The following is a 72,089-nucleotide window of genomic DNA, read 5'->3' on the forward strand; positions in this document are numbered from 1 at the left end:
CTATTTCATGATGAATATCTTTCTAACTACAAAACAATAATCTTCTTACTATCAGAATAAGATAAACCTTGTAAAAGTATTTTATTTGTCATCTGATGAATTAATTCCCATTTGCCTCCATCATCCAGAGCTCTCCAACACCACTATTTGACTGTCATCAGAGTGTTTCTGACAGTATCTCAACAATTTATAGTAGCCTCGGTTGCCCAGGTCACAAAATATTAGTTAGGCTACAACATTTTATAATTAAGTAGCCATATGTTTGATGATCCTTATTGATGTAATAATAATAATGATAATCTTTGCATGTAATATAGCGTCTTATCACATCTTTGAGACGTTTCAAAGCGTTTCACAGAATATACTGTAAAGTGAATTGACTGTACATTTTGTGGACGAAATGCAGCAGCCAATTGCACAGAGCAGTGTCCCACAAACAGTCGTGGATTGAGTGACCAATTTTTTATTTTTCTTTAAAAAGGAATTATTATCCCCGGAAAAGCAATCCAACAATCGACTGACAATCGGGTTCCTACTTACTGCTAGGTAAACAGAAGCATGTGGAGTAAGGAACTTGCCCAACTTTTCGACCTGCCTGGAATCAAACCCAGGTCTCTCACTTGTGAGGTGAGTGCTCCAGCCACTAAGCTACAGGACTCCACAAGTGTAATGATAATCAGTTGACAAAACAAATACTGGGAAAGTTTCTGTTTTGTAGCCCTCTAAGTAATGGACATTTTGAAACTTGTGACAATTGTTGCCATTCATTTCACTGTCTATCAAAATTCCCAAGTTGGCACAAAATGAAATTTTAAACGATTTGGTTTTGGGGAATTAAATTATTAAAGGATAAAAAGACAAACTAGATTGAATCTGCAAAATTTCTCAAGGCTGTAATATATTCTATTGAAGCCCAGAAAGATAGCAAACATAACTACAATACATTAAACACCCTTAGCCCATTCATAATGCACTTAGTCCATTCACATCAGTGCATTGTTCATTACTATGTATCTTCACAGTTCAGTTACTCAAATATTACTTGTTTGTGGTTCCTAAAATTGTTTATCTTTAAAAATAACACAAATTGGCTATTTTACAAAAAGACTAGATGCCACACTCCCTTGAACTTCCTTCAATTAAACCTAAATAGGGTTTGCTTGCTTGACTCCCATCAATGCCTTCTCACCTCAGGCACTGGCAGCATCAATCTAATTCATATTGACTTCACCTTGTGGAGCAAGTGCAAACCCTTGATGCCTTGTTTAACTCCCAAACTTTGTCTTTCAAACCCACATCCATGTTCTTACCCGCTCAACTTTCCCTCACCTTCAAAACATTGTCTGCCTCTGCACTACCTGCTCTCCAGGGCACCTGGGACCCTCACCACAGGTACATTATGTCCAGGCTTGACTATGCTATTGCCCTGCTCACTGGACTTCCAGCTCTACCCCACACAGGTTGCTGACTATACAGAACTCCACAGCCCTAATCCCCTCCTGCATCAGGCTCCATGAGCCTATTACCTTCACCCTCGCTCAGCTCTACTGGCTCCCCATCCCCCAGTTGATCAAATTCAATATCCTCATTTTCACATTTAAATCCCTCCATGGTCTTGTTAACCCTTGTTAACTGACCGATAGTCCTCCAAATTAATTAATCACTCATCTCATGGCTGTTTGTGAAATTTAGCTGGCATATACAGCTGCTCCTTCTACAGGACAGGAATTATTTATGAAAGCTCCTTGAAATGTTATGCCGTACTTAAGTCCTTTAAAAGTTCCTCCTTAGTTTTTTCTTGAAGTTTTTTTTTCTTTCAGATGCAGACTGATCGGATAATAATAATAATAATAATAATAATCCTTGCATTTGATATAGCGCTTTTCACGTCGGGAGGACATCCCAAAGCGCTTCACAGAATACACTGTAAAGTGAATTGACTGTATATTTGTGGGCGAACGCGGCAGCCAATTGCGCACAGCAATGTCCCACAAACAGTCGTAGATTGAAAATGACCAATTTAATTATTGTTTTTGGTTTTTTGGAGGGATTATTATTAGGCGTGTGGAGTTCTTCATTTCCAGCATGTTCTGTTTACACATTATTACAGATTTCAGCATCCCAACTCTTATTCAAAACTTGTGTTTCCCACAAGATCACAAGATTGGTTTGGGTGAGGAAGGCCCATCTGATCTTATTCTTCTAGAACACACACTCTACTGTTCTCCCATCACAGCATCAAGTTGGTTTTAAATGAGTCAAAGTATCCTTGCTTCAACCACCTTTCCTAGATACCTGTTCCAGCCGTTAATTACTCTCTTGGTAAAGAAAAAACAGGTGTTGTACTGAAATTGCCCTTTACAACTCTATGTTCTCTTGTTTGACCCTCTTGGTATATCCTAAAGTATTGTCTGGATTTATTTTTTCAATTCCATGTAAAATGTTAAAACACCTTTAAAAGGTGAAATGCTTGGCCTCTTCTGGCCAAGAGGAATGATTTGGAAACAGAGGAGCACAACATTAAAGAGGATAAATGAACCCTCAACCTTGTCCCATCATTTTATGTTACATGGCATTGGAGAGTGTGAGAGTGCAGTGGAGCCAAACACAGATTGGAATTATGTTCCTTGATAAAAGGTTAGTATTATATTAGTTGATTTTAAAAAAAGTTCACATTTCTGCACAGTTCTGTACAATTCCAGTACTTTAAAAAAATTGGGTTGTATCAGTACATTTTAGTTAAGTTCAACCAACCCAGGCATTTCTTGCGCTATTAAACAATGGCCTTAAATTGCCATCACTATAAACAAATCACCATTTGACAATTCAAACCAGAGTTACTGAATGTTCTTTGGAGTTGTCAGTATTTAATAATAATAGATATTTGAATGATTGGCTCTACTTTGCATATCTTCTATTGACTATTAAGTGGAAAAAATATTTTCAGTAAAATCAACATGTAGTAGTACTGATGTACAAATTCTCAGTATGTTTCCTTAATGGCAGCATTTCCAAATTTGAGTAAAATAGTTTGGTATTTTTTGTATTTTGGTTAATCTGATGGGCACATTTTCAACCCCAAGAAATGCTATTCTGCAAAACGAGCTCGTATAAGAATGGGATCTCATCTTTTTTTATATAACCTGCCAAGGATTACATTTTTGAGATTTGGTTTGTTTTTTCCATCTTTAAATCAAAGTTTGAATTCCATGCCTCCACATACCTTTGTATTATATGCCTGTGACTTTTTATTTTCTGGACTTAATGTACCTGACAAATATGCAATGTGACATATCACAATGGAATCGTAAATGTCACTCACTCGCTATTGCCATCACACAATAAATGTAAACACCCCACAGCACAATTAAACGGCACAACACATTTTTTACATATCAAAAACGCAAAAAATCTATTTCTATTTTTTAATATCGTGGAAAAATGCTACTGCAGTTCACAAAATTCACAGAAGTTAAAGCACCGAATCTTTTGAGGCGGCAGAAAAAAGTGTAGTATATACTCAGCAGTTTGAATTATTATTTAGACATTCACAACTATTTTTGTCTTTGCTGTTACAGTCCACAAGATCTTCTTCACATTTTAAGGGTGTTGAGGGGGAATGAATTAACAGGTAAGTTTAGCTTTATATTCTATTGATGATACAGTGTTTAGCCTGTGACATCAGGTGACTATGTCAATGGGAAATTCATGAAGTGAGAAATATACTGCACAAAGGACTGAAGAGTTTGCAATTTACAATAATTAACAGCAAACAAGAAAAAAAATGATTTTTCAATCTGTCTAACCAGAGTTGATTGATGCTGATCTGAATCCCCACGAAGACCATTCAAACCAATAGTAAAACAAGCAATGTGTCTGCGTGGATTTAGAATATCGATGTACCAGCTGAATTTCATCCAATGACATTAGATTTCTGTTGACGGCTTTCTCAGAATTTACTATTAGTGCTTGAGCTATTTTACAAGGATAATTCCATTTGAGGGTTCAGGGATCAATATAAGTTTGTAAATTTATAGTTTACATAAATGATGAATGGTTTTGCTAAAAAGAGAATGAGTATTTCCTCTGATTTACAAGTTGTCTCAAACTAAGGATCATCATTATAATTCAGTGGTTGGAATCCAGAAAATTCCAATGCTATACTCTAGCGAACTTGTGCTATAAAGTCATGCATTATAACAGCACTGCACTGTAATATGGAATGCTAGTCCACAAATAAATGTTCAAGCTGAGTTCATCAAATTATTTTAAACCAAATTGGATAATTGATCAAGGAAAATAATATTAAAGGGTCTCAGGTAGAACTGGGGAATGGGATTGGAGTAGATAGCTCCAGGCAGAGAGCTATAACCAGCATAAACATGTTTGCCTGAATGGCCAACTCTCTGGGTTGTAAACAACTTATGAAAGCATTGATCAGCAAAGAGAAATGTGGAATCGAACTGCTCACTTTTCCATTATTATTTCAAACATTTTCTTTTCCCAAATTAACAAACATCCTCCTCCTCAGTCACTTGGTAAACAGAAGTCAGGCCACAGATATCTCCTGGATAACCAGTGCTCTTTTGATATCAGGAGGTACACTCAATGCAAAATACTGCTGCAATGGGACTGTACTAGGTTGAGTTGCGTTTAGAAAATGAGAATGTAAAAATACAACACTGTGAAGAAGATTTCAACCAACTGTAAAAGCCAGTGTGTTAAGCTGAGAAGAACATAAAGGTAAAATTTACAATATTTAACATAGGCAGAAACTGTAACATCAGCAGGTTGATGTTACTGGTTGTTTCCATTCCAGGTCAATAGTGTTTGGCCCTGAGGCCTTAATAGATTAAAAATTATTTGTTGGCCAACAACGGTGTGGATGATAGACTTGTCCAAGAGAGAAATATCTGCCAAAACAAATCTTAGAGCCTGATGTTGGACCTAAAATTTACAAAATAAAAAAATGCCCATCTCAGAACCAAATAATGGCTGCCACTTGGACCTGGAAAAGTAGAAACTACTTTCCTGGTGGAGTGTCCTACCATCTGGTGGCAATATCTGATATTTAATTAAGGAAAGACATAAAAATTACCCCAAGCAGTGCAAGAGATCTATTGAGATAGCTGCAGCTGGGAACTGCTGAGACTACTATCCAAGAACAAAAACAGTTGAAGATTCCAACTGCTGCAGTGTAAAACATTTGACATTACCAAGCAAACAGAGAGCAGTGATCAAATAACTGCAGAACGAAACAGTGACTAAAAACGTTATAAAACTCTCTGACAGCATCAAGCAAAAGTTGATCGAGTTAAACTGGCGATCAAGACAGTAGAACGTAAGCTGAATCTGATGAAACAATGTTAGCCCTTGAAGAACAAACCAGAAGTGTGGACGTTCCTTTATATGAGTGATCTATTGTAATTTTAACATTGGAACCAGTACAATTTAAGGACTACAACACCATAAAAGTTTTAGTTAATTGCAATGAAAATGCCAAGAAAACCTTACTTTCCAAATTTAGGGCAATTAATGTCCAGTTTAATCAAAAACAATCAATTTTGTAAGTATATTTGGAACATTTTAGACAGTTTGTAGTGCTTTGCTTTGCTGGGGGTCTCTCTTCTGCTGTTAGCTAAAAAGAGCAATTTTACATCACCATATGTTGTCCATTATAAAATGCTAGTGAAAAGATTACTAACCAATTAACATGATAAATGCACTATATGGAGCTACTGGGAATGGAGGTCAACATTCTGACTGTGAGAGCAATCCTGTCTGTTTCTCTTTTCCAGAGTTCTTTTATTTTAACATTTGAAATGTTAAGAAAATGATCTACAAGCTACTGTCTCGCAAGCTTTCCCACTGCCTGTCCAGCTCGGACCACCCTACCCGTTAGGGCTTTGGCTTGCTGGGTTAACAGGAGCTGAAGTTACAAAGAATCCTGAAGGATACGTTATCTAACAGACCATCAGGAAACAAAATCAGAAGATAATGTCTGAACTCATTCCAGTCTAATTGAAAGAGCTTCAAAATGCAAAGTAAAGCTTGATCTTTTATCTTGATCTCAGACACCATAAACACAATAAACTTTATTGGATATATTGCCCATTCAATTGATTTTGTTGTGTTGACTCTGGTATCATTGAATATCCAGTAGAATTGACTAGGTTCCATTGATGGAGGTTATTCTCAACGTGTCAGTAAATTTCCCACCATTTCTGGCAAATGCCAAAAATTCCCATTAAAGAAGCACTTTGCCAAGATCGATAAATTATACAAGTGGAGAATGACCCCTTAGGTTTTGATGACTATTGTTGAAGATAAACTATATTTGACTGACTTACTCTACAATTCTTCAATGTTATAAAGATCGAACATTTGTGTGAAGTTCTACTCCAACACATCAATGGCTTTTTCACTATGTCTTTGAAGTTTGTGAAAATCCCAGTTTTAACTTCTATAAAGATGCTGCGTGATCAAAGTCTCCTGACAGGAGATTAGCATCTGAGTAGAGTTTCAGAGGGTCAGACTGAAACACATTGAAGTATCTGCAAGGTCTGTAAATTATAAATGATCTTGTGAATCTCAGAAATTAAACTTGCAAATCACATAAGTGTGGTACACACGTCTGCTGCCTGTCACCTACACATATAACACTGTGACAACGAACAACTATGAAACACCAATAACACAGGAAATTCCTGCTACAATAATAATCCTTGCATTTGATATAGGGCTTTATCACATCTTCAAAATGTCTCAAAAGCGCTTCACAGAATATACTGTAAAGTGAAATTGACTGTATATTTTGTGGGCAAAACGACAATGTTTAGCTTTATGGAGCAGATGGAGTCGATTTTTCTTAAACCTAGCAATGAGAGTAATCCATTATAATTCTTATTAGTAAGTACCCTGAAAAAAAGGTTGCTTGCAACACTTTTACAAAGACTACAGCTTTTACCCATAAAATAATTTCCTGTGACAATACCCTTATCTCCAATACTGTAAATGACTATATTGACTTTGATTATTTAGTTCTTAATGGATGATATGTCTGATATGATCTTTAGACCATGGTTACATTATAAGATGTGGTTCTATTGTTTCATAATGAATAATGCGTGAATATGGCTGTTTTGGAGAAAAAAAACCTCAAAGGAATACTTTAGCAACAGCAGTTGGGCCAAAACAAAGAATTGTTTTAGTTTTCTCTAAAGATACTGAAACAATTCAAAGATTTAAATTCTTGTTATGATGTACATGCCTAACCTACTGATATAAAGTAATAGACTGCAGAATACCCCAAATTTAGTGCATACCCTGCTGCTGTAACATACAAAGTTTAAACATATACTTCAAGGATTTTTGTATCTTTTTATTACCTCATTTTTAAAGAGCTCCATAGACTTGCTCCTCCCTACCTCTGTGACCTACTAAAATGTTACCAACTTGTCTGCTCCCTCCGTCAGGAGGTACTGGCCTGCTCCTTGTCCCCTGCCTTGCCCGCTCCTCCATTTGCCTTGAGCCTGTCTGCCCCACCCTCTGGAACTCCATCCCAGAGCCTCTCTGCCTCACCCGGAGCGGATGGACTAGCAGTTTAGAAAAGAGGCAAATAGATCTATTCTGCTGTGCCTTCTGTGTAACAATTATAATAATAATTATCCCTGCATTTGATATAGTGCCTTATCACATCATCGAGATGTCTCAAAGCGCTTCACTGGTTATAGCGTAAAATGGACGGACTGTGAATTTTGCATCCATATGGCCTAAATCTTTTCTTCTCCATTCAGTATGTTTTTCAATCTGCCCGAGTGCTTATTTATAACTCTGGTGCAATTTTAAAAATAATCTTTCATTTTATTTATACTTTTAAATATTGCATTAGAGCTATTTACACATGAACAGGGACACAAAGTTTACTAAACAGAGAAAAGCTATGAGCCCACATTCACATCAAGCTACAAGAAAAGCATAGAAAAGTATAACCCCACTTTGCCTTCAAAGCTCTCCACGCCTTGCTCCTTCCTACCTCTGTGACCCGTGAACACCATATCAACCTGTCCACTCCCTCCGCTCAGCAGACTCCTCCTCTTCGACCGCTCCTTCAGTCACCCTCCTAACCCTAAGCCTCCCTGCCCTCCACCCCTCCTGAACACAACCCCCTGCTCAGGTCCAAATCCCTGACTGTCCAGCACCTTGGGATGTCCTCCCAACGTGAAAGGTGCTATACATATGTAATTTGTTGTCTTCGTTGCATTATCCAGAGGATGTACTTTCAATCGCTACACTGAATTTCTCCTACTTCCAGAACTAAACTTAAAAAGTCCTGCACATTATATGGATAACAATCCAACTGTATTTCTTCATATGCATGGGTTACCTGTCAATGTCTTGTTTGAGTTTCAAAGGCAGTAAGCCTTCTCGTGCACCTTGGCATAAGATCTTCAACAGTGCAAATAATGACCTGTTGTGTAATAAAAGTGTTCTTAATATTGTTTGGCTCTAAGACTCCCACAGCACTACTATGAACCCTGCCTGTGCTTTTTTTTTTACAGCTGCCAAGTGAATTACGACTGTACTTCCATCAACTACAATGTTGGCTTGTATTTAGTTCATGCACTGAAAGAAAATCAGTCCTTTTTCAGTCATTGTACTGGTACCAATTAAGCAGGAAGATAATTTATTGAGGTCACCAGGTGGAATTTGCAATGTGTTGGGTAGATCGAAGCATAAGATAATGGGTCAATGCTCCCAAGTATTCAATTGTCCTATAAGATCTAGCCAATTGCACAATCCAAAGTACCTTAATGCTACATAATTTTACCTGAAGATCTTAAATTGTTATAAAACATAAAAATCCATAGTTCTGAATACAAAAGCACAGCCACCTCCACCAGCATTGGCTAAGTAAGTGTTTAGCAGGACAGTAGTGCATTTATTTCTTCAGTGGCTGGTACATTAAAGTGTTAGGATCAAGTACAGCATTCCCAGTTGCCACAAACTTAGAAGAGTAGTGTGATATTGCAGGGCTCAGGGTACTAGAGACACTGTATGAGATCCCAGGCATAACTGCCATCACTTCTGCAACCTTCTGTTTCAGATCTTCAATTTCCAGATCCTGTTGGATTATATGTCCTGCAAGAAAAGAAAATTGATTCATCTAAAGTAAGTGTATTTTTAAGCTCCCATGGAAATTTACAGCACAGAAGAAGGTAATTTGGCTCATTGTGTCTGCGCTGACTCTTTAAGAGCAATTCTTTCAGTCCCATTTACCCGTTCTTTCCACACACCCCTATAGTTTACACCTTTACAGATATTTCTATAAAGCTAATATAGATTCTGCCTCAAACATTCTGCCTCAACAGGATATTCCATATCCTAACCACTCTGTGTGTTCCCCTAAAATTCTCTTAACCTTCCCATTTTGCTTGTTTGCTAACTATCCTGACTCACTGACCAATGAGAATAATTCCTCCCTATTGACTTTATCAAAACGTTTCAGAATGTTAAAGACCTCTATCAGATCACCCCACAACCTTCTTTGTTCCAAAGGGAAAAGTCCCAGTTCCTCCAGTCTCTGCTCCTAGGCCAGCCCGCTCATCCCTGGTATCATCCAAGTAAATCTCCTCTGACCCCCTCTTTCACCTTGACGTCTTTCCTAAAATGGGGTGACCAAAAGTGGACACAATATTCTAACTGTGGTGAAACTAACAATTTGTATACATTTGGCATCACCTCTTTGATTTTCTATTCTAATTCCCTATTTATGAAACCCATCTCTGTAACCTGCAAGTTGATTGTTTTTTTTTGGCTGGTGATAATGAAATTCTTAAGTTACGAATAAGAAGAAAAAATTGTCTAAATGAAGTGAAGGAGGCCTGCTAATAATGACTGAACGCAGATGTGACCACCATTGTTGGACCTATCAAAGCGGTAGCTTGCCAGCCAACATTGGAGCATTGATGGGCAGGATGCTGGCTTTACTATTAGTTTTGTTGTTGAGTTAAGCTGTTATCTCACTAACAGTACCACAATGATCAAGGTGCAATCGTGTGTTGTGGAGGTAGCGACATGATAACACATTGAATTCTGGAGAACAGGAAAATAAAGCATTTAATTAAAAGTTAAAAATTATAGTTGTAACCCCCATTTTAAAATAGAATTGCTTGCAATTAAAATGAAGATAAAAGAATAAGGGAAGACAAGGCAAGCAAAAGTAAATTCTCTAAACATTTTACTTTCATTCAAATGTTCTTTTAATTTTCTGTAATATACAGTTCAGGATCGACTTCAAGATCCTAACCTCACTCATGAATCCCTTCACGACTTAGCATCTCTCTACGTCCCTGGCCAATGTTTAACCCATTTCTTTGCCCGCCCCCTTCAGTCAGCTAACACAGCTGTGCTGTTCCCTGAACCTTCCGCACCACCATCGATTACCATGACGTCAACCATTACACCCTAACTTTTGGAACTCCATGCCTCAATCACTATTTACCTATCTTTATCTCAACCACCCCAATGGTCACCTCCCCTCCCCCTCTCCCTTGCTTGGCATCCAATCCTGCAGTGTGCAGCCCTCCATGATGTTATCTTGCTTGAAAGGTGCTATAGAAATGTAAATTGGCATTAGATCACAAAAACTGCCAAATATCGATGGTTACCATTTTTAATCGATTTCCACTGAAAGTGTCTATAAACAAGTTGCTCACCTTGCGCAATCTCCAATTGCCGTCTGGCATCTCCAAGAGCAGAGAAGAGATCAAGTTTAATCCTGGTCTCTGCACTAAGGTTGGTTTCCAAGTGTTGTGTTTTGTCCTGCAAGGCTGAAAGTGCTGCCATCAGGATCCCAGTGTCCTGTTCGTTCTCTTTATGTTTGCAAAGTTCCTGCAGCAGACACAGATTCAATTATCTCCCAAAAATACCAGTTAAAAAAACAAAATGATCCATTCGATTCCTCTATTTTGTAACCTATTAATTATTATAATGTACTTCTGCCAAGAGATCATATTGAAATCTAGATTGCAAATAAACAATAAAATTAAGAATGTAATCTCTCAGTTATTTATCCTTTCATGAGCAGATCTTATGATTTAGAAATTTATGAAAATCTTCCATTGTATCACATAAAAATGTTTCAAATGCTTTTCAGATAAATGATCATTGTCAAGTGTAGTGACTGGCAAATGTGGTAGCCACTTGTGTTAGTCAGGTTCCACAAACATGAGGTGAATTAACACTTAACCTGGAGGATTATTGGCTGGGATACTTGGAGAAATGCCTTTCTCTTTTTGAATAGAGTCATGGGATCATTAACATAAATCCAGAGACAGTTTAACATTTCAGCCAAAAAATGTCACCTCTAGCCCTGCAGCATTCCCCCAGTAGTACACTGGAGGTAACCCTGATGTGAAGCTTGAACCCACATCCTGACGAAATGAGACTGGGACGTATTAACTCAAATCAGATTTTATCTGACTTAGACATTTATTACTTATTTACGAAAACTTTGCAAATTACATCAGAATATATTTGTTACACTCACAATATAGAATTGTTGAGTAAAATAAGCAGTGCCAACACAAACATTATAGGATAATAATTTTCTACCTTTTATTGAATGCTACCCTATGGGTATTTTAACCGATTATAATAATTTGAAATATTCTTTCCTGAATCATTCATTTTTTAACCTGTGATCAGCATTTTTATTACACATGACTTTAGGCTCTGTCATACATCTCCTGAAATCCACCTCTTCACTATATTTCTAATAAAATCCTTATGTGAAACTTTCCACTAACAAGAGTACATAAATAATCTTTTATGGTAGAATATTAAAGGGGGTGAAGGAACAGAGGAACTTGGGGGTCCATATAAGTAAATCTTTGAAGGTGGCAGGACAGGTAGATAAAGCTGTTAAAAAAAGCATAAGGGATACTAGGCTTTATAAATAGGGGTATAGAATACAAAACTCAGGAAGTTATGATAAACCTTTATAAAACACTGGTTGGGCCTCAGCTAGAGTACTGTGTTCAGTTTTGGGCACCACACTTTAGGAAGGATGTCAAGGCATTGGAGAGGGTGCAAAGGAGATTTACCAGGATGGTACCAGGAATGAGGGACTTCAGCTATCAGGAGAGGCTAGAGAGCCAGGATTATCTCCTTGGAGTAGAGAAGGTTAAAAGGAGACTTAGAAGTTTTCAAAATTATGAGGGGATTCGATAGGGTGAACAAGGAGAAACTATTTCCACTGGCAGGTGGGTCGGTAACCCTAGGGCGCCGATTTAAAATAGTTGTTAAAAGAAACAGAGGGGAGGTGAGGAGAAATGTTTTGACACAGTGAGTTATTCGGATCTGGAATGAATTGCCTGAAAGGATGGTGGAAGTTGATTCGATAACAACTTTTAAGAGATTATTATTTGGGGAGGACAAGTTGGCAGGGCTATGAAGAGAGAGCAGGGGAGTGGGATTAATTTGGATCTCTCTTTTCAAAGCTGTATCCTGTGTTGTATAATTCTATGATTCTATGTATGGAGGATTTGAAGCATGTTTGTTTGGTGCAATTTTCCAGTTTTAACTCTTTCTACGCTTTCTTTCAGAACACTGTTTCAATAAAACAGTAACCATGAAGCTTGGGTGCTTGTCCAGCTAGAATTGTTATTTACACACTTTGGTTTGCAAGGTTGAAGAAATGTGTAAACTTTCAACCCTTGATATATTGCTGATATACCTGATTTTGCCAGACATGTTTTTGATCAGAGCAAATTTAACTCAAGGAGACGTTTGGGTAGAAAATCCATCTGGGTCTAGATTTAGTCTATTTATATAGCTTTTAATAGCATCTATAATTTGGCAGATTCTTAAATACAGCTTTAATTTGGAATCCAGTCTCCTGCAAATTCTTTCAAAGTCTACAGAAAACTGATTTCAAAGTGAAAACTGAATTCAGCAATTTGCCAAGTTCTAAACACTCTGAAATGCTACATAAATAGAGTGAGTCTAGACCCCGGTGAAATTTCTCTCCTTATTCACTCCCAATTGTCCCACAGTGCCAGCCACAGGAACATAATTGTACTACATTACAGCGGGTTAAAAATGAACCTCAATACTATGCTTCTACTACAAGTTTGGTTGTGATGTGCCCCACGAGGTTGCTATCAATTGAGTAAAACTAGTCCAACATTTAAACTGTGAAAAGGCAAGGTGTTTTTTGCAGCCGCCAGCCAGCCATGTGAATTGCTTTGCAATCATTCGTGTCATATCCATTTATACTGGTTATTTGGTGGTAATTCCTTGCACACAGCTCAGAATAAAACTGGTAATAATCCATACAGACCAGAAGGTGGCAGGCTAGATTTGCAATCTGTACTGAGTTATCTGATCTCAGCAGGAACGGTAGTCAGTCCTCAATACGCTAGGTTAAAGAGGAAGGAAATCAATAAGGATCTTGTTCATTAACCCAAAGCCTCTGGTGGATAATAGGTGAGTGGATGTCCAATGAGAACAGAATTGGACTTGTTTGTAATGTCTGTGATGCTTTCCTTTGTTGAATAGCCTGCTTAACTATCTACCTAACACATCAAAATAAATCTATTTGATGAAGTATTGTAGGCCTGTGTAACTGTACCACAGTAAAAGTTAGCATCAAGAGAGGAGATAACTGACAAACAAATTACCACAAGTATTTAGCAATCCAGAACAATGGTGGGAAATGTCCCATTTGTTTTCTTTTAGAAATTCACAAATCCAGTATTGAAAGTCCACCTTTGCCATTTGGGTTAGGGTTAGGGTAAGGTGGACTTTATGGTAAGGTTGCCATTTGGCAAAGGTGGACTTTCAATACTGGATTTATGAAGGTGGAATATTTACCTGCACTTCCTGCTCAACTTTCCTTATGTGGTCATCCTTTATTCTGAGTTCCAATTGCAGTTGTTTGTACTCTGTGTCTAATTCTTTCATTCTGTTCTTCAGAGCATCTGTGCAGTCCCCTCTGCAATTAAGGAGCCATAAAGTGAAAACATAGAACAAAGGGAGTTCAGGCATCACCAAAATAATCTTCTAAACATTTATGTTTTAAAACGTGTTCCACTATATCTTCAGAATTTTTTAAAAAAAACAAAGGTAATTAATGTGGGAAAATAAACTTTGTAGATAGGTTTGATGAGGTTTGATGATCAAGGTAATAGGGCAAAAATTGTGATTTGTGACATGTTAATATTATTACCTCATTGATAAATCCAGTCAATAATACGATTGGCTGTGGATGTAACCCCCCACACCCCCCATCCACCCCAATCTTTGTCCCCTCCCCCCTTGAATATGTTATACATAATTTTATACAACAAAAATAACCAGATATTTGGTTTGGACAAGTTTGCAGGGCTAAGGGGGGGGGGGGGGGGGGGGGTGCGGGAGTGGGATTGATTTGGATAGCTCTTTTCAAAGAACCAGCACAGACACGATGGGCCGAATGGCCTCTTTCTGTGCTGTATAATTTTATGAATCCATGATAACTATCATTGGTAATGCAACGCACATCTCATATTTCACTCCAATGTATCTTTGTACGATCATCTTTGATTTGCAGCTTTTATTTCTCTTTCTTGATGCAAAAGGATAGTTATTTGATATAGCTGATATCCTTTTCATTTCACTGAACGACAGCACCTCCAAAGTTGCAGCATTCCCCCAGTACTTCACAGTAGGTCAGCTTAAGTGAGCTTAAGTGCCAATGTGGGACTTCAACTCATATCCTTATAACTCAGAGCTGAGAGGTTACTAACTGAGCCAACTGACTATGTGGCCCATGTGGAGAAAACCATTGATGTGAACTTAATGAGCTGAATGTTCTATATAGACCTCTATATAGACGTCTCTATATAGACGTCCTCCCGACGTGAAAGGCGCTCAATAAATGGAATCTTGTTGTTGTTGTTGTTGTTGTAGACCTATCCGCTCCCTCCAATCAGCCTGCTCCACGTCCCCCTCCCCGCCCACCCCACCATTGGTGGTCGGGCCTTTAGACTTTCTGACCCCTCCCCTTTGGAACTCCATCCCACAGTCCCTTCACCTCCCTCCCTCCCTTGTATGTTTCAAGGCAAGTCTCAAAACCCTCCTGAGCCTTTGGTCACCCTCCTATCCCTACCCTCCATGCCCTCCACCCTTCCTGATCCCAGTCCCCAGCTCAGGTCCAAATCCCTGAATGTCCATCGCCTTGGGTCGTCCTCCTGATGTGAAAGATGCTGTATAAATGTGATTTGTGTTATTGTTTAATACGTTTCTATGAATTTTCCTTACCTGACAGCTGCATTGAGTGAGGCAGCTCGAGCAATAACTGAGGTTTCATCTGCCTTCCTCCTCTTTGCATCCATCAGCTGCTTCTCGAGGAGAATTCGACTCTCCAGTTCGATTCTCAGCCTCTTCTCTAAATGGGCTACGGTCTGTTTGTCTTTCTGTTTTGCTTGCAAAGCACAATGCATTCTTAAAGTAAAGTGAAACACACCAGTTATACTAATAGTGTGGAAGATAAACCATTCTTTACTTAATTGAGAACACACTTGTTGACTAAATAATGAGAACACTTTTCACTGTATTGATGGCATCCCTACCTGGTCTGTAAAAGCTCATTCTCCTGTCGAAGCTGAACAAGTTCGGAGCGTATTTTTTGCTTGCTGTTGGTCAGTACGTTCATCTGACTGCGGAGCTCTTGTTCATACTGCCTAGAGGTTTGTAGGTCTGCCTTCAGCTTCTTTATGTCCTGCTCCAGTCTAGAAAAAAGAGAAGTCATATTGCTGGATTGTATCACAATGCAAAATTATGAATTTGCAATATCAAGCATTCAGCAACACAGTAGATCTACACTTTGATCATCTTAACAGAGGAAGGATGTCCTCAGAGTGCAACTAACTGAGCCAAGCTAACCCTTGAGTAGATGGTTCAACAACAACAACAAAATAAAATTTGTATAGCGCCTTTCACGTCAACAGAAAGCACGGTCGAAGAGAAGAGTCTTGAGATGGGTCTTGAAGGAGGCAAGGGAGAGAGCTCCAGAGGGTGGGGCAGAGTGGCTGAAGGCCCGCCCAACAATGGTGAGGTGGGCAAGGCAGGGGACCTGAAGAAGGCCGAAGCCCGCTGAGCGGAGAGAGCGTGCAGGTTGATAGGCGGTTAGGAGGTCACAGAGGTAGAGCTGAGCGATGCCATGGAGGGCTTTGAAGGTGAGGACCAGGATCTTGAACTGTATCCTCTGTGTGATGAGAAGCCAGTGGAGTCAGGCGAGGAGGGGGGTGATAGGGTCACAGAGCTTGGTGCAGGAGAGGATATGGGCTGCAAAGTTCTGGATGACCTGCAGTCTGTGGAGGGAGGAGTTGGGTAGACCGAAAAGCAGGGAGTTTGCATAGTCAAGCCTGGATGTAATGAATGCGTGTACGAGGGTTTCAGCGGTCTGTGGTATGAGACAATGGCGATGTTGTGGAGGTGGGGGAAGGCAGAGTGGGCCATGGCAGAGATGTGGGGTAGAAAGGATAGTTGAAGGTCAAACAAGACCCCAAGGTTCCGGACTAGCTTAGCAAGATGGAGTGAGCATCCATGGATGGTGATGCTGTCAGCGCCTGAGGTGTGGAGGCGCTGATGGGAGCCAATCAGGAGAGCCTCAGTCTTGTTGACGTTCAACTGAAGAAAGTTAGTTCTCATCCAGGACTTCATGTCCGACAGGCATTCTGTCAGGACAGCAGTGGTCCTGGAGTCAAAGTTGGAGGCAGAGAGATAGAGTTGGGTGTCATCCGCATACATGTGGAAGTTGACCCCATGTCTGCGGCTGATGGTCATGTGCGGACATACACCAACTTGATTGGCCAAGTGGCCTATTTCTGTGCTATTAACGTTCTTTCTACCTTTGGACTGATTCATTACCATTACCCTTGGAGAATGTCCACCAATAATTCATCAGGATGATAGGGATGAAAGGAAGCAAATCGATCCTGCCACCCATCAAAAGCAATCATTTTGGGTGTCCATTGATTGATCAGTAACTTTGAGGGCACAACCTTTTAACGTTAAACAGCCAGTTGCATGGGTCTTTTATTTTGAACTGGTTGGCAGAGCTTTGTAAAGGCACTGAATTGCTCAAGTTTACAGCTCCCTCTGGTCCCTGCTCCTTGTGCCAGACTGCTGGGATTAATGTTGTATCACTTCCAGCAGGTGAAAAACCAAGCACAGTAATAGTGTAGTGCAGTTGGAAAGCGAAGAAAAATAATCAAAGTGACCTACTGTATTCTTCACAGAATAGTGCTCATGCTATTTATGAACTCATTGTAATAGAGGACAGTGAACTGTGCTTTTGTAATCATCTTAGTAATGACAATCGTCAAGCATTAATCTTCTGAACTACAAGTGTGGGTAGTCATGCTCAGCACCTACTGCATTTATTATTTTCATTCATTGGAATTGAAATTGCTCTACGTGATAAAATGACATTTTATTTAAACTCTGATACATTTTTGTGCCTGGCTTCACAAATCCCGACTTGATCCGTTTTTCCTGTTTTTCAGTTTATCGCTTTATAAGGCTTCCTGCATTCCTGCATGCCTCAATGAATGATGGATTGAGTTATTACCTACAATACTTGCATTGATATAATGCCCGTCACATAGGATAACATCTCGGAGCGCTTTACAAAGGTTGGGTCAGACACCAAGTAGGGGAGGGTGGGAAAAGGGAGATGACCAAAAGTGCATTCAAAGAGGTAGATTTTAAGGATGTTCTTGATGACAGGGGCGAGTTGCCTTAGAGCTAAGGTTGCTGAATACGTTTTAATCTGGACAGTGATGAATGAACTCTATACTTAGCACGGTTCTGAACAAGTGCTAGAGTTTGTGCTCATTGAAGTGAGTTGTATTTTGTTAAGTTTTATTTCTAGTTGATCCATGTAAATTTCAGGTCAGGGGTGAAACAATAGACATGGTTGCCTTTAAGGATCATAATGTACAATAATTGATATGTAGATATGTTTTAAGTTTTTATGGTGCAGACTGAGATGAACGAATATTTCTCTTAACACAAAGATATCTGTCGTGCTAGGGAGAGTGGCGTGGGGAAGGAATGTTGTTTGTGGAGGGAGGGAAGCCAATAAAACAGGTTTAAATACTGAAGCTGTGGAGTTGGAGGATTATTCTGGAAATTTTCTTGACTTCCTTTATGGTTCAGTGAGTACCCTAATAAATAGTTTGCCTTGTGGGTGGAATGAAATACATGTTAGGTTAAGTTTTGAGTGACTATGGAATTAACAGGCTTAATGAATGAAATTCCATGTCTTATATAACTAATGTCACCAACATGTTGAAGTCTAAACATTTGGTTTATAATTACTCAATTAGGCACTTCCCCTCACGTATTTCCTGGTGTACACACCAAGCTTTGTGACCCTATCACCACTATCCTTGCCTAGCTCCACTGGCTCCCCATTTCCCAGCGGATAGAGTTCAAAATCGTCGTCCTCACCTTCAAAGCCCTCCACGGCACTTCCTCCTTCCTACCTCTGTGATCTGCTAACTCCATATAGACCTGTCCACTCTCTCTGCTCAGCAGGCTCTGGTCTGCTCCATTTCCCAACCCCCCCCAGCTTAGATCCAAATCCCTGACTGTCCAGCACCTTGGGACATCCTCCTGATGTGAAAGGCGCCATACAAATGTAATTTGTTGTTGTAATCTTAATCTTTACTGGTCTTTAGTTGTGCATAAGTTGTGTTTAAAAGGGAGAAGCATGGGATGTAAGGATTTTAAGGGAGATGAAGAAAAGGGTTTAAAAGATATGTCATGATCTAATAAGATGGTGAAAAGTCTCAGAATGTTTGCAACTACCTCCCTCAAACTCTTCGCTTCGCCCCCTCCTTCCCCATCTTCAAGTCGTGCCTAAAGACCTTCCTTTTCGACCGCGCCTAAGGTCACCTTCCCCCCCCCACTGGCTCGGTCTTGGGCTCCACAATTGTTAAGCGCTCTGATTTGGAGGGCGCTATAAAGTGCAAGTTGTTGTTGTTGTTGCCTGGAAATCTCAAGTCACCTTACCGTAAAACAGCTTCAGGCTTGCTATTCTGATAATTCAAAGAGCCATTCTCAAAGATCCCTTTCCGTGTGCCTGCGTTCTTGCCAGAGCACTTTTGCTTCTTCTCGTGCTTTGGAAGGATTGCACTACCATTTGATGCACTTTGAACCTTTGGTGATAAGTGCTTGTAGGTTTTTGAAGAATCTGCACCCGAGTCCTCCTGGGTTAGATTTTCTGCATTCCCAAACATTTCGTACTCTACTGTCTTGTTTAGATGATTTTCTGCACAGTCCGTTTCACTCGTTTTAGAATCCGTTGTTTGTAAATAGTTATTAGTTCCAAGAGTTTGCTTGCTGATGTCCTTCTCTCTTTCTTTGACTTTTTCTTTAAATTCTAGTTCTGGTAAGGCTAAGGTGTATTTCTTCCCAATCGCAATGGGTCTAGAGTGATGCTGGTATTGAGAGCACACTGTGAAACCTTTAAATGCTGAAGCCAAAAGAAATATTTTTAACATGGGCATGTCAAAAAAAACATTTGCAAAGTGCAATAAAGTTCTTAATGTTCTAACACAATTTACTTTGATGGCAACACTTATAGCAGATCACCATGTTCATAACAAATAAAATAAATAATAATCCTTGCATTTGATATAGTGACATACCTTCTGACTCAGAAGCAAGAGTGCATTGAACCAAGCTAACACAATTTGTATTTTGTAGATGAATGCAGCAGACAGTTTTACCACAGCAATGTCCTACAAATAGCCATGAAGTGAATGACCGATTTTATGTGTGGGCTTGTTGCCCAGGACACCAGGAAACACTCCCCCTTCTATTGCAGATTAGGTCATGGAATCTTGTGATGGTTTGTTTGTAAAGTGGGGATAAAGACCAAATTGGAAGAATAAATCCAAAGTGAACTTTATTGGGCCATTCTGAATGAATTCAGAATACTGAAGTATCAATTATTACCCAAGCTTGTTAGGATTGCTGAAACTAACGATTGGACTATAAAAAAGAAAGTAAATGGAGGCTATTAATTGCACTTGATACAGTGACTATAATGTCAAAATGTCTCAAAGCACTTCACAGGGATTTGCCATAGAATCTTTAATGTCCAGTTGAACAGGCTAATGGAATGAGATTTAGAGGCCAAGAGCAAATTTAGTTCATGAACATAGTTTCATACAGTACTATATACAAGGATAACCAAACTAGCTCTGAGATTCAGATTCCAATACATTTGAATTGACTAAAGCCTATGTTGCTGATTTCAGAGTTTAATATGTTTTAAAGTCATTTCTTAAGAAGGAATCTGTCTTGCAAATGGGAAAGTACACTGACCCAGAGAACTCTGCTCCAATCATATTCTATAGTAGAGTTCCCAAAAATTCTAATGAGAATCCTTAAGAAATTAAGATCCCAACGTTTCAGATTTAAAACCATGCTATTTTGCCATGGGTTGAATTACTGAAACATGACTTGTAAAAGAAATGTTCATTGATGCTTTTAAAGCTGAAGTACAACATGGCATGGTGTCAAAGATTATAAATTCATAACGTTTGAATTAGGAGTTAATGGTATACACTAGAGACAGATTTCCCCCACTTCCACCCCGGTTTCAGTGTTGATGGTCCGTGAAACCTACTCAAGCATTCTATCTCCTTTCAAGTGCTGGTTAGCGGGATAGAGACTTACTCTGAATTTTTAGATTAGTAAAGACATTCAGGAACGAGTGTATTTCTACATTGATTAAACTCCTATCAAAATCAGAAGAAAGAAAGGGGAAACCTGTTCTTTACGCACCTTCTTCCAAATCCCGGTCTTGTCTGGGATGCATCTGCTCTGAGGGTAAAGCTTGCCAAAGGAGCTGCATGAAGAATTCATTCTGTTTCCGAACTTCGTTTTGTTTTCGTAATTTAATTTTGTAGCAGATGTAACTTTTAAATTCAAAACCTAAAGAAACCATTGGATACCCTACGCTAAAAAAGAAGGAAAAATGGCAGATATCAATCTAAACAGTAACAACTGAAGGAGTGATATTCTGATATTCAGTGGCTGAAACTCTAAAACAGTTTTTACTTCTAAACATTAGAAGTTATTATGCTCTTTTGTTTATTATACAATACAAATTTACACTCAAATAATACCTTTCACATTGGGAGGATGTCCCAAGGTGCTTAAAAGTCCTGGCTTGGCATCTGAACTGGGGATGGGAGCTGAAGGGGGTGGGGAAGGGAAGGATGACTGAAAGCACGGTCAAAAAGCTAGGTCTTGATGATACAGACCTGAATGAGTTGAGAGAGGAAGCGAGTCAGGATGGGGTTCCAGAGAGTGGCGCAGGTCAGCTGAAAGCCCTATTGCTGATAGTTGGGCGGGGGACATGCTACAGACCTGGACATGCTACAGACCTGTATCTGCTGAGCAAAAGGATCGATCGGGTCGATAAGTTTAATGTAACAACTTTATCAAATTGTATTTGGATATCCAAATGTAATTTTGCATTATTGTGTTGTATCCATTCCAATCACAAGATTTGTGAAATCGACACTGTGGTTTTATAACCTTAATAATATTTTAGATTAATAATTTGACACTATTTATAACTTAAACATTTAATGCAGCTATTTCATAAAATCTTACAGCACAGAAGGAGGCCAATTGGGAGTTGATCATCTGATCTATAGTCTACCAACTTGGTATTGATTGTTTCCGATGAGTTTTACCCCTCCTCAACCAATGCTGGCTAAATACAGAGCAACAAGAAGTTGCACTTATATTGTACCCTCCACACAGGGTAGCATCTCAGAGTGCTTGAGCATCAGCTGGTGAAGATTGAGCAGTAGAGTATCAGCTGGTAAAGATAGAGCTGTCAGGAGACTGGACCCGAAATTGCCACAAACTGCATGTCTCTTCAGCAAACAGAGGTACTGGAGCCAATTATATAGAAATCTGCATCTTAAATAGTCCTCATTTTTCAGGGAGATGAACAGCAGGACGGAGACGTGAAGTCAGCAGAAAGGATGTAAACAAGGAATTTCAAAAAAAACTTTTAAAATTATTCTGCCTTATTTACTGAAGACAGGTGTAAATTCAAACACACAAACTCCCACACGTTTCCTTCACTTACCAGTGTGCTGCGAATGGGCGACAAAGGTCTACGTGGAAATTTTTTAAATCCTTAAATCTGATTGTTGCTTCTATGTAAATAAAAAGTATCCAAAGAGACAAAGTGGACAAGCAAACTCCTCTTTCTGAGGGGAAAACAGAAGTTCAATGTTAAAAATAACACCAAGTAAGGATGGCCGAATGCAGTTTGCAGACAAACATTACATAAGAACGTTTGATTTGTTATGTTCTTCTCCTTTAATTTGTTACATTCATTCTCTCCTGAAGGCACAAGCTCTTCTTCACATCTAGTAATTGACCTTACAGACCCTTGTCTGAATAATATATATTTTAGGCATCTGCTTCAGTCTATCACTGTGCACAGCACTCTACAACAGCAATATTCTCAGAATATATTAAGGACAACATTTGTATATATTAGCTGTTGACGTTTTTGTGCTACCATTCTAAACTTTGTACGTTTAAGCATATCTTTATTAATTTACACTGAATAACTAATGTGAAAACCAATATATGACCCATCTATCTGATCTGCAAAGCAGCAAACTTTGCAGAAGAATACTTCTTCTTATTAATAATAATCTTTGCATTTGATTATACCGCCTTTCATATCAGGAGTATTTCTCAAACTGCTTCACAGGAGTTATTGTAAGGTGTAATGACTGTGTGTTTTGCAGGCAAGTACAACAACTGATTTGTGCAAAGAAATATCAGTCATGAAGTGAATGGCCAATTTTATCTGGGGTATTGTTAGCCAAGCACCAGAAGAAACCAGGATTTTTAATGTTCACCTAAACAGATAGACTGAACCCTGGTTTAACCTCTCCGAAGGACAGCATCGTCAACATTGCAGCATTCCCGCTCCCAGCACCGCACTAGAATATCAGCCCAGATTGTGACTTCAAAGTCCCAACATGGGACTGAACTTTTTGACTCAAAGGGAAATTCTACCAACTGAGCCTGGCTTACACCTGATATATTTACTCTATTTCCTTTATCATTTTAGAATGTGTAGAGTTTGATTTATTGTTGAATTCGGTCTTATAATACAATATACATGTAGCACCTCTCCCATCAGGAGAACATCTCAAAGCACTTGACACTGAAAGGTGACTGAAAACACTTTCAAACAGGTAGATCTTGAGGCAGATTTTGAAGGAGGTGAGAAAGGGAGTGAGTTGGAGGGACTCCAGGGTGGAGTTCCTGAGAGTGGGAACAGAATGGCTGAAAGTTCACCACCTTTGATGCCGACTTTCTGTATATTTTAAAAGAGTGATACGAAAGCATTTAAAATTGAGACTATATTTAAGACACAGCCAGAAGTCTGGTTGCTCTGAAAAGCTATGTAAATGGGGTAAATCTAGAACAACAACAACAAATTACATTTATATAACACCTGCCACTTCGGGAGGACGTATCAAGGTACTGAACAGTTAGGGATTTGGACCTGAGCTGGGGGTTGGGATCAGGAGGATTGGAGGGCAGGGAGGGTAGGGCTTGGAGGGTGACTGAAGGCGCAGTCAGAGAAGGTCTTGAGATGTGTCTTAAAGGAGGCAAGGGAGGGAGCAAAGCAAAGAGATTTGGATGGAGTTCCAAAGGATGAGGGCAAAGAGGCTGAAGGCCCGAAGGCCAGACCACCGATGGTGTGGCGGACCAGAAGGGGACGTGGAGCAAGACGGAGCCTGCTGAATGGAGAAATATGGAGTTAGCAGGTCATAGAGGTAGGAAGGGGCAAGGCTTCGAAGGAGGGCTTTGAAGGCGAGGAAAAGGATTTTGAACTCCGTCCTCTGGTGGAATTTCTCCCCCATTATAGGGTAGATATCGATATAATAATAATAATATAATAATAATCCTTGAATTTGATATAGCGCTTTCCACGTCTTCTAGACGTCTCAAAGCGCTTCACAGAATATGCTGTAAAGTGAATTGACTGTATATTTGTGGGCAGAACATGGCAGCCAATTGCACACAGCAGTGTCCTACAATTAGTTGTGGATTGAAAATTACCAATTTATTTTTGTTTTGGAGGGATTATTATTAGGCGTGGGGAGTAATGAAACTTGCCCAAGGGTTCGCCCTGCCTGGAATTGAACCCAAGAGTCTTGCTTGCAAGGCGAGTGCTCTAACCATTGCCCTACAGGACTCCACAAGATAGAGAAATGTAAAGTGATTGACTTTGGGTCTAAGCCTATTGGGTCTAAGCAAGCTAACAGTGAAGGATTGTATTGGAAAAGGAAGATATTACTCACAACCAAGAAAATCTTATGACATGTGATAAGTCGTTATGTTCAAGGTGAAATAATTCTTGAACATCTGCTACCAGCAGTTTAAGCATGATTAAAAAACAGCAATAGCTGCATTGCTAATGTGAGATGCAGAACTGGTTAAGATGAATAGATTTACATAAAATTAGTTAGACTGTTACAGCATGGAAACAGGCCATTTAGCGCAGCCATTTTTTGTTGGTGCTTATACTCAACATGAACCTCCACCCTGCCGAATTCCCTCTTCCATAACCCTGTATTCACTTAAGAGGAAACCTGTATACATCAGGTTTCCTCTTAAATATGTTGATGCTTTCTGCTTCATCCAAGGATTGTAGGAATCCTGTAGCTCAGTGGTTAGAGCACTTGCCTCGCAAGCAAGAGACCTGGGTTCAAATCCCAGCAGGGCAAAACCTTGAGCAAGTTTCCTTACTCCACACGCCTGATAATAATCCCTCAAGAAAAGAAAACAATAATAAAATTGGTCACTTCAATCCACAACTATAAATCTACAACTGGCAACCATTCTTATCCATAGTTGAACTGCTCACAAACAGCATGAGTCCCTTTTATAGGCTTACAGCATTCCTTTTTGAAGTGTGGCTATTTCCAGCAGATACATTTTTACACATCTTGACATGCCAAAAGCATGGCTTCTCTCTTGTTTGCCATTTACCATTAACATTAACCAGTCAATAATACAATGTTGCTAAAACTAATAATTTGGTCACTCAATCCACGACTGTTTGTGGAACACTGCTGTGTGCAATTGGCTGCCGCGTTTCGCCCACAAAATATACAGTCAATTCACTTTACAGTCTATTCTGTGAAGCGCTTTAGGACGTCTAGAAGACGTGAAAAGCGCTATATCAAATGCAAGGTTTATTATTATTCTGTAAACCTTTGTATGTTTTGCAGCATATATTTGTAATCCTCTTCCTTATTTACCAGACCCCCTGGTTTGGTGACATTTGTGAATTTTGAATTATATCTGAATTCAAATAATGTATATACATGGTGAACAGTGGTGGTCGTCATCAGGATCGCTGCAGAATTCCACATCTTACTTCTTGCCAGTCTGAGAAGCTTCCCTCTACTCCTACTCTTTGTTTCCTATTTACCAGACTCCTCTCAATCCATTCTGCTATTCTCCCAGCTCTCCTGATTTATAGCCATGAGTATCTTATGTGGCACTTATCAAGGGCCACTTCATTTCTCTTATCTACTTATCTGTTACTTCTTTGAAACGTTCTGTGAGGTTGCTCAAGCATGACCTTCCTTTCATAAATCCATGCTTGCTATTTTTAATTATACGCTCCTTTTCGAGTCGCTTAGGAGATGTTTCTCGAGATGCTTCTTGAGATGCGTGAAATCCAGTTAAGATTTACGCACACTGCACTAATACAACTGGTGTCAGTATTCCTACTATGGAAATAAAATTGAGCAGAGATTTTTAAAAAAACATGGGATTAATACTGGTTGAGCAAAGTCAGCAGTGAATTAAACCAGAAGAGACAATGATTTGGAGTGGAGAAAGAGCAGGACTAGAGTTAAAAGAAGTGATTGGAACTACTTCAGACAAGGTGGCAGAATTAGCCTCTGAAAATCCAGTGTTAGAGGTGGCATAAACAGGCAGCAGCAGAAGAGAAATGGTAAAAATATAATACTTTTCATAGCTATAAGAATGTTAGCAATCTATAAGCCAAAGGGTTTTGAGGAGTAAGAATATAAGTGGTTTAAACTGTAAAGAAGAAATTCACTATTAAGATCTTAAAGGATCTCATAAGCTATTGCTCTTTGTTGTGGCTGTTGCACATGAGATTGTGTTTATTTTTAGAGAGCTTGGTGGGAATCCAAGTACAACGGAAACTCAGCTGTTTCCATTCCTCAAGTTCTACAACTGGCTTGTCCCAGTTTCTGAATTCCTAATATTGCTTCCTAAAAAAAAATAAAAGTGGGATATCTCTGTTTAAAGGCACAAATCTTCCATTTCTTCAGACGGATGTCTGACACATGAGGAAATGTCTTTAATGCAGGGAAGGAGAAAAACTGAAGCATCTGATTGGTATTTTCAGCGCACAAAAATATAATAATAATAAAAATATTGTAAACATGTCTGTTTTTAACATTTAAGCAATTTTGAAGCAAATTGTTCAACTGCTTTGAATGGGCATGTATGTGTTTTGAAAGAATCATCCTATTACCAGTAGGAAAACAGTGAGCTAACACTGTGATGATCAAAATACACAACAACACTAAACCTTATTATTTTGTCCAAGTCAATACAGGAAATCAATTTGCAATCTCATTTGAATTCCTGTCTTCCAACTGTGTTGTATGCCACGCTATACTAAACTTTCATAATATAAAAATATAATTACTGTAGAACCTGATTATTGTAAAGTCAGTGTCGTTTGTTCCTGCACATGCTTAATTACAAGTATTCTTAATGTTTTGGCATCAGACTTCAAGCCGCCATAAAATGATTTTCATGAATTTTATCACTTATAGAGCTGCAGATCAAGTTAAGCTAAATATATCTGTTGTGCAGACAGTGCATGGATATCTTTTTCCTCTAAATTACATAGCATCCCAAATGACCCGATAACAGAAAAACAGTTAAAAACTTCAAAAAATAGGATTTCTTTTTCAATAAAATCAAGCAATTTTAAGATATTCATCAGGGTGAGTCTAGAACTGAAGTCTAACAGGAAACAGGAAAACATTTATTTTGGCCCAGTTTGACTATAATGGTAAGGAATGAAAGAAAAGTTATCGGCCATCAGCTCACAGGAACTAACAGAGCTTTTTAAAATTAACTACAGAATGAACTCAGATCAGATTTTTAAACAAGTGTCATACTTTTAGAGAAGTATTTAAAAAGTCATTTTTAATTTTCAACACACCATAATAAGTCTATTTTCTATTTAGTGCTTTGTCCATTTAGTCTAACTAAAATGTTCTGTATAATATATAAATCAATAATGGTACAAGTTAAATATCTTCTCTACGAGTATATTAAGGGCAGCAGGAGTCACAGGATAAACATTTTCACATGTCATAAACATTCTACAAAATTCAACAGTTTTGTTCAGAAAGGTAACATATTGAAGGACTGAGAATCACTGGAGACAGAAGTAACAAAAGCGTACCTATATCTGGAAAATATTACAGGTAAAATACAATTTAATCTGATATTTTAAATCAATTAACATGCTAGTATAGTTAGCTTTCAGTACAGACTTGGATACATATTAATATTTTAAAAAACTGTTTTTCTAATCCATTAATTGCAATACTAGAATAGAATTTGTATTGCAACAGAACTACAGTTTGTACTGTATTCTAAGGCTACAGTAGCACTATTCATATCGTAAATATCGATAGGAGCTCAATCGGTTGGGTATGATGAACCTTAAGTTAATTCAGGATTCATCATTACAACAGCCCCCTCATTCCCCCCCCCCCCCCCCCCCACTACCCCCACCGCACCACCAATTGGCAGGATTGGTTCATGAATAAGAAAAAAAAGGTGCAAATTTGCCTGCTACCGAATAAAACAGAACCACTAAACAAATTTCATTTGAGACATGTTGCCGTGGTAAAACAGTATAAAAGTGCAATTTTTTTCCTTTACAGGATCACAAGAAACATTTGGATGAACAAGGTCCTATGGCCCATTTGATTTCATGCTTCCAGAACACTCTTTCAAACACAGATTAGATAGATTTCTTTTAGGAAATAACATTATGGGCTATAGTACATAGGTACTTTGGGACATATGTCATGTGACCATCAAGAAGGTGGAAGGCGATCTAGATGGACCTTGGTCTTTTCTTATCCAGCATTTCTTATATATGTAACATTCAACCAACCCTCCTCCAATTAGGCTGTTTCTTAAATAAATCCAGGGTTCTGGCTTCAACCAGCCTTCCATTAATCCGTTCCAGTTATTAATTACTCTCTAAGTAAACAAGAACTTCCTGGGCCTGAATTTACCTTTACAACCTTAAATCTGTGCTCTGTTGTTGCACTGCCCTTGCATGTGAAGGTATTGTTTTGAATTTAGTTTGTTAATTCCATTTACAATCTTGCAGATCAGTATAGCATCCTCTCTAAGACATCTTTTTTCAAACCTACAGAGCCCTAGCTTGTCTAACTGTTGCTGATAGCTCATTCCCCTAGCACTGAGGATCATCCTTGTTGCTCTCCTCACTGACTCTAGGATCTGCGGAACGGTAACCAAAACAACATTCAGCACTCCAAGTGCCGCCTGACTAGGATGACAATTTTTACATACCAAGAAGACTAGTATCAGGTTTTCAGATGGCTTCTTCTATTTCTGTCAGTAGTACTGTAATTAGACTACTGTTTTATTTTGACAGTTAATGCTATGTTTCTCAACGGATTTAAGATCATTTTGAGACTTGATTTTAATTGTGTCAATAAAAGTTTCCTTAATTGCACTGTAAATAAATATTTGTTGCATTTCATCTGTTCATTCAGGACTTAAAATGTGTACTGGATTAAAAGGAGAACAGATGAATCTGTAATCCTTTGCATCGGTTAATGACAGTACATAATTAAGTGCACCTATGTACGTTTGAATATGCCTGCCTTGGGCTATTAGCCCAACCTGCATTTTAAATCCCAGTACAATTCAATACAAATAGTATTTCACCTAAAAAAAAGTTCCAATTCATTTTCCATGGAAGTCGGCTTGTATTAAACGGTCATAGATCTATGGATAAATGATTTTGAAATAGTTAATTTTACCCCCTCTGTAAGATTAAAGAGGTACATGAAAGCACACAAGCTATTCAGGGAAAACCCAGTCATGACCTGCAGTTGCTGTCAACACTAGAGCAACATTTTTAACATTGACGTGATTGCATTCGCCTATGCCAATGCCCTTAAATGCCCTGCGGCAGTTAGAGGAAATCAGAAAAAAGCATTTGATGTAAGAACATAAGATTCATGCCATAATGAATCAGATTGGCAAAATCACCTTTTCTTATTACAATCATTGAGATCCACACAGGAGACCTATCCTCATTATCTTCCTCCTGCACTGCTGTTGTGTGATATCGGAAGATTATCATTGAGCAGCAACCTGTTCATTCAACTCATGTCAACTTTAATTTCATCAATAGTCACTTTATGTGGTGAGACTATTCTACTGTTCTATATTTTTTGGGGGGAGGGGGTGGGGGGGAGCTAAACCACAGTTTGCCCACAGTCTTACAAGGCAATGATTAACCGGGCTGTCTGGCTTATCATTGATAAGCCAATTACCCTACCTGTGACCTCCTAACCCTCTACCAACCCGCCCACTCCCTCCACTCAGCTGGCTCTGGCCTGTTCCATGTCCCCCATCGGGAGAGCTTTCAGCCACTCTGCCCCCAACTTCTGGAATTCCATCCCCCAATCACTCCACCTCGCCCCCTCCTTAGCCTCCTTCAAGTCCCGCCTCAAAACCCTCCTCTTCGACCACGCCATCGATCACCCCCCTTCCCCTCCCCTCCCTTATCCCCCCCCGACCCCAGCTCGGGTCTGAAATGCTGTACACTGTCCAGCGCCTTGGGACGTCCTCCCGACGTGAAAGGCGCTATACAAATGTAATCTTGTTGTTGTTGTTGAATAGTAACATGGCATCTTTAAAGTACACCTGAACATGCAGATGCGCCTTGGTTTAAAACCTTATCTAAAGGATGGAACCGATGCAGAGCTCCCGTAGCAATAGTCGGCCTAGACTATAAGTTCAAAGTGCTGACACGGGGCTTCAGCCCACAGCCTTCTGACTCAAAGGCAAGAGTATTAGCACTGAACCAGGCTGACATATTTTATAGTCTCAATCCTATGGATATCGTGGTCATCGCTCAACAAGTTCGATGAAACTTACCAGTGTTTGACAAACTGCAAGGCTTCAATTATTATTATTCTATCTCCAGAGAGGCAAGCTCTGGATAGTTTCCCAAATTCTCAAAAGAAATCAAGCAAAAACTTCAGAACAATTGTCCATCCCAAGGCTACACCCCCAACCCCATTAACCCCAGGTTCTAACCCATTCACAGTAATAATTACTCTTTAGATCTACCAGTTTATGATCTTATTCAGTGCTTCTTATCCATCTGCTTCCCTGCTTGTCAGATATATCAGCCTGGCTCAGTGGTATGACTCTTGCCTTTCAGGTACCCCAAGCCTCCATCCTTGGCCCCCTCCTTTTCATTATAAGCATGCTCCCTCGTGCCGCTGTCATCCATAGACATGGGGTCAACTTCCACAGACATGCGGATGACACCCAATTCTACTTCTCCTCCTCCAGCTGTGACACCCTGTCCACTGATGTCCTGTCAGCTTGTTTAACCTTCCTTTTTGATCGTGTTTACGATCACCTCCTCCCTCCCTCTCCCCCGGCTCGGTGAGACTCCACCACTGTCAAGCCCTGCAGGATGCTACCCCTCGTGAAGGGCACTGCATAAATGCAAATTGTTGTTGCTGTTGAGTTAGAAGGTTGTGGACTCAAGGTCTTTGTCAGGACTTTGAACTCATAATCTAGGCTTACACTCCAGTGCAATGCTGGGGCATCACTGCATTTTGAAAAGTGATGTCCTTCAGATGAGATGTTCAACCAAACCCCATCTGTCTGTTCAAGTGCATTTTAAAGATCTCATGGCGCTATTTGAAAAGACAAGGGAGTTTTTCCTGGATCCGTGACCAAACTGATTCTACTGTATATGGACAAGCCAAATTCAGGTCCAGGGATGGTCATTAAAAATGAGTCTCACTGCAATTAAAGATTTAGTGATAAATATTTTAGAAAAAACTCTGCTAAAGCTGCTCATTATCTGAAAAGGCAAGCAGAAAATCAAACAGCACTGTCGAGGAAACATTTATATACAGATATAATTTATCGCGTATCATTATGTATACATATTTTTAAAAAACTGCAACTTCTTTGAAACAGTCTTTGATGAGTCTTTCAGAGCTCAGTAGCAAAAATTTGAATCTGAGTGAAACGACTGGATTTCAAACCAAAGTTCAAAAGGGAAAGAACAGTTTCCCATAGCAACTTTAATCATGTCAAGATATCAGGGAAAGCATTCATTTAGTATATTCTGTGAAGCGCTTTGAGCAGTCTCGAAGATGTGATAAGATGCTATATCAAATTCAAATTATTCTTGAACTATTAGGTTATGGACTTGAATTCACTCCAGGATCTCTCTTTTGTCGCCTGTAACACTCCAACACAAAATAAACTCATGCAGTTTCGACCTATTTCCCAATGCAAATTGGCCTTGTGGAGCAAACCTTGCCACCAAGGTGATAAACCCATTCAAAACTGATAAGTAAAAAAGAATGTTTAGTAGAAGTAGAAGAAATAATGATTTGTTACTGCACCTTCCATATCGGGAGGACATCTCAGAGCAGCACTTCATAGGATTTGTTGTAAAATATTGTGACTGTATTTTGAAGGTAAATGCGATAAGCCTTGATCTTAAACTCTATGAGCTTTGAATTGTGCTATATCTAATGCAAGGATTATTATTAAAAACATTATTGTCCATCTAATGCTTGCAATCAGTCTTTGACCTGGAACTCTCTCCCTCAATCCCTGTCTTGCCCTCTCCCTCCCCACCGTCAAATCCCACTTAAAGATCTTCCTGTTTGATCGTGTTATGGTCACCTCACCCCTCCCTCTCTCCTTGGTTCATTATCACTGTGAAATGCTCTGGAATGCTATCCCGCGTGAAGAGCGCTATTTAAATGCAAGTTGTTGTCGTTGTTGCTGTTAACATGGGAATGTTTGGTGGGAACAACAACAAATAGAAGAAAAAAAGTTTTAATAAAAATTATAGAAAAATCATGAAAATTTGACAAGATGCAAACTACCTTTTGCAATGCTGTTCCTGCAGGCAGTAAAATAACCACCAAGCCAATGCTGAACTGAGCTTCACAATTCACAATTGTCAAGGTTCAATCATTTTTCAAAACAAATTGCGGGCTTCAAATCTGTACCATTAAATATTATTCTTGATGTAGAAGATTAGAACTTATCTTAATGCAGATGTTTACAATATTGTATGTTTATTCAGGAAATGGTTGCTGAAGGAATGAAGGATGGAATCTCACTGTGTTGCAATTTATGTCAATAACACTGACAGTTCAAAGTATGTCAATTGTTATCAGGCAGTGATGAGCACTATCTGTTCTACGTACAGTGGAGTCTTGTAATAATGCTGTTCTTGGGATCCATAAGATGTCAACCTGTAGCAAGGAATGCTAACTGGATTCACTGCACATACACACAGCTATAATTGTATTTGAACCAGGTTTGTCATGGTTTGCGGAACTATGGTGTGTAACCCCCACTGTACTATTGAAATAAAAATAATGCCTTCTGCACTCTATGGTATGAATCCCTCTCTAATATATGAATCTGACCTATAATTGGGCTGAACTGTAATAATTCTTGCATTTCATACAATGTTCTAACTATTGCAATATCTCAAAGACCTTTACAGGGAATTGAAAGCAAATGCTGATGCCAATCTGTGTGCAGCAATGTCCCAAATCGGAACTTCAATGTATTCAACGATAGAATATTAAGGGATACACGGCAAGGGAAGGTAATTGGACTTGGTACCAATCAGCCACGATCTTATAGAATGGCGGAACAGGTTCGAAGGGCTGAATAGTCTACTGCTGTTTCAAAGTTTCTATTTTTGATCAGACTTTCTTTTTGAATTCCCAAATCATAATTTGAAATTTGAATAACTCTAAAGTTACTCCACATTAAAATTACTCTATTCCAGGTTTAGCCACGTTTATGAGAAATAACATTTCTGCATTCTTAGGTTCCAGTTTATATTCAATAATGTATCTTCCCTTACACTTTACTCCTCTATAATTATAATTAATTGTTAAAAGAAAACTTTGTTGCTGATCTTACAATGGGCCATTGCTCCAAAATAAAGAAAAATAATCAGATACTGTATTTGAACCAAGTTAGTCATGATTTGCAGGACTATAGTGTATAAACCTCCAATCTATTGAAATAAAAACTGTTTAAACCCTGGGAATAAAGACTGTGCAATAATATATTAATTTATGCAGATTGCTTTGTTAGATCATGTTAAAGGCCTCACAGCAGAGAGAAGACATGTTATCCAGAGAGGTTGCAGGTCGAGATCATGAGATACACAGTCTGCTATGTGAATTGGAGTGTGCACATTAATTCCAGTAAAAGTTGCTGAAAGCCTTTACAAATCATAAAACTCCCATTGGAATTAATCATTAGAACGGATCTTCTAAGACGTGCAATGATCAGAAGGATATTTTCTTAAATCACACGTGGTGATTTATGGTGATAAAGTATTCTGGTAACCCAAAGGCAGTAACTAAGATTAAACTAAATCTCCCAAACTGCCTGCACAGAAAGGAGTGGCTGCTTGCAATGCACATTTTCCAAGACAAAAATCTCAGACCCCTTTATGAACCTGTCAGTAAGACTTGTCTACTGGGAAAATATTCATGAGTATAATTAGTGATCAAATGACTCTCCAAACCCCTCTGTTTATCTTAGACATTTAAAATGAAAGATATTGCAAAGTGATTCACCATTATGGGATTTAAATTCTCCAGGTGTTAACATTCCAGAATATTTGCTGGAATCCAATTGCACTGTTTCATTTCATGTTGTAAAATTATATCATGTTCTACCATTCCTGTGAGTTAAAAAAGGAAAGTTGCCATTTGCATTTTTTAAATTAAAACCACACAGAGTAACCTTAGTTAAGTTACTTAACAATGATAGGCTCTTGAACCAATAACCATTTGTTAATTGTTATATAAGTGCATATTTACATTATTCACTTATATTTGGAGAAACAATTTCCACTGGCAGGTGGGTCAGTAACCCGAGGACACCGATTTAAAATAGTTGTTAAAAGAAACAGAGGTGAGGAGAAATGTTTTCACACAGCGAGTTGTTCGGATCTGGAATACATTGCCTGAAAGGATGTTGGAAGCCAATTCAATAACAAGTTATAAGAGAGAAGTAGATAATTATTTGGGGAGGACAAGTTTGCAGGACTATGGGGAGAGAGTGGTGGAATGGGGCTAGTTGGTAGCTCTTTTCAAAGAGCTAGGACAGACATGATGGGCCGAATGGCCTTCTTCTGTGCTGTATAATTCTATGATTCTATATTAAGTTTCTGCCTATCTTGTACATGGTTGGGGGCTCCGTTCTTCAGATGAGATCTTAAACGTAAGTCCTATCTGGATGGTAAAGAATCAACGACAATACTCAAAAGTGAAGGGAGTTTCTCCTGGTGTCCTGGCCAACAATCCTCCAAATAAAATTAATCATTCACTTCACAATTGTGGGATATTGCTGAGTGCAAATTTTCTGCCACGTTTGCCTACAAATACACAGCACTTTACAATAAATCTTTTGAAGTACTTTGAGACACATTTCAATAACGTGTTATAACGCTATGTCAAATACAAGGATTATTGTTATTATATTCTTATTGAAATACAAAAGGTAGCACCTTACCTGAATTCCACAGGTACTGGATCCATACATAAGTACTTGCAGCAAAGAAAAGCCAGTGCAACGGTATGAAGATAAAACAAACCACATCTGAGGTAAAAGCTGCACATACAAACAGTATGGAAAAGGCCTGGGGAAAGAAAATACGCTTAATATTAGAACACCTGGGACTCCCAGTCTCCCCATCTTGTTTTATTATCGAACAAGGAACTGAATTGAAGAATGAAAATCTGAATCCGTCTAAAGCAAGTAACTGAACAATCTGCAGAAATTGCTTCAAATCTGATTCAAGATTCTTCAGATTTACAAAATTGGCTTGTTTTTATTTGCAAAATACAGTATGTTATTCGGTAGAAATGCTGCAGCAAAAGCAGGTCTCAAGTACGAGAGCAGTGATGAGGTGAAAAATATCCTTTGGGAAGTAATCATTTGCGGTATTCAGTTCAGNTTTTTTTACATTTCTGTCATCTGTGTTTGAGTTAAAAGTACTCTCTCTATTTTGCACTCCTTAGCTTCACCTGGGCAGATGTCCATTTCCACACAGCCTTACCTCACTTACAATGGGATTTATTTACTGATATTCACAAACATGTATTAGTTGTCACTTCTAGTTTGACTTTTTTGAACTGAGAGATTTCCTGGGAAATATCTTGAACGTCTACTTGGAAGAAAATTTCAGCTTCAAAATTGACAGCAGAAATTAGCAATGTCGAGACTGGCTGTGTTTATCCAGAATTGTCAAGATGACAATGCACATGTTTTGGTCACTGAAGTAATCTCGTTACTGAGTTCACTAGAGGTGAGAAATAGGAGAAAAATGCTCACTCTATTCAAACAGAATGAGAGCCAACATTATTCTTTACAAACACTGGTTTACTGCACTTTAAACGTCGTACGTTACAAAGCACAGAACCAATTCTAAAGCATTTAAAAAGACAATAATTAAAATCTGATAAGAGTTCAAATAATTTTTCAATCACTCTATACACAATTGAATATGTATCTTATCCACTTCCCCAGACAAGAGGGTAACCACGTAAATTCATGATGCTGTTGTGTGGAGTCAACAACAACAACAACAAAATGACATTTGTATAGCGTCTTTCACGTTGGGAGGACATCCCAAGACGCTGGACAGTCAGTGTTTCGGACCCGAGCTGGGGGTTGGGATTGGTGAGGGTGGAGCGCAGTGGGGGAAGCAGGGTGATCGAAAGCACGATCAAAGAGAAGGGTCTTGAGACGGGTCTTGAAGGAGGCAAGGGAGGGGGTGAGGTGGAGGGACTGCAGGAGTTCCAGAGGGTGGGGGCAGAGTAGCAGAAGGCCCGCCTGCCAATGGTGGGGTGGGCAAAGCGGGGACGTGAAGCAGGCTGGAGCCCGCTGAACGGAGGCAACGAATAGGATGATAGGGGGTTAGGAGGTCGCAAAGGTAGGTGAGAGCAAGGCCATGAAGGGCTTTGAAGGTGAGAACCATGATCTTGAACTGTATCCTCTGTGTGATGGGAGGCAGCTCTCAAACTGAATGCTAAATACCGACAGAAATATTGGAAGTTTATTTAATTGTTTTACTATTTTCACAACAAATGCTGCTGCTAATCATTGTAACGATGAGCATCATTTTGTGGCCTGGGATCACATCTCATGCTAAAAGGAATGCAATGTTCAGAATCCATGTGGACACTTATGTGAATTGTTTCCTTATTTGGAATTATTTTCTACTAGCTGAAAAGAAAAAAGAAATATGATGCAGACATTTATAACCCTGAGTCCAGATGTGTTCGCTGCCCATTTACATTTTTTATTCAAGATCTCTTTAAAGAGGCCAAGATATAAATAATACTTACAAGGCCTTGATATCGTGATGACTCATAAACCCTCTTGACAAAGAGCCAGCCAGGCCATAAATATTCAAAGCGAAATTCAAGGATGAAATCTGTCAATAGTATTAACACCCAGACCGTCAGGACCTTGAGAAACGTGGACACGCTGTAATCAAAGGAATCAAAATTAATAAAATCTAAATTCTAACAAATGATGTTTATCCCTCTAGTTTGCCAACGGGTTCAACAGGTACATTAGCTGATATTCATTCCAAGAACCATTGTGGGACTTGATTCCCAAGATCCAGAGGCGAGAGAGCCACCAACTGAGCCAGGCTGACATCTGACACATTGACACATTGCTCTCTCGCCTCTGGATCTTGGGAATCAAGTCCCACAATGGTTCTTGGAATGAATATCAGCTAATGTACCTGAATGTAGTCCTGGGGGTGTACTGCAGTTTTGGAAGTGCCGTCCTTCATGTATTTAGCTATTTCATTTTCTTTTAAGTTATTCTAGACAACTGAACTAGTTATCCTGGAGAGACACTGTTGAACCCGTTGGCAAACTAGAGGGATAAACATCAGTTTTTTAAAAAAATTAATTATTTTGTGGTTAGTGGTTAGAGCGCTCGCCTCGCAAGCAAGAGACCAGGTTCGATTCCCAGGCAGGGCAAAACATTGGGCAAGATTCCTTACTCCAGACGCCCGTTTACCTAGCAGTAAGCAGGAACCCGGTTCTTAGCCGACTGGCAAATCGCTTTTCCAGGGGTAATAATCCCTTCAAAAAAGTAACAAATTTGGTCACTCAATTCACAAATGTTTGTGGGACACTGCTGTGCGCAATTGGCTGCCACAATTCACCCACAAAATATACAGTCAATTCACTTTACAGTATATCCTGTGAAGCGCTTTGAGACATCTCGAAGACGTGCTAAGGCGCTATATCAAATGCAAGGATTATTATTATTTCATCTTTCTACAAAAATGCAGCAAACATTGGGACCCTGAATGCAAATTTAGGAATTTGATGGGAAAAAAGACTTGTTGAATGTGATATCTGATGAGCCATGTCTTAATGGCACACTTTCAGTGAGAGACACGTCCAATTTGGGAATAACTATGACATAAAACTGTCTCATATCACAGTTCTATTAACACTGATATGCTATTCCAAGGCTCTTTGGTTACACAGCATATTCTTGGTACTAAATTCAAATTGAAACACCCCTATAGTAAAGTATTTTAAATGAAACCTTCCGTATGACAATGAACAAGCTATCAGTTGATGATTACAGCTGTATATCTCTATTCCTGCTGTATAACATATTATGTCACTTTGATCTAGTCAGCCTATTTGCTTTGTAAAATTGGCTATTTGACGTCAGTAATTTAATATTTAAATCATGTGTTTTAACGAAACTAGGTTTACAAGGCAATAAATGTCTTCTGTGTACTGAATAAATGATATGGTCATAATATGAGGGAGACAATTAAACTGAGGAAACTGATCAATTCCAGTTTATTAGCGAGTGTTTATTAATGTGTGCGTGTGTGTATGCGCGTGTGTGTGCGTATGTGCATGCGGGTGCATGTGTGTGATTGAGGGGGAGGTTAATAGTCACATTCAGCTTTCTGTCCCATATGTCAAAAAATAATGAAAATGTTTACTATCCCAAACATCACTATGATAAATATTTTGAAGACTGGTTAAATACGAATGGATATTGGGGATGATTATTAGGCAGTGATCTCGATGAAGGAGTTTAGGTGACATCAGTTACCTTGATATCTTGAATGATGTACCTTTCTAGAAGGTGTTAGGTGTGAGTATGAGGTGGAATGAATGCAGTAAGCAGCCATGCCCACTGTAGTAAGCCCAGATGTAAACAAGATGGTTTCTGGCTGCATATAAAGACATGGAGAAGTTGGACTTCCTCCTTTTAGCCAAATTACCAAAGATACAAGAAATGTACAGGCTGATGCCATGCTCTATTTTAAAGGAGTAGGATGGGTGGGGAACTATAAATAAAATGGGGCGCATGAGATAATTCTACAAAATGAAATGACCCTAGATCAGCTCAATTAATTGAACATTTGTTATACTATTTATACCAATAATCATAAAAAATAGCTCTTGTAACCATCAAACTTTCAATAAACTATCTGGACCACCATAAGGGTACATGCTCCTCCAGTGATAATTGTGTGGGTCTAAAGCATATGACATTAATACATTAAATTAGAACAGAGACTTAAATTACATGGGATGTGAATAAGATTACATTCCTTACATTCTGTATTAAAACAAGTCAGACATATTCGTAACATTAGAAATACTCTAACGGGTTTGGGGAATACTACTATGGAGTGGGGAGGGGGAGCGGGCGCCAGGAGCTGCTGGAGGCTGCCCCAAAGTGCAGCCACTTTCAAGAGCACGTGAGCAGCCTGACTCAATGGTGATAGAGATGACCCTCAAAATCCCGATTACAGCTTGGTGATGGGTAATGGGGGTGGGGGGAAGCTCCACAAGGACAACATGTGTGAAGAGAAGCAGCAACCTCTGGACACAGTCATAAAGAATCCAGCAGAGGAGATCTCACGAGGAGCAGGAGATGAGAGTGATCTGGGGATAAAGCTTCATCTCTATAAAATGGACATGATTTCACTTCTCAGCAGAGTCTGTTAAGCAGCCAGAAAGGGAACTGATGCCTCTTTCTGTTGGTGCTTGACCAGATGGTGTGTTAATAGTTGAATAAATCTATTTTACGTGAAAGGCGCTATATTGTTATTGTTGATAATGTAAAAGAAAGTAGCATCGTATTAAAAACAGTAATCTGATTAAAGAAATGGATCTTAATACACACTGTAGTATATTGTGCATGACCACAGTGACAAACTAAAACAAGGTTACATTTAGTGGTCTGCATCAGTATATGTCTTTCAATCCCACTTGATTTAAAGTTGCCTGTGTTGATATCAATGTCGAATATGAATGCAATGGAGGAATTCTGCTTGAACGTCTGATGCTTGGTTGCTCTAGGGAGTGGATATATTTTATCTCAGAGAGCTCAAAGCATCATGCAGTTCTTGAAGGCAATATTCTATCTCAATGCCACAGTGAAAAACAGCCAGTGTTTGTGTCAGACGGATTGCCTTTTGTCCCTTCATGTTTCCTAACTCTGCATGTTCACATCTTTGTATTGTATTGTACTTTGTATCTCACCATGACAGTTTTGAAAATAACTTTTATGTAAGATCTAAGTAATGAACATAACAATACAAGCCAAAAAAACACTCATTGTTTTTCACACATATCAAGGAAAGCATTTTTCACATGACACATTGAATTGCAAAGGGAATTGGTACTTTCCAAAGGAAATGTTGATTTTGTATCCTTTCTGGCACAAACTAGCTCAGTGTCAAAATAACTTCCCTGTTCATTCCTGTTCAGGAACATAATACAATACCGTTTTTTAAAAATAATATATCTACTCATTTTATTTTGTGTTCCTGGTGGTTGAATCCTTCTCTGGATTAACTTTATTCCACTCTCCTATAATTTTGAAAAGGCTAATTAAATTATCTCTTACCCAGAGAGACTAGGCTTGATTTCCTAACATTTCCCGATGACTTACTTTGCTTGACTCTGCATAAGGTCAATAATATTCATCTTTAGATTAGATGACCAATTGCACGCAATTATTCTCATGGAGTATGATGAATGTCGTATATGTTGACAAGATAACCACTTTTGATTCCTGCCCAATCCCTTGGTGGCGCATTTCCAATGATAAATAATCATTTCAAACTTATTCCATGGAATAAGCTATTCATCAATTTATATCTGTGAAGAAATGTCACTGAGATGGCTTAAAATAAGAGATTGCTTCCAGTAGCAGACACAAGAATTAGAAGTTAGACAATAATCTTATTTTATTATACTTCAACTGGAAGCATCCCAGGTGGTAAAGCTGAGTTGATAGCTACATTATCTACCTACCCAGGCTTCTATTAACAACTCTGCTTGAAACAACCTTAGACCCTACTTTCAGGAATACACTGACAAATGTGTCTTTCAGATCATTTTCTCAGTTTTGTAACCTTTTCTGGCTTTATGTTTAAAAACAAATTGAAGCGCTCCAATAGAAAACATGAAATGTGGAAAGGTGATAGCTAAATAGCTGGAATAGAGAATCATTTGTTCTGTAGGCAAACAAATTGCCCAGAGTTTGCTCTGATAGAAGATGTAAAATGAAGAGATAAAAATATGATATGTGATGTGAGAATGATCACATTACTCCCTGCCTTTTTAACATGATGTGGCACACACACACATACACGTTTCATCCTCAATGGTAAAAGCATCGCCAGTGAGTAATTGTGCCAGCATTGCAGATTACCCATAGTCACAAGATCAAAAGATTAGTTTGGATGAAGAAGGCCCTTCAATCCATCTCATCTCATCCCTCCAGAATACCTCAAGATCTTACTTAACGCAAGGAAATACGGGGCTGGAAAAGACCATTACAGGTCATCTGGCTGGTCCGAAAGTCAACCAATGACTTATGCTACTGTCGCTCATACTCATTTTTAGATGTCCTCTTCACAAAGGTGTCCAATTCCCTCTTGAATTTCCTGATACAATCTGCCTGCTCTGCCTCCCTGGGTAGTGCATTCCAAATATTAGCCACTTTCTTCTGTGTGATAATAAAAATAATTATTTTGAACAGCCCAAAATGCTGAGTTCCTTCTCAGCAGAAATATTTTCTTCATGAGCTGAATCGTAAATGTGTTCTGATTGAACTGCAAAACAGGAACACATTGCCCTAGGGATTCTCTCTGGCAAGAGGAAAAACCAATAAGTACGATTTTAAAAGAACAACCTTAATCTAGAGGGGCCTAGTAAGGAATCTGCATTGGTTAATAAACCTATCACAGAAAAACGCAGCAAGTGTGGAAATAGTGCTCCATAACATGCATCATTATACTAACCCCAAAATATACTCCATCTTCGTGATTAACATATTCACAATAGATCCTTTATGGAAATATGAATTATTCACATAATTATTTTATTACTTAAGTACATAAGTACATCTGCCTTCACAAAGGTGTAGAACTGCGCAGCTTGTTAGCATATTGTAAAAAATGCCTACTCTTCTTTGTAGTCTGTTGCTGTTCCTCTAATAATGTTGAGAATAAATGGTGGAGGGCACTCAATTATAAACCAAGGCATCTGGATACCATAACCTCATAAACCACCAAAGTCCTTTTTTCCCTAGTTTTATCAACTACCAAAGTTAAATTGATACATAATGATGGGCAATTTCACACTACGTAGCGGGAAGCAAAGGGTTTAAATGATAATGCAAGGCTTGGTTTCTTGTTGTAACACCATCCAACTTGAAGAGATTATTTTACTGAAATAATGGGTACTTTGCTATTGAGTTGTAAGGTGTCTGTGCATGCACCAATGCAGCAGGATCAATCATTCTCATTTAAGCATATCTGAATCTACAGGAGAAAACATTCAGGCATAAAGATTTACAATAGCCTTGGCAAGTCTGCATTCAATGGTATGTAGCACACCTTATCAGTTTTGAAATAGGATATTTCGGTGAAGCAAAAGCAATCCAAATAACAAGATGTGCTTCAGTACAAATTTATTAATATTTATTGACGTTTTCCTATTTGGTCCAATGGGACTATATTCTGAATAAAAGCTTGTTCTACCATACACACCAAAAGTATCTTGGATTTAAATAAAGATAATAATAATCCTTGATTTGGTAGAGTACTTTATTACAGGATTTTTACTTTGAAGTGTTGTGACTGTCTATTTTGTAGGTGAATGTGACAGCCAATTTGCACACCACAATGCCCTACCAACAGACATGAAATGAATGACCCATTTTATTTAGGGGATTGTTGGCCAAGACATAGAAGAAATTCCCTTCCTTGTGTGAATATTCCCTTGGGATTTTTAAAGTCAACCTGAACAGGCAGGCTTGGTCTCAGTCTTCTCTTCCGAAGGACAGCACCTCTGACAAAGCAGCATTCCCCAGCACTGATCTGGGGTGTCCTCTTTGACTATGAGTTCAACATGCTGACATTGTGAAGCATGGCTTTCATTGGGGTATCTTAAGTCACCTTAAGTATATCCCTGCAAAATATAGATTCCCTTATGAATTGGAGTCCTGTAGCTCAGTGGTTAGAGCACTCGCCTTGCAAGCGAGACACCTGGGTTCAATTCCAGGCAGGGCGACACCTTGGGCAAGTTTCCTTACTCAACACGCGTTATAATAATCCCTCCGAAACAAAACAATAATAAATTGGTCATTTTCAATCCACGATTGTTTGTGGGACACTGCTGCGCGAAATTGGCTGCCGCGTTTCGCCCACAAATATACGGTCAATTCATTTTACAGCATATTCTGTGAAGAGCTTTGAGACGTCGAGAAGACATGAAAAGCGCTATATAATATGCAAGGACTATTATTATTATTAATTGATGATTTGAACAGGAAGTAACCTGCAGCTCAGTACTGCTACCGAAGTTTGTAAATCCAAATGATACAAAGACAATTTGGATATTTTTGTGTACTGTACCATGTACTGTAGTTAGCTGTTTGTTTTTATTAAACTTCAGAACGAGTCTGAAAATAAGAAATTATATTATTAGATAGAAACCTTTCTTAGGGGTCAGACGGTCTGACACCACAGAAACCCATCACTGTGCTTCAAAGTATCCAAACCAAATTGAGAGTTCCACATACGTATGCCACCAACAACTGGAAATGTCCCTGTGTCTGGAACGTATTTTCTCTCTCTTCCTGGAAAGACGCACCCTGCTTACCCAATTTCACCACTCCCCGCCACCCCCCCCCATCTCCCAACCTGCTTGGGCTCCCATTCAGTCTCTGTGAAGCGCTTTGAGATGTTTTCCTACATGAAAGGTGCAATATAAGTGCAAGTTGATGTTGCTACAAAAACGTGTTTGTATTAAAACAGACTTATCTAACTTTCATATCATGGTAATGTTTACTATCCACACCCACAAGGTCACAAATCACACAGTGTACTAAAAAAGGTTCATCATTTCCTATTTATATTTGTTTCCTGAGGCTTATTATACATTCAACAACAACAATTTTACACTGATGCAGCACCTCTCACATCAGGAGGTCATCTCAACGTGGAGCCCGAACTGAGGGGGGCTGAGAAGGGTTTTAGAAAGAGGAAGGTGTCCGAATGCACGGTCTTCAAAGATGGGGAGAAAAGGAATGTGGCAGAAAGACTCTGGAGTGGACTTCAAAAAAGTCAGGGCAGAATGGTTGAAAGCTCATCAACTGGTGGGGGGGCATCAAGCAGGTTGGTGTTTGTTGAACTCAACTCAACCTGCAAAACTAAGGCTGGGCCTTATTTCAGAATTATATTCAATAAAATCTAGAGTTTGGGTCTCAAACTAATTTCTTCTCTCTTTATGTTTTGCAATTTTTTTGATGGGAATACAATATAATAATCCTATGATAATTATCGCAAATAACATCAGAGTCCAGAATTTGTAAAATTGGTGAATTCAATGTTAACTTTGATGTTGGTTCTGTAGTTTTAAAATAATTTACAGAAAATTGGCTGGAAAATTAAAGAATGTGCCAAATTCTGGATTCTCTGAAATGCTACATAAACCTGTATCCAGGTGGAATTTCTCCCCCATCTCTTCTCTATTCTATTTTAAATATCTTCTTAAATCATTATTCCCCAAACTCTTATTTTTTATATAATGAGGGAGGCAAAAGTTCTAAAAATTCAAAGTCCTATTTGAAAATGCTTGTAGAAATTTGATTAGATTTGCAAGTGATTCAACCCATTTATGAAAGTATTATAATACACAGGGATTGTGAAGAGGAGCTTCAATAAATAATTGGATATTTTATCAAACAATTTTAAAAACAGATTATTTTAATTACCTTGGTGAAAATTCAATCATTAATACAAGCTTCATTACAAAATGACCCAGCGAGGATGTCTTGAATATTTGGTTTGTGACAAATTGTCAAATTATTGTGGAATTGCACAATCTGAGTCATTATAAATGATGAAACATAAAAATGTACCACACTGTATGTAAAAGGAAATCCCAAAGAATGAATTCCCCAAGGAATGAACAACCCTAATTGGCAAGCAGTGGTATATTTGAAATGCATATTGCATGCATACTTTAGTTTAGTGGTGCACAAAAATATCTGGATAATTTATTAAAAATAGAATGGGGTATAAGTCATGTGTTGTTTATTGTATGTGGTGGTTATTATTGCTATGTGGTAACAATATCTCATTCTGATATTAAACATTCAAAATTGTGTAGCCTCTCCCTGAAACACAACCTCTTAACAGTTTGCAAAACAGGTGCAAATTAACTTTAAATTATACAGCAACAACGATATTATATTAAACAAACTTGCAGCACTAATTTATTTGACTAGATATTTGCAACAGTTTTCAATTTACAAAAGTGAGAGGAAGATCTGTGATTTTGTTTCACCTACTCAGGAAGGCAATTGAGAAAAGGCTTCCTTATATCCAGTGAACTGATGGTTGGATCTGTAAAGGACATTGTCACATTCTCATTAAGCCACATCATGAGAGGAACATGTTCTTTCCCCACTGCAGAGTTTCCTATCAAGCCTGATGACTCCAAGTAAAGATAGTGCCCAATCCTGTACTTTATAAGCACATCTACTTCACCATCAAAAGTCAGTGCACTATTTAAATGTGCATTTATTTACTTTGTTTTAAATAAATTTTAACTTTTTTTGTGTGTTTGTGACTGTTTGTGGGACACTGCTGTGCACAATTGGCTGCCACTTTCGCCCACAAATATACGGTCAATTCACTTTACAGTCTATTCTGTGAAGCGCTTTGAGACGTCGAGAAGACGTGAAAAGCGCTATATCAAATGCAAGGATTATTATATTATTATTATTATAAATGCACTCTTCCTCCACAAAACTGTCAATTGACTTTATAGTACATTTAGTGAAGCACTTTGAGACGTCTTAACGGCGTGATATGGCGTTATATCAAGTGCAAGAATTATTACTGTTTTTAATTTTAATATTATGCTCATAAGAATAGCGTAGATGAGTTCCTGTTTTTTTAAAAAAGTATCCCTTATCCCATCTTTAGTGGAACTGTTTAAGTGCACGTGCATTTTTGTTGTTTCATGCAATTTCAGTTAAGGAATATTTTCTAATACAGCAGCCAGCTCCAATTCTCTCCACTCTCTCTCTCTCTCTCTCTGAGTGAACTGAAGTGATGGACATAATGAGAATAAAGAGAATGTCACATGTCATTGGAAAACAGGGCCAGGCTTACAGGTGGAAAGGAACATAGACTTGCAGTCTGTTCCATTTACTTTGGTTGGATTAAAGGAATACTCCTTTACATCATCGTTTTTATCAACAACATTTCAAATTGTCCTATTTTTGCAGCTCTTGTGACATTTGAAGACAATTTGCAGAGTGCAAATTTATAAACATGTAAAGGCAACAGGAAATCATACAACTGCATTGTATTGGATATTTCCCATCAATCCCGGCTCCAGCTACAGGCTGCAAAGATATAGAATCAACAAAAACTTTTTTTAGTGTGCTTCCTGCAGCCCCCAGGCTACAGCAAAGGCAACACAGGAGTGCACCAAAGGGCATCCCCAGTGAATACGGCAACACATTACTGTATTGCTTTTAACTAGAATGTGGCACCTGTCACATCATAAACAATTCAAAGCTCAACAAACAAAATGCTGTAAGTTACATTTTTACTACTTGCGCAGTTTATAAAAGGCTGAAAATACATGAAATGGTGAAGCCTTCAATGTTGCACCATTGGCACCTTGCATAGCAATCTGAAAAAGGTTTCCATATCCATTTTCTTAACATAGAAATCCGAAATTGGATTTGCAAATGGCTCCGTAAGATATTGAGGGGAGAAAGCTTCAAAGTACAGATAAATCTTATGCATATTTGGTCTTCCAAGTAGAATTAAGGCAGAAGGTAGAGGAACATGGGAATTACTGGACATATCTTTACCGGACATTACAGCAGACAACAACAACCTGCAATTATATACCCTTTAAGCAGAACTGTGTTAGAGATTAGGAGTGTGGTGGCTGAAAGCACAGCCACCAATGGTGACACGGATGACCCACAGGCCTGTGGTATCCAAACCTCCTAAGCCAAGAGAATTAAATAATGATGTGGCCTCTACCATAATCTGATTTGAATTTGCTATATTTTCCAGAATGAATTGTTATTCACCTCTTAAATTTCAAGGCTATGCTTACCCTACATTTAGTGCACAATGGAACCATCATTAGCCTTAACAATGGTGCTCTATTAAAGAAACCCAGTGGACTGGAAAGTCACACAAGACTGAGGGCACAAAGGCAGAATATAATATTTTGATAAACACTCCATTTTGTGATTTACCAAGGATTTGACACATTTCTGCCAAACCTAACTTATTTGTTTTTTAAAAATGTAACGTGTCTGAATTTCTTTCTCATTTGCTTCCCACTGGCAGATGCTCTTGGTCTGGTCTCCTCTTGCTGGTTGCAGTTCCACAGGAACTGGATGCCCGGCCCAAGCGACCATCAGTGTGTGAAGTAGCAATGGGTCCACTTGACTGTATGGACATCACAGCCAAGATTGACTTCTCCACGTCTGTGTGCACAGACCCACACAACCAGTAGATGGTGTTGGAGAGAGACTGCAGGTCATTTACTCCCAAGCCTGAGAAGACTGGGACCAATTTAGCCTTCTAAGTCTCAACATTGTCCAGGATTTGAACCAGTGAGCTCCAGGACTAGAAGCTGCAGCTCTCTCCACTACACCATTGGGCTACCCCCATCTTATCTGTTTCAAACATGTGTGTCCAGAGAGCAACAGTATTAAGGCATCAGTCCTCATTTGCATAACCATTCTGACATTGCCCAAACTACTCAGCCTTTGGCTGATGACCTCACTGACATCAGCCCCACAAAATAAAACCTGATTTCAAGCACATATACAACATTTAATGTGTAAACATACACTTCACTTCATGGTGAAGTGTAAAATGTTATCCCACTTAACAGGAGGACTGGAATACACTTGACCCGCATTAAGCAGTCTTCCTTATTTGTCAAATAAAAATGACAATTCAACCACTTCACCAGGTTGAATTCCCCACATGTACATTCTGGTGCTTTTAATTGTTAGAACTTATTGCTGAAAGCATTAGTTGTCAGAAGTCTAATTTCAGACATTTTTGCACATTTAGTAGTAGATGCATTTTTTCACTTACACTCGACACTATTAATGCTTGCCAATCCAAACAACAGCAAATTACATTTGTAAAGTGCCTTTCACGTCAGGACATCCCAAGGTGTTGGACAGTCAGGGATTTGGACCTGAGAAGGGGGTTGGGATCAGGAGGGGTGGAAGACAGGGAGGGCTGGCGTAAATGGCTCCTGCATTGCCCTAAAAATGATCTGTTAAGCGCCATAAGATGGCTCAACAGAATAAAGTGCCATGAAAATGCATATTCCTTTTGTTTCATTTGCAGGATTAGATCAATGCCCGTAAGTCTTTTTTCTCACAATCGCTTCAAAACTGTCTTCACCGTATTGAGCATTCATCCTAAAAGTCGTTCATCCTATGTGAAAGACACTGTGTAAGTGCAAGTTCATTGAAACATACTTCTGGATTGAGGCTCTCCATTCTTCACGCATATTTTCCATTAAAAGACATCATAACCAGCACTTATGACAATAACTGTAATTATTATCCATGGGAGCCCATCACTCTCATGCTTTACGTTTCCTCCCTTAAGAGTCATTTTGATGCAGAGCAGTAGTGCTGAAAGTCATAAACACATCTGCATGTTTGCCTGCTTTCTTTTAATCAGATGATGGGGTCCACATGGAAATGAGAACCCAGGAGGGAAAATAATTTACATAAACGTCATACAGAGGACTCGGGTGGCACAGCAGAGGAGAAATCTGCCTGAATCCCATTTGCAGAGATACAAAGAGACACTTTTTCCTGATGCCACCTCCGCCTCTGTTGATGGGGAACAGGAATTCAGTATTTTAAAGGATCTGTGTTCTATCAACGTAAATGGAAGAGTTATCCTTAGAATTTACATGGCTTTGGAGGAGTCTAATGACAGAGTTTAATGACAGAATGTTCATTAAAATAACTGTAATTATTATCCATGGGAATCTATCACCCATGATGTGCTGGGTCTTAGTGTTAAGAGTGTTCAATTCAATGTAGGCTTTACGTTTTCACCCAAAAGAGCCAGCTCAATGTTCATCCCTATAACACCCAATAAATAATGATAATAATAATAATTCTTGCATTTGATATAATGCCTTTCACATTGGCCGGACGTCTCAAAGCCCTTCACAAGATTTAGGGTGAGTATTCAGTTTGAATGGACTGAAAGATTTTCTTCATTTGAACCTCTCATGTGATTTTGTAAGAGTACTAGGCAGGGGTGAACACCAAGGATGTGGCGATGGATGTATATTCAGACGTTCTTGCTTGGTTACCCACTGTAGATTGAGAGTGTCAGGTGGCGATTACAATAGGGTAGTGTTTTTTGTATAGTGACCGAAGGTGTAGTCAAAGCAGTAGGTTTTAGAAAGCAGAGGGAGGGGGCACAGCGGAAGGATTTAGGGAGAGTACCAGAGAGCAGGGCCAGGTGGCTGAAGGCTGGCCTACCAATGGTGGAATGGAGGTACTGTGACATGGAATGGTGGAAAATGTGGTGCAGGTCTGAGTTGGCAAAGAGAATGGAGTGGGCGGCAGGCATTAGAGATATTTGAAGCATAGAATTAGGATCTTAAGAGTCAATTTTCCATAGAATAGGGAGCCAGTGAAGCTTGGTATGGATGAGGGGTGACTGACTGGCACAGCCTGGTACAGGAAAGGATATGACCTTTAAAGTTCTGGTTGGTCTGTAGTTTCTAAATGTGCAGAAGGCATGGGTGAGGGTTGCAGCAGATAGGGATAGAGGCATGTGGATTCCCAGTGCCTTTTTAAGGAGAAATCTTGAATATCTTTTTTAAAAATCATATTTATACTTTTTATTGTTTTATATGATGACCCTTATAATTAACACAGATTTAGCTCAGACACAGAACAAGGGACAAATGTGTTGTTCAGCCAATACCAATGCTGAAATAATCACTGGTGCATTTAAAAATGCCATAGATTCTTTGAGTCCATCACTGTTATCGAATTCCACACATCATTCGCTAATGTGCGAGCATAAATCATTACTGTTTGAAAAATAAAATGTTTTCCCTAAAGTTTAAATCTCTACCTCGAGAGTTAAATGGTGTTAAATGGAGTTTAAAACTTGGAATGATAGATAGCGGAAAAATCAGACTGTCACAGCTGACACTATTACATTTTAAAGTGTCATGGACTTTAGTATACAGCTTGTTAGTATACTCTCTCTCTCTCTCCCTCTCTCTGCAGAGGATGCTGTCTGATGTCTGCCCTTTTCATTGCCCATTTCTGTAAATCTGCTTATCAGGCCAACGGAAAACTGCTTTAAAAATGCTGCTCTCACATTCGCAAAATGACAATGGGAATCAGAAAAGCCAGAAGAAATATAAGGAGCAGATTCTAAAGTAAAAATAGCTTTTACAAAAGTTAAAACTGGAGGCAAAATAGGTGGACAAGAGTACTAGGAGGCATCATAAGGAAGCCGAGAGTACAGAAGCAAAAAAGATACCATGGTTGGAACAAGTAAACTCTTTTAAATTTGTCATTTAGCTTTTGAAATTATGGTTTACTTGTTTCATTGGCATTACCAGAATAAAGCAATCCCGCCGCTCTGGGATGCTACCCTGCATGAGGGGCACTATATAAACAAGTTGTTGCTGTTGTTGTCTTTGCTATGTAAGTAACTTATTATTGCATTAATAGTGCTTTTCGCTGATTGTTTCCCTAGAAATATTGGCAGTCTAAGGTTACAAATTCTAAAAGTCAATATTCTGAGTAAGTGCACTTGAGGTGTTATGATTACAGCCAATGACTGCATTAATATTGATTGCAAAGTAATCTAGTGTGAGTTTTACAAGGATTCACTCCAAATATAAGCCCAGTTTTGAAGTTCTTTTAACACAAATAATCTCCAGTACACAGGAATAATTTTAAATGTTAAAATGATATAGCCTTCATTAAGCCAAAACCTAACAGTAAAATTAACAATATTATGTTGTTAAGATGATCTTTTGCCATCTTTAATGATTTCCTCGTGATCACTTTACACATTGAAGGATTAAAAAGAGGTACTGTATACAGAAAATATCAGTGTGTATAATAATAATAATACTAATCCTTGCATTTCATATAGCGCCTTATCACGTCATTGAGACATCTCAAAGCACTTCACAGGATATACTGTAAAGTGGATTACTGCATATTTTGGGGGTAAAATGTGCAGCCCGTTTGCACACAGCAATGTCCCAAAAACAGCTAAGCAGTGAATAACCAAATTTATTTGGGGGCTTGTTTGCTAGTACACCAGGAGACATTCCTCTTTTCTTTTCAAATAATGGCTTGGAATCTTTGAACAGGCAGACAGGACCTCAGTTTAACATCTCATCCAAAGGACAGCATCTCCGACAATGCAATCCCCCAGCATTACATTGGAGTGTCAGTCTATGCGATTCCAAGTCCCAACATGGGACCTTTTGACTCAGAGGCGAGAGTGCTACCACTGAGCCAAGCTGACAGTCTTCATGACAGTATATTGATCATTATTTAACCTAATGCTCACCTTGTTAGGGATACAGAAATCCCTAATGCAATCAATTGGTATAAATAACCAACAATCAGTATGAGAACACCAGGTGTTCTTCTATGAAATACTAATCCTGTAGAAAAGTTGGATAATATCCTTTGCACACCTGTAACCTGCGAATATCTCTCACATCTGCAGACAAAACAACAGGAATGTTCCTTGAGTTTGCAAAATATACCATATCTAAATAAACCATTATAATTTAAATATAATGTTTTTTTCTGAGCAATATTTTCCCCTTACTTATCCTTTCCCAATAATGGCAACTCATACTGCTATGTGGTTCTAAAGCTGCTGATTGTCTGCACAGAGTGTTGGTGTATTCAAAAGCAAGATCCATCATGGCCGAATCTAATCCGGTCCTCATGCAGTAGCAAATATACTTACAGAACTGTCAATAATCGTAATATAATTTGTCCCTTTCCTAACTAAGGGGTGTTTAAGTCAATTGTACCATGAAAGCATCATGAGTAAAGACTAATTTAACAAATATCATTCAGAAGGTTACACACACTATTCCTAGTCTATAGCAAATTAGTTTAGCTTGGCCACAACTGCAATTGGATGCTAGAATTTGCCTTAAAAAATAAGCCATTGAAAGTAAGACTGATTTTAGTTTGGATCATCCAGTGTTTTGGACTGAAAGAGCTTGCATTTGTATATCAGATGGATATAAGATCAGGCTTGACTGTGATGTCTTTCTTAGTAAACACCTGTCGACTCACACTGTCTACGTTCTTACATAAAGAATAAAACGTACTGTAGGGCTCCCAGACCCTATGAAAGTGTGCAACACTTCAACAACTAGAATCAGTACCTTGAGTAGAAGAAGAATCAACATAAAGCACAGTACTTTAACCTTAAGATAAACATCTACTAAATGTGGTTGTGCAAAATATACTAAGATCATGTTTTATGCACTTTGTTGGCAGAGAGAGGAGAGTTACTGTTAACGAGCTGTTGGGAAAGCAGAGCTGGCAATTATTAACTTTGTAAGGAACAAAATTAAAACTTTGTTATAATTTGCATTTATCATGATAATGTCTAAACATTATTCACAGTTAAGCAAGGTTGCTTCAAATTGATTTAACAAGATTACACACAAACTCAATAAACTGAGACAAGCAAAAATATTATTTTAGGGATCCGAAATGTTTGATAACTAAATAAACCGTGCCATGAAACAGATTAATTTGTCTAATGTTCAAGCTATGAAGTTTATTAAATTGATTTTAAATCCATATCTTAAATAATCAGCAGCTATGAAAGATTCACCATAATTATAACCTGTAACAGCCAGATGTCAGCCTGGCTCAGTTGGTAGCACTCATCTCTCTGAGTCAGTAAAGGTTGGGTTTTAAAGCCCGGCTTGAGACTTTGAACTCACAATCTAGTCTGACACTCCAATACAGTGCCTGCAGAGCACTGCATTGTCGGAGGTGCCATCCTTTGGTTGAGACGTTAAACTGAGGTCTCATCTGCCTAGTCAGGTGGGTGTTACAGATCCCATGGCCTATTTGAAAAGAGAAGGCAGTTTCTGGTCTGGTCACTGGTGAGCTGAAATTTCGGTTGATGTTCCTGATAGCACTTTTAGCAATGCCTGATTATAATGGGGAAATCCCATTAGCAGCTCATGTCACCCAAGGCACATTGTGTAACACCAACTTTCCTCCCACTGACCAACCATTGTTGGCTGAGCCTTCAGCTGTTTTAATGCTGCACTCTGGATTGCTTTAAAAAAAATTTAGCCCGGTTTCCTCTCTCCTTGCCTTCAAAACCTTCCTTAAAACATACATCTTTGACTGTGCTTTTGGTCAATACCCTGACATTACTGAAACCATCATTAAATACCCCCATGAAAATTGCAGAGTTAATACAAAGACGCTGACTTCCAGCTTCAATTAACCACCTTCCAGTTTTGTCCACAGAATACACACTCAACCCATCTTGCAATATATTCTGTGAAGCGCTTTGAGATGTCACAATGACATAAGGCTCAATATCAAATGCAAGGATTATTATTATTATTAATTATTGGTTTCAAAAAGGGTTTTGGAAACTGCTCTTCAATACTTATACTGATGGGTGAAAAATTGTAACTTCTATTTTTAATACATGAGCATTTGAGCATTCCAATTGTCCCTGTTTCTAACTCTCCATTATTTTTTATTTGGATAGGGAGAAAATTCCACCCGTTGTTAAATAACACGTTTGATTTTCTATCAAGTCATTACGTTATCATGGAAATGACTAAAATGAATATGCTATTGAGTAATGAAATTATTGTATGTGAATAGGCAATACATTTCATTAAAAAAATAGAGAGATTATTAAAGAAAAAACATGAAATTACGAACCACATTAACAACTGGGTGCTAGTTTTTAATCTGTTTTCCTCTTTCAAGCCAATTTTCTCCCCTCTTGCAGTCACTGATTCCCTCTGTAGGGTACAATTCTGTGAGGACCAGCAGCCTTCTGGCACCTCACTCAAGTGCCCATTCTTCATGCGTCGGTCCAGTCAGTAAGTGTCAGCAGGTTAACCAACTGTCACAGTTGAGCCTGATCCTGCCCTTATCCAACACTGACATATTGTCTCGCGGGGGTCACAGAGCAGCTATCCTGAGCCAGAAACATTAATTCATTATTTTCTTCCCAAGACCAGAGGCACTAAAACTAAGTCCAGCTGAAGTGCAACCAAATACTGACCTATCCGGAAATGAAGCTGTGAGCTGCTGTTTATGGCTGAAACGTTTCATATTTATATAGCACCTTTCAATTAGAATGAACATTTTAAAATGTCTCACAATTATGACAGGGCGGCCCAGGCACAGAAAAGGAAGTGAAGATGAGATGTTGACCAAAAGAGTTATCCTGAAGATAAGTTTTTAGGAAACAAAAGTAGGGAGAAAGGAAGTGAGGTGAAAAGGTTTAGGAAGAGTTTCTACTGGACAGTAGCAAACTGGCTGGAGGTTCAGGGACCAATGAAGTATGGAAGGAATGAGGAACACACAAGACTGTATCGGCATGCCTCATTTGGTAGCACTCGGCCCTGAGTCAAGTGGGGATATATCATTATCATAAATACATCATCCCTACATCAGGACATTGCACTTACCTATTCCAGGCTTACATTTCAGACCTAGAATAGATGAGAGCTGGAGGGGGTTGCTTTGTTTGTGGTACCATCATTTGAATCAGATGTTAAACAACAACTTATATATTACCTTTGTGTAGGATAGGGTCTCGGAGCATTGAGACCAAGGTCTCGTCTGCCTGTTCAGGTGGAAGTTAAAGATCCCATGGCATTACTCAAAAAGAGAAAGGAGTTTCTTTTGGCATCCAGGCTAACAATCCTCCATATAAAATTAGTCATTCACATCATGACTGTTTGTATGAAATTGATGTGTGCAGATTGGCTGCCATGTTCACCTTAAAAATAACAGTTACTTCACTTTGCAATAATTCCTGTGAAGTGCTTTGAGCCACCCACCTGACCTGAAATATACTATATTAAATGGAAAGACTATTATTGTTATTATCAACCAGCAACAAAGGAATGGAAGGCATGGGCAGGAGGGAAATATCGGAGAGATTCTCATAGGTGAGACAGGCAAGTGTAAAAAGAAATCTGAAGCTCAGAATAAGGATCTTAAAATCCATAAAGGTACTGGGAGCTTATGGAACTTGGCAAGCATGGAGTCGTGGGTATGTGGAGTCAGGTGCTGCACTTGGCTGTGTGTTTACCAAGTAAACCATTGGAGAATTATGTTAGACCTCTCAGTTGCTAAACAATATACTGAGGTTAGAAGACAAACCTATTCTCATGTCTTTTCCAATAATTGGCATTACTTGAGGCAGGTAAGAAAGGTCCAGGCTGATTTTGTTTTATTCAGCTGGGGTGTCTTGCTATACAAATAAATCTATTATTTCTACTTCAATTACTAAGAACCCAAAGAAGCAGAGTTTCTGTTTGCTAGTTCTGTTTGCTACTTATTTGCTCTATAGCCAGATGTATGTTGGCAAAACCCAAAGTGATCCCAAAGTGCTCTTTGGGGATATCATTGGAATTGAACAAGCTAAAACCTCACAGTTTACAAATGTTAGGCACTGATAAACTCCCTACTGCCTGTCCAGCTAGGACCATTCTACCTGTTAAGGCATTGGCTTTCAGGATTATCAGGAGCTGAGTGGAAAGAATCCCATTTACTAGTGACAATGTTACCGACTTTAGGTTGCAATGGTGAGCCAGGGAAAGCTTTGAAGTTTAATCAGCAGAAATTGTTCTTTAAAAAATATTCATGCATGTTAAAAATTGCCTTGTATCTTTTTAATTCAACCACTGAATGACATTATTTATTAATACACTGTTTTGAAAGAACTGCTGACTTGAACCATTTAAGGTTCTAACTCATGTGAATGATAATTTAACTGTACTAGTTAAGTAAACTCAAATATATTAACATTAAGATTGAAGTAAAGAAAGGGGGTACCCGGATTACCGTAACTAAAACAACTTATTTGCAAAACAAAAGATTCCAGGTCAGTATCAGTGAGCACCTTTGCAGTTTCCACGACAACAAGCATGTTAGAATTGCAAATGTGTCATGTTGTTGTTCTTACACTTATCACGTGTTCAAAGACGCAAATGTAAATCAAACTAAAACGTGAAACTAAGATAAAATTTGACTGCTTGTGTCCTTGGTGAGTTCATTTACAAATTTACAGTGTAGAAGAAAGCCATTCAACACATCGTGTTTGACTTTTGGTATTTACATAAAGAAGGAAATCCGTTCTCAAACTTGATTTGAGAGAAACTTGATTCAAATAATGATCCTTCCATTTAAATAGCACCCTATCAAGTCGTCAAAATGTCTCAAAACGTTTCATCGGATTTCCTGTAAAGTGTAGTGACTGTATTTGTAGGCGAACACGGCAGCCAATTTGCACAATGGGATACTCAAAACAGCAAATGAAATGACTGACCAATTTCGACTGGGCGATTGTCAGCCAGGACATTGAGAGAAACTGCCTTCTCTTTCGAATAGTATCGTAGGATCTTTCACACTTACCTAGAGAGGCAGATGGGACTTTGGTTTAACGTCTTGCCCGAAAATGACCGGTTTAAAATGTTGTCAAAATGTGTGTGTGTATCTCTGATATATTCCCTTGCGCTCCTCGCATTCTTTGTTCCTGTCTTTCCTTGTTTTTCTTGCTGTCGAGATGCTTCCTCCTACTCTTACTCTCCAGCACATGCAGTGGAATGATTTCCCCATTCAGTGTGAATGGGAAGCAAGATTTCCTCATTTGCAGTGTGGAACAAAGGTGCAACATAGCCATCTCAGCAGTCAATACAAGTGCGAGGTTCTCATGCAGCAGGAGATGGCTTTTATCTCTAAGGTGAAAATAAAATCTCACTGGGGGGAACCGAGTGGCGACACTGAAGCCTGGTAACCTTCATGCCCACACCTTGCTGAGCATTTTATTCAAGTAACTGGATCCATCAGCAGTGAAGCAGCATCTATCTGTATCCTTGTCCTGTTGGTCTGCCTTAGAGGTAAGGCATTGGGGTTGTTGTTTTTTTCAGTGATTTCAATGTTTCTGGGGGATGATGATGGGGTGATGGTGATGATGGTGGTGGAGGGGGGGGTGGGGGGGAAGGAGGGGGAGAGAGACAAGCCCTTGACCCCTACATTCAGAACTGATGGGTGAAAATGGTCCTGATGTCTCAATAAACAGCCAGAGGGGATCCAGGACTTGCTCAGCGCCCAGTGTCTGTGCAAATCACTCGAACAAAGAGAAAGGAGGGGAGGCGTCTCGGCACTGATCTGTCTGGAAAAACACACACACACACATACACACACACACTGCACTTCTTAAACGTGGCGGGCGATGGGTGGGATGCATAGGATGTGGATGTGGATGGATCGCTCTCTCGATGCCACCCTTTCCCCGGGCAGGAGAGGGAACTCCAGTCGGAAGCAACTTAAACCCCCAGACACACAGACACACACACACAGACACACACACACACAGACAGACACACACAGACACACACACAGACAGACTGGCACAGACAGAGACACACAGACAGACAGACACAGACATACACAGGGACCTGAGCTATTGTTTGCACTATTGCACACAGCCATCTGCAGATCAAATACCCATCGCACTGCATGAGATGAGGAGGAGAGGGAAGAGAGGGGGAGAGAGAGAGAGGGGGAGAGGGAGAGAGGGGGAGAGAGAGAGAGGGGGAGAGGGAGAGAGAGAGAGAGAGAGAGAGAGGGGGAGAGAGAGAGAGGGAGAGAGGGAGAGAGAGAGAGAGGGGGAGAGGGAGAGAGAGAGAGAGAGAGGGGAGAGAGAGAGGGAGAGAGGGGGAGAGAGAGAGAGGGGGAGAGGAGAGAGAGCGAGGGAGAGAGGGGGAGAGAGAGAGGGGAGAGGGAGAGAGGGGGAGAGGGAGAGAGGGAGAGAGGGGGAGAGAGAGAGAGGGGGAGAGGGAGGGAAGAGGGAGAGAGGGGGAGACGAGGCTTTAATCCCTGTGTTTGCTTTCTGTTTGTTTCCTTGTTTTGCATCACCACCAACACCACCACCACCATCATCATCATCACCATCACCATCACTGGCTCAGCTGCTAACAACCAGATCCCGGTCCAACCCCCCCCCCCCCCACACACGGTATCCCGGGGGCCGGGGGGTGGGCACGGCGCCGCCCGCCCGGTGACTCACCTCTCGGACAGACCCTCCGTGATTTTGCTGCGTCTGAGGGGGCGCATGGTCCTCCCGGGTCTCCCGCGGTGATGGCCGGACTGTGAGTCGGGTCTGGGTCCCTTCGTAAATAAATAGCGCGCCACAAAGAACAGAAACATAACCACGTCAAGAGATTGAGATACAAAGATGTAGATCCCTAAACCCGCCCCTGTCTCCCCCCTCCCCCTCCCCCCCCCTCCCCTCACCCCCTCCCCTCACCCCCTCCGCTCCCCCCACACACACACACACACACACACGGGCTTGTGCTGCGCTGATGTGCGCAGCTTCTCCACACACACACACACACACACAAAGCTGTTTGCACCAAACCTCGCAAAATGCATACACCCCCCACCCCCTCCCTAACCCCCCCCCCCTCCACCCACCCCCTCCCTAACCCCCCCCCTCCACCTCCACCCCACCCCCTCCCTAACCCCCCCCCCTCCACCCACACCCTCCCTAACCCCCCCCCTCCACCCACACCCTCCCTAACCCCCCCCCCCCTCCACCCACACCCTCCCTAACCCCCCTCCAGCCACCCCCTCCCTAACCCCCACTCCACCCACCCCCTCCCTAACCCCCCCTCCACCCACCCCCTCCCTAACCCCCCCTCCACCCACCCCCTCCCTAACCCCCCTCCACCCACCCCTCCCAAACCCCCCCTCCCCATCCCCTCCCCAAACCCCCCCTCCCTAACCCGCCCCTCCACCCACCCCCTCCCTAACCCCCCCTCCACCCACCCCCTCCCCTGCTACCCCCACCCCCTCCTCTCCTACCCCCCACCCTTTCCCTAACCCCCTCCCCCACTCCCTCCCCTCCTACCTCCCCCCCCACTCCTGCTCCTTTGGCGGCACTTTTATTATTCAAGCTGATTCCGTTTGTTTGTCTGTGATTTTTTTAATATTACACATTATATATATTATTAAATTAAAAAACGACAACGAGGTTCTATGTTATTTGGAAGCTGATCGTGCAGTCAAATGTTTCAGATCACAGCACTGAACGTGTGGGAGGGGTGTATGTGTGTGTATGTATGCATGTGTGTGTGGGCGGGGTGGGAGGGTGTATGTATGTGTGTGTATGTGTATGTGGGGGGGGTGTATGTATGTGTGTGTGGGTGTATATGTGTATGTATGTGCGTATTTGTGTAGGTGTGTATGTGTGTATGTATGTGGGTATGAATGCATGTATGGGTGTATGTGCGTATGTATGTGTGTGCGTGTGGGTGTGCATGTATGTGCGTGTGTACATATGTGTGTGTGTATGTGCATATGTATGTGTATGTATGTGTGTATGTACGTGTGGGTGTATGTGCATGTGTATGTATGTGTGTGTATGTGTGCGTGGGTGTATGTGTGCGAGGGTGTATGTGTGCGTGGGTGTATGTGTGCGAGGGTGTATGTGTGCGAGGGTGTATGTGTGCGAGGGTGTATGTGTGCGTGGGTGTATGTGTGCGTGGGTGTATGTGTGCGTGGGTGTATGTGTGCGTGGGTGTATGTGTGCGTGGGTGTATGTGTGAAATGATCAGATTGTATCGAGTGTGTCTCATTGAGGGCTGAATGGTGCTTGCATTTTCGCAAATGAGTTGTGGACCATCGCGACCACTCATCAGTGGAAAAGGATGAGGGATTTAATGGTGAATTGATTTCTCATGAATGCAGCGTCACCGTCACAGCCTTTAAGTAAAGAGAAGCTCAGCTCTGCATGTTGTGCACAGCGAATGCACAGTGAAATCGCCCAATCAAGACCGACCCCAAGCAATGTAACTAACACAAAGGATGATGTTGAGAAGCATCAATGAATGCCATTGACTCGGGGGGAGTGAGAGAAATTTAAAACTGTGTTTAGGGATAGGGAGTGGTCAAGAGAGTAAAATAATAATAATAATCCTTGAATTTGATAAGAATCATTCACACCATGGCTCTTTGTGGGACATTGCTGCGCACAAATACACTGCCACAAATACGCTATCACTGCACTTTACAGTAAATCCTGCGAAGTGCTTTGGGATGTCCTCCCTACGTGAAAGGAGCTGTGCTGAATGCAAGGGTTCTTATAGTATAGCCCCCTTCAAGTCAGGAGAACATCTCAAAGCGCTTCACCGGATTTACTGTAAAGTGGAATGAGTGTGTGTTTTGTAGGTGAAGGCAGAAGTCAATTTGCATGCAGCAAAGCCTCCAAAAACAGGACTTAAACAAGATTCAATAATGGTGGTAACTGACAAAAAGGACACATCCTGGTTTTCAGTGTGGAATATAAATGCAAGTTGTTGTTGAATATGCTCACATGAAGAACTTTAGCTGGATAATGATTTTTTTCCTTTGGTTTTGTTATATTGGGTATTGAATGATCTTTGATTTTGCTACTTCTGTAAACATAAAAAAATCATCTTTGTATTGGATGGAGCACCTAAAATATCTCTACGGTTCAAGCCTCACGAAGGGACTTTGAACTAATCTTATCAGGGATTGGTGGCAAGGACATCACGTCTAAGATGGTATTCCAATATAGTGCTGGGGAGCACTTCATTGGCACAAGTGCCATCATTCAAATAACACATGAAACAGAATTATATCTGTCTCTTCTAATGGATGTTGTAGATCCCTTGGCACTGCTTGACAAAAAGAAGGGAGTTTTTTCCCCGGTGTCCTGGCCAACAATCTCCCAGATAAAATTGCTCATTCACTTTGGAACAATTAGACTATATGATAAAGCACTACAAAATTTGCATTTATATGGCACACTTCAAAACAACAACACCAATTTTCATTTACATCACGCCCTTCATGTGAGTAATGTCTCATGCTATCATGTAGGAGTGCTGTATAGTGGCGAGCTTGGGTGCCAAACAATAGTAAAGGGGGAGGGTGGGGTTGGCCATAAGCACAGTCTTACGGTGGAATTCATAGATAAATGTGGTGGGGGGGGCAGGCAAGATGAAAGGATAATTGCAGGGAGTTCCAAAGATTGAATGACGAAAGCTTTGACGACCAATTGTGGTATGGAGGGTGCAGGGAAAACACATAAGGCCTATGTTAGCTAAACAGAGGGGACGGGCAGAGGAGTTTTGTACAAGGAGAACAGATATTCTAATGCAAGGATACCAAAGTTGCAATGCAAGTTATTATTATTGTTGGAAGAGTGAAGGAGATACTCTAATGATAGAGGCTATCTTTGAGGCAGGGAAAGTAGAAATACTAAGAAAACGAGATGTAACATTGGATCGTCCTTGAGAAGAAAGAGATGGAATGGTAATTCACTTGTGCATTTATGTATCAGTTTATTTCCAAAGTTAATTTATTCTTCAACAACAACAACAAAATTATATTTGCATAGCGCCTTTCACGTCAGGAGGATAAATAATAATAATAATAATCCTTGCATTTGATATAGTGCTTTTCATGTTGGGAGGACATCCCAAAGCGCTTCACAGAACTCACTGTAAAGTGAATTGACTGTATATTTGTGGGCGAACGCGGCAGCCAATTGCGCACAGCAATGTCCCACAGACAGTCGTGGATTGAAAATGACCAATTCATTATTGTTTTGCTTTGGAGAGATTATTATTAGGCGTGTGGAGTAAGGAAACTTGCCCAAGGTTTCGCCCTGCCTGGAATTGAACTCAGGTCTCTCGCTTACAAAGCGAGTGCTCTACCCACTGAGCTACAGGACTCTTAAACAACAACAACAAAATTATATTTGGATGTCCCAAGACATCAAGTAATCAGAGTAATCATTTCAAATTTTGTTTAACCGTTAACATATTATTTCTAGCTGTATTGAGATATATTGCATTACTTCTTATCAAATACTGTATAGCTATGGAACCTTACCGTTTAGCTAAAACCAATATGGACTTTGCCACCAGCACCAATTTGAAGGAAATTAAACTCGGAATAATAATGATATATCAAAGAATCATAGAATTATACAGCACAGAAGGAGGTCATTCGGCCCGTTGTGTCTGTGAAAAGAGCTCTTTGAAAAAAGCTATCCAATTCCATCCCACTCCCCCGCTCTCTCCCCATAGCCCTGCCAACTTGTCCTCCCCAAATAATTATCTACTTCTCTTTTAAAAGTTGTTATCAAATCAGCTTCCACCATCCTTTCAGGCAATGCATTCCAGATCCGAATAACTCACTGTGTGAAAACATTTTTCCTCACCTCCCCTCTGTTTCTTTTAACAACTATTTTAAATCGGTGTCCTCGGTTACCAACCCACTCACCAGTAGAAATAGTTTCTCCTTGTTCATCCTATTGAATCCCCTCATAATTTTGAAAACTTCTATTAAATCGCCTTTTAACATTCTCTGCTCCAAGGAGAATAATCCTGGCTCTCTAGCCTCTCCTGATAGCTGAAGTTCCTCATTCCTGGTACCATCCTGGTAATCTCCTTTGTACCCTCTCCAATGCCTTGACATCCTTCCTAAAGTGTGGTGCCCAAAACTGAACACAGTACTCTAGCCGAGGTCTAACCAGTGTTTTATAAAGGTTCATCATAACTTCCTGACGTTTGTCTTCTATGCCCCTATTTATAAAGCCTAGTATCCCATATGCTTTTTTAACAGCTTTATCTACCTGTCCTGCCACCTTCAAAGATTTACTTATATGAACCCCCAGGTCTCTCTGTTCCTTCAACCCCTTTAAGATTGTACCATCATCTTATATTGCCTCTCTTCATTCTTCCTCCCAAAATACATCACTTGGCATTTCTCCACATTAAACTTTTCCTAGCTTAGTATCATCCGCAAACTTGGAAATTGTACTGCCTATACCCAAGTCCAGGTTATTTATATAGGTCAAAAACAGCTGTGGTCCCAGTACTGACCCCTGGGGGACACCACTGCACACTCCCCTCCAGTCAGAAAAACAACCGTTCACCACCACTCTCTGCTTTCTGTCTCCCAGCCAGTTCTGTATCCGCTGCCACTGTCCCTTTAATATCGTGGGTTTTCTATTTTGCTTACAAGTCTCTTATGTGGCACTTTATCAAACGCCTTTTGAAAATCCATATAAACTACATCAACTGCACTACCGTCATCCACCCTCTCTGTTACTTCATCAAAAAACTCTATCAGGTTTGTTAGACATAATTTGCCTTTAACAAATCCGTGTTGGGGGCTGTCCTTTATTAACTCATATATTTTCTAAGTGAAAATTGATTTTGTCAAGGATTATAGTCTCTAGAAGTTTCCCCACTACTGATGTTAGGCTGACTGGCCTGTATTTCCCAGGTTTATCCTTCTGCCCCTTTTTGTACAAAGGAGTAACATTTGCAACCCTCGAGTTCTCTGGTTCCACCCCGGTATCCAAGGAAGATTGTGGCTCAAGCCTCCGTTATTTCCACCCTTACTTTTCTCAGTAACCTAGGATGCATCCCGTCCTGACTGGGTGATTTATCTACCTTGAACACTGACATCCTTTCTAGTACCTCCTCTCAGTTTTGTCTTATCATCCAATTTCTCTACCCTCTCCTCCGATACTGTGGCATTGGCTGCATCCTCTTCTTTTGTGAAGACAGGTGCAAAGTACTCATTCAGTACGTCAGCCATGCCCTCCGCCTCCACAAGAAGATTTCCTCTTTGGTCCCTAATTGGACCCACCCTACCTTTGACTAACCTTTTATTCTTTATATGCTTATAAAATAGCTTAGGATTCCCTTTTATGTTACCCGCTAATCTTTTCTCGTATAATCTCTTTGCCCCTCTTATTTCCTTTTTCAGTTCTCCTCTGTACTTTCTATATTCTATTTGATTACTTCCGGATTTTGGATCTGACATTTATCATAAACTTCCTTTTTCTGTTTTATTTTAATCCCAATTGCCTTATTCATCCAGGGAGGTTCGGATGCCCTACCTTTCCCATTTGTGGGAATGTATTTGTTCTGTCCCCGAACTATCTCTTCCTTGAAGGCTTCCCGTTGCTCATTAGCTGTTTTACCTGTCAATCTTTCTTTCCAGTCCACCTCGACTAGGTTGCTTTTTAACTCACTGAAATTAGCCCTCTTCCAGTTGAGTGTCTTCACCTTTGATTGCTCTTTTTCCCTTTCCATAAGGACTCTAAACCTAATGATTTTGTGATCACTGTTGTCCAGGTGCTCTCCTACTGAAACCTATTCCACTTGCCCCACTTCATTCCCCAGAACTAGATCCAGCACTGCTTCCTTCCTCGTTGGACTGGAGACATACTGATCCAGAAAGTTATCCTGCACACATTTCAGGAATCCTTCCCCCTCAATGCCCTTTACGATTATTTTGCCAGTCTATGTTAGGATAATTGAAATCCCCCATTACCACTACTCTATTGGTTTTGCATCTTTCTGAAATCTGCTTGCAGATTTGCTCGTCTATCTCTTTCCCACTATTTGGTGGTCTATCGTATACACCCAACAGAGTAACAGCTCCTTTTCTGCTCCTCAACTCTACTCAAATAGATTTTGTTTTTGGACTCTATAGCATGTTGTGCCTTTCCAGGGCCATAACCATGTCTTTAATCAATATTGTCACCCCCTCCTTTTTTTCCTTCCCTATCCCTCCTGAATACATTGTAGCCAGGAGTATTCAGCTCTCATTCCTGCCCTTGTTTGAGCCAGGTCTGTTATTGCCACTATTTCATAACCCCATGTGGCAACCACAGCCTGCAGCTCACCAATCTTATTTGTCACACTCCATGCATTTACGCACATGCACTCCAAGACCGACTTAGGCTGTTCTGTATTTCTCTCCCGTCTAATCCCTCCTTTTTCTGAATTACTCCTTATTACATTGCTATTCGTCTCTCCCAGCCCTCTGTGTAACTTATTTGTCCTCTCTGATGCTGCATACTGATTCCCTTCCCCACTTGAAATTAGTCTAAGCCCTTCCCCACAGTACACAGTTTCGCCCACAAATATACGGTCAATTCACTTCACAGTCTATTCTGTGAAGCGCTTTGAGACGTCGAGAAGACGTGAAAAGCGCTCTATTAAATGCAAGGATTATTTTATTATTACTAGTTAACCTCCCTGCGAGGACATTGGTCCCAACCCTGTTCAGGTGTAATCCATCTACCATGTTCAGGTGCCACCTGCCCCAGAACTGGTCCTAATGATCCTGGAACCTGAAGCACTCCTTTCTGCACCATTTCTTCAGCCACGCTATTCATGTGTTTGATCCTGCTGTTTTGATACTCACTTGCACAAGACACTGTGAGTAATCCAGAGATCACCACCTTTTAGGTCCTACTCTTTATTTTTTCCCTTGCTTCTGATACTCTCTCTGTAGGATCTCAGCCCCTTTTTTCCATATGTCATGGATTCCAACATGGACCACGACTTCTGGATGTTCCCCTTCCCCCGTAGAATGTTTTGCGACCATTCCATGATGTCTTCAAACCTAGCACCATGTGAGAGTCATGTCTTTGGTGAATCTGCATGGTCTCTGCACCGAATTCCCACTCTCACCAAATTCCTTAGAAGAATTCTCACTCTGTTCCATCTCAGTCAGTTCCCTCCTCACCCTGCTGGGCTCTCTGCTCCTAATATAATAATCCTTGTATTTATATAGTGTTTTATCTTATTGTTGAGACATCTCAAAGTGTTTCACATGATTTAATTGTGATGCATAGTGACTATTTATTTGTAGGCAAACGCTGCAGCCAATTTGCACACAGCAAAGTTCCACAAACAGTCAGTGATCAATTTTATTTGGGGAGTTGTTGGCTAGCACACTGGGAGAAACTCTCATCACTTTTTGAATAGTGCCATGGCATCTTTAATGTTTACCTGAACAGACAGATGGGACTTTGGTCTAACATCTCATCTGAAGGACAGCACCTCTAACAATGCAACAAAAACAAACAACAAAGTTACATTTCTAAAGCCCATTTCATGTCAGGACGTCATCACAAGGTGCTAAACAGTAGGGGAAAAGGACCTGAGCAGGGGAGGGCAGGGTTGGGAAGAGGCAGAGAGTTGGGTGTTATCCGCGAACATGTGGAAGTTGACCCCATGTCAACATAAGAACATAAGAATTAGGAGCAGGAGTAGGCCATTCGGCCCCTCGAGTCTGCCCCGCCATTTGATAAGATCATGGCTGATCTTCAGACCTAACTCTAATTACCTGCCCTATCCCCATATCCCCTAATCCCTCTATTTTTAAAACATCTATCAGTCTCAGCCTTGAAGATGCTCAAGGACTGAGCATCTACAACCTTCTGGTGTAGTGAATTCCATAAATTCACTATGGAATTTAGTGAAATTCATAATTCACTACCCTCTGAGTGAAGAAATGTTTCCTCAACTCTGTCCTAAAAGGCTGACCCTTAATTTTAAGACTGTGACCCCTGGTTATAGATTCTCCTACCAGGGGAAACAGACCCTCAGTGTCTACTTTATCCAGCCATTTAAGAATCTTATATATTTCAATAAGATCTCCCCTAATTCTTCTGTACTCTAGAGAATACAGCCCTAGTTTATTCAGCCTATCCTCACAGCTCAGTCCCCTCATCCCAGGAACTAACCTAGTGAATCTACGTTGCACCCCCTCTAGGGCAAGTATGTCCTTTTTTAAATAAGGAGACCGAAACTGCACACAATACTCCAGGTGCGGTCTCACCAAGGCCCTATACAGTTGCAGCAAGACTTCCCTACTCTTGTACTCTAAACCTTTTGCAATGAACGCTAACATGCCATTCGCCTTCTTAGTTGCTTGCTGCACCTGCAAACTAACTTTTTGAGACTGGTGCACAAGGACACTTTATACTTTCCCTAACTGCTCTAGTTAGCCACAGTTGGGCCACCTTTCCCATGGCATTCTTATTCCTCAAAGGAATACGTGCTCGCTGGGAATTTTGCACTATCTCCTTAAACGTCTGCCATTGCTGGTCTACTGTCAAATCCTTAAGTCTAATTTCCCAGTTTATTTTGGCTAAATCCTCTCTCATACCAGCAAAATTGGCTCTGAACACTACAACAACATCAAGATTGCATTTATAGAGCGCCTTTCACGTCGGGAGGACGTCCCAAGGCACTGGACAGTTGGGTCAGGACCCCAGCAGGGGGGAAATGGTCAGGGTGAGGGGAGGGAAGGGAGGGAGCGAGGAGGGGGTAGAGAGTCGAGAGGGGAGATGAAGGCATGGTTGAAGAGAATCACCAACACTATCTAATCTCTCCCCCTCTAGAAAATAATCTGTTTTTCTATTTTTTCTACTTAGGTGAATAACTTCACACTTCCCCACATTAAATTCCATCTGCCACCTACTCGCCCACTCCCCTGGCCTATCTATATCCCGTTGCAATCTTTTTGCATCATCCTCAGAGTTTACTCTCCCACCTAGTTCAGTGTCATCTGCGAATTTAGATACGTTACATTCAATGTCCTCGTCTAGATCATTGATGTAAATTGTAAATAGCTGAGGCCCAAGCACTGATCCTTGTGGCACTCCACTAGTCACATCCTGCCAATTCGAGAATGACCCGTTTATCCCTACTCTCTGTTTTCTACCCGTTAGCCACTCTTCAATCCATGTTAATATGTTCCCATTAATCCCGTGGGCCTTAACCTTGTGCAATAGCCTTTTGTGTGGCACTTTGTCAAATGCCTTTTTAAAATCTAAATATACTACATCTACTGGTTCCCCCCTATCTAACCTGCTAGATACATCTTCAAAAAACTCTAAAAGATTAGTTAAGCATGACTTCCCTTTTGTAAAGCCATGTTGACTCTGCCTAATCTTGTTATGGTCTTCCAGGAATCCCATAATGACATCTTTAATTAAGGGCTCAAGAATTTTCCCTACCACTGAAGTCAGACTAACTGGTCTATAGTTCCCAATCTTTTCTCTCCCACCCTTCTTAAATAGTGGTGTCACGTTTGCAATCTTCCAATCAATGGGAACCGTTCCAGAATCCAGAGAATTTTGGAAGATCAAAGACAAGCCATCCACTATCTCAGTAGCCACCTCTTTTAAAACCCTAGGATGTAGGCCATCAGGTCCAGGAGATTTATCAGTTTTAAGACCTAATAATTTACCTAAAACCATTTCTTTACTAATATTAATTCCCCCAAGTTGCTCGGTAACATTGTCTTCTTGGTTCCCCTCTATTCTTGGTAGGTTTTCAGTGTCTTCTAAGGTGAAGACAGTAGCAAAGTACTTGTTTAATGACTCTGCCGTGTCTTTGTCCCCTACTATGATTCCCCCCATGTCTGCCTGTAGCAGACCCACATTTTTCCTTTGACAGCCTCTTCCTCATTATATATTTATAAAAACTCTTGCAGTCTGTCTTTATGTTCTTTGCTAGTTTGCCCTCGTATTCCATTTTCTCCCTCTTAATCACTTTTTGGTTCTCCTTTGTTGATCCCTAAAGTTCTCCCAACCCTTGGGTTTACTACTCATCTTAGCTGTTTTATAGGCTTCTTCCTTTAACTTTATACTTTCCCTAACTGCTCTAGTTAGCCACGGTTGGGCCACCTATCCCGTGGCATTCTTATTCCTCAAAGGAATACATGCTCGCTGGGAATTTTGCACTGTCTCCTTAAATGTCTGCCATTGCTGGTCTACTGTCAAATCCTTAAGTCTAATTTCCCAGTTTATTTTGGCTAAATCCTCTCTCATACCAGTAAAATTGGCTCTACTTAAATTTAAAACCTTTGCTTTGGACTTAACTACTTCTCTCTCTGACTTAATGCTAAATTCCATCATGTTATGATCACTTTGCCCTGGAGGAGCCTTAATTTCCAGTTTCCTGACCAGCCCTGCTTCATTGCACAAAACATGGCCTGTTCCCTGGTTGGCTCCTCGGCATACTGATCTAGATAGTTATCCCTAATACATTCTATAAACCCTTCCTCTATCATACTTTTCCCAATTTGGTTGCCCCAATCTAAGTGCAGATTAAAATCACCCACAATTAATGTTTTTCCTTTACTACATGCTCTGCTAATTTCCTGATTTATACCTTGAGAGATACTGTGACAGCTGTTCGGGGGTCTATAAACTACCCCCACTAGAGTTTTCTGCTCCTTGTTATTACATACCTCTACCCATACTGACTCTACTTCCTGCTTTTCTGATTTAAAATCACCAAGGGGGAGGAACACCATGAGGAACACGCATGAGACGCTGCGGGGCTGGAAGAGAAACTGTTGGCAGAGACAAATTGGAGACAGTGTGACAGATAAGACCTGGACTATTTGAGGACAACAACAACAACAAAATGACATTTGTGTAGCGCCTTTCAAGTCGAGGAGGCGAGACGGAGGGACTGCGGGATGGAGTTCCAGAGGTTGGGTGCAGAGTGGTAGAAGGCCTGCCCGCCGATAGTGGGGCGAGCAAGATGGGGGACGTGAAGCAGGCCGGAGCCCGCTGAGCGGAGGGAACAAACAGGGTGGTAGGGGGTTAGGAGGTCAGAGAGGTAGGGAGGAGCAAGACCGTGGAGGGCTTTGAAGGTGAGGGCCAGCATCTTTAACTGTATTCCTGTAAGGGTTGGGGAGGCTGACAAGGATGGAGTTTCTGTAGTTGAGCCTCGCTGTAATGAAGGTGTATAAGGGTTTTGGCGGTATGAGACAAGGTCGGAGCCGGGCGACGTTGCGGAGATGGGAGAAGACAGAGCGGGCCATGGTGCAGATGTGGGGTAGAAAAGATAGTTGAGGGTCAAACAAGACCCCAAGGTTCTGGACTGGCTTAGCAAGGTGGAGTGTGCAACCATGGATGGTGATGCTGTCAGCGCCTGAGGTGTGGAGGCACTGACGGGAGCCAATCAGGTGGGCCTCGGTTTTGTTGAAGTTCAACTGAAGAAAGTTAGCTCTCATCCAGGACAATGTCTGACAGACATTCTGTCAGCACAGCAGTGGTCCTGGAGTCAAGGGTGGAGGCAGAGAGGTACAGTTGGGTGTCATCCGCATACATGTGGATGTTGACCCCATGTTTGCTGATGATGTCACCAAGAGGGAGCACATAGATACTGAAGAGGAGGGACCAAGGACAGAGCCTTGACGAAGGCCACATGAGACAGTCCGGGGGCTAGAGGAGAAGCTGTTCGGCGGGACGGAAACCTGATTGGAGGGGTTCGAGGAGGCAGATGATGGAACAAATCTGAGAAGCAACAACTCGTTCCAGGACCTTGGAGAGGAAAGAAAGGTTGTAGATGGGACGGTAGTTAGGGAGTAGAGAAGGGTCCAGGGAGGGTTTTTTAAGGATAGGAGTGAGGACAGAACCTTGAAGGTTGAAGTGAGAGGATATAGTGGTCCACAGTGTCAAAGACAACAGAGAGATCGAGGAGGACGAGTAGGCAGAGTGAGCCCTGGTCACAAATGGACATGATGTTGTTTGTCACCTTGACCAGAGCAGTTTTTGTCCTGTGAGCAGCATGGAAACCTGATTGGAGGTGTTCGTGAAGGGCGTGGTAGGAGAGGAAGGAGCGAATCTGGGAAGCAATGACTCTTTCAAGGACCGTTTGACAATAGTTTCTGGCAGAGAATCCCACATTCTGCTTTAAATTGCACATAACGTGAACTATAGATCTATATCTGTCTCCTTTTTGCCATTGTTATTATTATTGACTGTTTGTGGGACACTGCTGTGTGCAATTGGCTGCTGCGTTTCGCCCACAAATATACAGTCAGTTCACTTTACAGCATATTTTGTGAAGCGCTTTGAAACGCCTAGAAGACGTGAAAAGCGCTATATCAAATGCAAGGATTATTATTATTATTCATGCTGAATTCGAGCTAATTTAAACTTTTTGTTTCTCATTTGTTATCCCATCATTGAAACAGGTACCTTTTGTTAAAGACAAAAGCAAATGGTTTGATGCTGATTTCAAAAAGTATTGCAAATTAACAAAGTATTATTTCAGTAAATGAAGCCTCCCATATCTAAACAAAACTGTCAATGGGAATAATTGGCAGAAACGCATTAATTAGACCATTTATATTTATTCACGGACGCAAAAGGCATTTAATTTAAGAGCACTAAAAAACTGAATCCTGAATTATATATTGAAATGACAATATCCTCAAGCCCCTCGGAGATCCCTGTAGCAAACAATACTTCTGCACGGATCTCTGTGTTCTATCAATAAAAAACAAGGAGGTGATTAAATTGGTATTGTTACAGTATTTGGCACATTACATTTCCATGGAGAATAATATGCGTCAATTCTTAATGTATATCATGAATACAAAGTAAGAAATAATTGTTTGATATGTACTTTGGTGTTCAACAAAGTTTACACTGTCTTGAATTGACAATATTTTCCGTTTACACATTTAAATTTATTGTCGTGTGTTGTCTTTAATAGAATTACTGTTGTGGACTGTTACATTGGAAGAAATGACATTAACTTGGGTGACGCACACAACAGATTGTTATACGTACTTGCATTTGCTAAGGATATACTTTCTCTTCTGATGATATGAAACTGCAGCTGTCACAGATATTATGATCAAACCACATGATATTTTGTGAATATGCATTTAGTTATTGTTGTTTTAGTTGATATTTATATGGGGGTGGGGAAGGAGGTTTGTATCATTAAAACATTCAAAGCTTGCTTGATTACCAAGAGCAATTTTCAATGCTGTAAGACCAACTATTAACTCATAATCGAGAAGTGTGGATTGCAAGTCATTTTCTAATAAAATAATTGACCCTGCGTTTCCTGAATCGTTTATCTCAGCTACAA

The 72,089-nt window shown here is 40.1% G+C and overlaps 1 protein-coding gene across 1 annotated transcript; it reads right to left on the minus strand.

Annotated features, from left to right (window-relative positions):
• Positions 1-8,226: 8,226 nt before the first annotated feature.
• On the minus strand, positions 8,227-58,452 carry LOC103185010 (macoilin-like). The gene is made up of 11 exons (XM_042332808.1): positions 58,406-58,452; positions 36,837-36,978; positions 34,999-35,125; positions 22,175-22,298; positions 20,851-21,026; positions 19,069-19,531; positions 15,618-15,776; positions 15,307-15,489; positions 13,879-13,999; positions 10,719-10,893; positions 8,227-9,141 (listed from the first exon to the last, which is right to left on the minus strand). The coding sequence occupies exons 1-11, from the start codon at positions 58,450-58,452 to the stop codon at positions 8,942-8,944; spliced, it is 1,917 nt and encodes a 638-aa protein (XP_042188742.1). The 3' UTR covers positions 8,227-8,941.
• Positions 58,453-72,089: the final 13,637 nt, after the last annotated feature.

This window comes from Callorhinchus milii, unplaced genomic scaffold, assembly GCF_018977255.1.
Source record: "Callorhinchus milii isolate IMCB2004 unplaced genomic scaffold, IMCB_Cmil_1.0 Scaffold3, whole genome shotgun sequence".
Taxonomy (NCBI): domain Eukaryota; kingdom Metazoa; phylum Chordata; class Chondrichthyes; order Chimaeriformes; family Callorhinchidae; genus Callorhinchus; species Callorhinchus milii.

Coding starts and splice junctions, on each gene's coding strand:
- LOC103185010 (XM_042332808.1), bottom strand. CDS start 58,452: ATGCGCCCCCTCAGACGCAGCAAAATCACGGAGGGTCTGTCCGAGAG. Junction 15,777..19,068: donor AAGCCTGAAGCTGTTTTACG/GTAAGGTGACTT, acceptor TCTTTTTTCTAG/ACTGGAGCAGGACATAAAGA. Junction 9,142..10,718: donor GCAATTGGAGATTGCGCAAG/GTGAGCAACTTG, acceptor CTTTTCTTGCAG/GACATATAATCCAACAGGAT.